The 66,649-nt window shown below is 38.3% G+C and overlaps 4 protein-coding genes and 2 pseudogenes across 5 annotated transcripts; 3 read left to right on the top strand and 3 right to left on the bottom strand.

Annotated features, from left to right (window-relative positions):
• Positions 1-22,229: 22,229 nt before the first annotated feature.
• LOC143591657 (oxysterol-binding protein-related protein 1D-like) lies at positions 22,230-27,713 on the top strand (annotated as a pseudogene). Its single transcript, XR_013145733.1, has 8 exons — positions 22,230-22,660; positions 24,600-24,953; positions 25,201-25,285; positions 25,645-26,105; positions 26,270-26,425; positions 26,489-26,797; positions 26,873-27,214; positions 27,439-27,713. The product of XR_013145733.1 is annotated as an oxysterol-binding protein-related protein 1D-like (transcript).
• A 3,492-nt stretch (positions 27,714-31,205) lies between these two features.
• Positions 31,206-34,611, top strand: LOC143591661 (protein terminal ear1-like). Its single transcript, XM_077071808.1, has 5 exons — positions 31,206-31,998; positions 32,729-33,170; positions 33,262-33,369; positions 33,519-33,660; positions 34,288-34,611. The coding sequence occupies exons 1-5, from the start codon at positions 31,449-31,451 to the stop codon at positions 34,609-34,611; spliced, it is 1,566 nt and encodes a 521-aa protein (XP_076927923.1). The 5' UTR covers positions 31,206-31,448.
• Positions 34,612-40,438: 5,827 nt separating this feature from the next.
• Positions 40,439-44,194, bottom strand: LOC143591665 (uncharacterized). Its single transcript, XM_077071812.1, has 2 exons — positions 44,021-44,194; positions 40,439-40,986 (listed from the first exon to the last, which is right to left on the bottom strand). Exons 1-2 carry the CDS (start codon positions 44,123-44,125, stop codon positions 40,900-40,902), a joined length of 192 nt encoding a protein of 63 aa, XP_076927927.1. The 5' UTR covers positions 44,126-44,194; the 3' UTR covers positions 40,439-40,899.
• A 5,046-nt stretch (positions 44,195-49,240) lies between these two features.
• LOC143591659 (uncharacterized) lies at positions 49,241-49,843 on the bottom strand. Its single transcript, XM_077071807.1, has one exon. The coding sequence runs from the start codon at positions 49,841-49,843 to the stop codon at positions 49,241-49,243; it is 603 nt and encodes a 200-aa protein (XP_076927922.1).
• Positions 49,844-57,283: 7,440 nt separating this feature from the next.
• On the top strand, positions 57,284-59,458 carry LOC143591664 (protein JINGUBANG-like). Its single transcript, XM_077071811.1, has 2 exons — positions 57,284-57,842; positions 58,210-59,458. The coding sequence occupies exons 1-2, from the start codon at positions 57,545-57,547 to the stop codon at positions 59,280-59,282; spliced, it is 1,371 nt and encodes a 456-aa protein (XP_076927926.1). The 5' UTR covers positions 57,284-57,544; the 3' UTR covers positions 59,283-59,458.
• Positions 59,459-61,583: 2,125 nt separating this feature from the next.
• LOC143591656 (protein SIEVE ELEMENT OCCLUSION B-like) overlaps positions 61,584-66,649 on the bottom strand; it is a 17,715-nt pseudogene continuing 12,649 nt past the window's right edge.

The following is a 66,649-nucleotide window of genomic DNA, read 5'->3' as shown; positions in this document are numbered from 1 at the left end:
CAAATAAGATTTGGTTTCAAATTTTCAAACCGACCGTATAAAACCGTACCAAACGAAAGATTTAATCGTATATATTAACTGTTTAATATTTCATAATATATAGTATTTCTTTAAGTTTATTAAAAAAAGGTGCATTGTATAAACCCCAAACCGTGAAACCAAACCGGAACCTAACCGTTAATAATGGTTCGGTTTTAAATCTCAACGGTTCGGTTATTAGTTTTGGATAATTGCAAACCGTTTAGGTTCGGTTTGACCCGAAAACCGTCAAAACCGGGCCTTGAACACCTCGAGTTGAGTCGTCTAACAAGGTCAACACAGTCATGATTATCAAACCTATATAACCTGATTATCAAACCCTTAAATAACCCGCTCAAGTATACCTATATAACTTGACTATCAAACCCTAACCCGATTAAATACTCTAATATATACGAGAGTCAACCCATACAAACTTCAACATAATCATTTAACAAACTTCAACATAATCATTCTTACTAATTGTAATTTTAGTAAACAAAAAAAATAATAATTGAACTAAAACATTAAAACATACCTTATTGGTGAAGACTGGAGTGAAGGAGAGATGGATAATAGGGATGGAAAGGAAGGCTGCGGACGGTGTGGCTGAAAAGAGACGGTCGGCGGTGGACTGCGGCAGTGGTGATGGGTTAGGGTTTGACCTGCAGTTGTGGTGGGGAAGGGAAGTTGTGAGATTTTTTTTTTTTGTTATCGCTGGGTAAAAATAAATAACCTAACTTGCTGGGTAAAAAAAAAAGGAAAAAAGTGGAAATAAAAAAATAAGGCGCTGCATATGAGAGTTAAACCCGGGTTGACATGAGTGTTGGCTGGATTAAAGGGAGGAGTATTACCACCAGACCAGTATTCCCGATTGTATATGGGTTCATTCACAATATATATATATATATGTTCACTGTCACATATACGAAACAAATTTTAAGATGAACTTCCTTTGTATATTAATTATAGAAACAGATTGCTTATGCACGTAGCCTTATGGCCTGCTGGTTAACACTTGAAGCTTTGTGGGTAGAGGTCGCGGGTTCGACCCCTGTACACCACGTTTTTGTTGGAAAGTTTTGTTTTTATTTCCTTTAAGCCACAATTAATCATATTAATAATAATAATGACTAAATATGAATTATTTCACAAAAACCCGACTCAGCATCATAACATCAGCATCATAACATCATCATCATCATATCATTATGATATCATCATCATCATGATATCATCATCATCATAACATCATCATATCATTATGATATCATCATCATCATAATATCATCATCATCATCATCATCATCATCATAATATCATCATCATAACATCATCATCATGTCATTATGATATCATCATCATCATAATATTAGTTTCATATCATCATCATCATCATAACATCATCATCATCATACCATCATCATCATCATATCATTATAATATCATCATCATCATAATATTAGTTTCATATCATCATCATCATAACATCATCATCATCATACCATCAACATCATCATCATATCACTATGATATCATCATCATCATAATATCATCATCATCATCATATCATTATGATATCATCATCATCATAATATTAGTTTCATATCATCATCATCATCATCATAACATCATCATCATAATATTAGTTTCATATCATTATCATCATCATCATCATACCATCATCATCATTGTCACACCCCAACCTACGGCGAAAATGTCGAGGCGCGAACTGATTGTTACAGCTCTCAAGGTACTATCATGCAATATTAAAAGTGTCGATATCTATTAAATAAATTTCCAAATAACAATTATCCATACAAAATTCAAATACACAAATACATATATCAATCAATTACAATATGTCTCATTAAGTTTTTCTCCTAGCATAAATCCTTAAGTGATCTTGTACTTCACATCAAATGAATACCTGCATATGCGTTGAAAATAATATAGTTTTGTCAACACAAGGTTGAGTGAGCAACACACCAGTTCAAAGTATAAATAAAAATATGTATTTGCAACAAGTCATATGAGAATAACAAAATAACCAAATGAGTAAGTATAACTGAGATGTCGAGAAGTACAAAGTTATAACGACTGGCGTATGATCATACTAGACTGAGATAATGTTGGACCTCTCCGAATGCGAAAGCATACAAAGCAAATAAGCACATAAACAAGTAAGGTATAAGTTGTTAACACATAAGACAAAGTTGCAGTTTTAAGTATAAGTATGTATGAGAAAATATATTTACGCATATGTCCCCAAAACGTTGAAAGCGGTAAAATATGGGAATGTGATACTCACCTCGATAGACGAACAAAGGATGATTAAGAAAATGAGAAGATGGAAAAAGTCACACTGGCGAACGATAAATCCTAAAAGAAACGAGAGTAACGGATACGCTTAAGTAAAGATTTAAGATCGATTACAACAACTCGATAATCATTAATAAGTAAATATTATAATACTATAATATTATATATAGATTTATAAAATAAAGTAATTATTCTAATTTATAAAGAAATAACATAATAAATATTACTTTTAACTTTTATAGTTTACTTAATTTTATATAAAAATATTAGATTTTAAGTTAATATATATATATTTATATAAAGTCTTTAAAGTATAATATACTTATTTATATTTACATATACGTGTATAAGCCTTTATGTGTATACGAGAACGAAAACGAGAGTTAAACGGGTGTTACAAAATCGGTTTTTAGTGAAATAATTATTATTTAGTTATTATTATTGTAAATATAAGGATTAAATGGTTTATTTAATATAAAACAAGGAAATTCCCAAAAAAAACGAGGTGCAGGGAGTCGAACCCGCGACCTCTGCCCCCAAAGTAACATGTGTTAACCAGCTGGCCCCAATGGCGACGTGCAAATTAGGTCCAACTCGTTTAGTTATAAACACACAAGAGGTCTTGACCATACTGATTAAGAACCCTAGAAATTCAAATTGGTCAATCCGATTACAATTAACCAAATCAAGTTTAGGGCTATTGATCTACTGTATATCTCGATCTAAACCACACAAACAGTTACCTCTTAATGCGACCAGAAGAGGGTAAACGGAAGCAGACATGCCGGCGGTAAAAGATGAATGAACAAGCAATTAAATGGTGATACTGATGCAACTATTTATAGGGTTAACATTAGTTAGGGTTAAGCGATCGTATATACGCAGTTAATTGGATTATAACATCTATTTTCGTGTCCAACAAGATTACAATAGTCTCGGCTAAGATAAAAAGGAAAAACGAATCAAAGAGATACGATTAACATATATGGATTGTCGGTTAAGGCCGAAATTGGTAATAACACGCAATTTCCTATATCAATTACATCATACAAACGAAAATTAAGGTCCAAGTTATGTATTTGTGAATTCGGGTCCAAGAAAAACAAAATGGATACGAGTTTGGGAAGATGGGTTTGGTGATGGGTTAATGGGTTGGATTAATATAAGTAAATTGCATATAGGAATGGCAACGGGGCGGGTTTGGGGCGGGTTTTGCTTAACCCGAACCCGAACCCGAAACCAAAAACCATCCCCGTACCCGCCCCATTACCCGTCGGGTTTAATTCGGGGATTCCCCGTTTGGTTTTTTGTACCCCCCCGACCCGCCCCGTCCCCGAACCCGAAAACCCGAAACCGATCCGACCCGACCCGAAATTGACTATTCTGGGTAATTCATAAATCATAATTTCATATCAACTGAGTTAAATCAGATACTTATAAACGAATTCCTTCTCAGATCTCAACAACTTAAACCCTAAATCCATTAAAACACTCCAAACTGAATCGGTAAACTTAATTAAGATGAGGAAGCATGAATAAACCCTAACCTTGGAGTAGAAGAGGAGAAGTAATTATGCGATGACGATCCCGCACTGTTGATATCATTATTATTATTATTTATGGGTGATGGAGCGGCGGATGACGAAGGAGATGCAGTGAATCCAACCTTCTCCTTGAAGTCCTTAAGCAATGATACCCATTTCATTGTATTATTATTATTATTAACCTCTCATCCAACCACCGCCGTAAAATCAGATCCGTCAACTGATTTTCAATAGGAAGTCAGCTGCTGATCAGACGGAGTCAACGAGTTAGGGTTTCGATTTGAACAAAGAAGAAGAAGAAGAATGCTGGTGGAGGTTTTTAATATATATATATATATATATATATTATTTATATTTATATTTATATATTATATCGGGGCGGGTCGGGGCGGGGGTACCCGAACCCGAACCCGAACCCGAACCCGAAACAATCCCCGAAACAATCTCCGAAACCCGACCCGAAACCGAAAAAACAAAACCCGACCCGACCCGAAATAAGCCGGTTTTCGGGTTTCCCCGTCGGATTCGGGGATTTTTGCCATCCCTAATTGCATATTTAGTCCTTGTAAATTATAAGTGGATGCAAGGCTGGGTTAAAGCTAGTTAAGGGGTGAAAAGTGTATATAAATCAAAGTTAAAATGGATATTAAAGTATAATTAATAATATAATATTTTAATGATTAGTTTACCAAAAACGCAAATAAGTCGAGTAATGGATATAATATATTAAATGGAAAACCCGAGTTGTTACAATCATACCATCATCATGAGTTTTTAGGTTCTTTTCTTTGTTATTATAAGTCATTGTTTGTGTAGATTGGTAATGTAGTTGATATTGTTTCTTACGTTTGCATTTTTAAATAAATTTGCATTATTTCCTACGTACTCATGTAAGATCAAAATGTACATGAACCTTCCCCTCATCATCATATCATCCACCACAATTATTATTATAATTTGTTAGACTAATTTCATTCACATACAAATTAGTCCAACAAACCCAATTTTTATTATAAAACTAATATCTCTATTTTCAACCAATTTAAGCCAACAAAACTAAACTTCATTAATGTATGTTAAATAAAAATAAGTTTTAAATATTTTTATTAATAATTGTTCACTTTTTTTTAAAAAAAATGTGTTTATAATAGGTTAAAATAAATTCTTTAATTAAAAACAAACAATATATATGTGATATAAAATTCATTTAAAAAGGCATTTATGTTAACATCATCATCATTCTATGCCGCGGTAAACGCTTACAGGGGCGGTTAACACGCTCATCTTGCAGTGGTTGACAGTCTTTTACAGCTTTTTGGGATTTCGAGTAACCTTCATAAAGCACCGTTAAGATCGAACCGCGGCGTTTAGAAGACCACATAAACCACTATATAAACACCCGAAAATCTATAGGCTCCATACAACAAAAATTTGTTAATCCCCCACTCACCCATACATTACCGTAATACTTTGGAAAATAATAACAATGGAGCCCGAAAATAGCATCTACACAGCCATGAAAATTTCGGTCTGAAATAAACAAGAAAGTTGTGGCTGTGTGAATGCTATTTTGGGGTCCATTATTATTAGTATAGAAAAAGGTCTCATCGATCTACGATTTAAGTCCGCTCATCAATATATTACCCTGCAAACTAATAACGATAGAGCCCGAAAATAGCATCTACACAGCCACGATAAATTCAGTCTGAAATTAAGAAGATAATTGTGACTGTGTGAATGCTATTTTGGATTCTATTATTATTAATATAGAATACAGTCTCATTGGTCAATTTAACGTGGTTGGTCGAGCGGATATTGGTGGTTGTGTAGATGCTATTTTGTAGTCTTTATTAAAATCAATATAAAAGGAGGGGGATGAACGTGCCTTAGAGGCCCCCCTTCATGAATCCCAACAGTCCCGAAAATCCCAAAAGGTTTAAGGGAATTTTGAAATCGGTCAGTTAGGAGTAATGACTGGTGTGCGTCATTACTATTAATCGTGAACAAAAGGTTGCAGGCGGATTTTGACAATTGAAGCAATTGTTGTAAATGTTCTTGTTGTGTAGATGCTATTTTAAAAATCTTAGGACTAGTTTGTAATTAGTCGCTCGTTCGTTCTAATGTAATCATAACTTGTGTAAGACTATTATTATATTTCACATTTTAAAGATTACATTATCATTGTATATTACGTAAAAGACGAAACGTTTTGAAACAAGAACATATTCATCGCCATCTAATATCAGTATACTTTGTATATATATATGTTATATCGGAAATGAGACGATATTATTGTAAGACCTCGAGAATTCCAATTAAGATTGTATCCGTAACCCGGCCCATTTTGATTTTCTTATGTAATTTAATCAATGAAAAACCGCGTTTATCGAGTAAATTAACTATTTATTTAATTAATTATATAAAGCATATTTACAAGCTTTTAAATCTTGGCATTTTTGACCAAAACATAAACTACTACCCCAATTTACTTCCATCTCTATATTCAAAGGACCAAATTGCTATATTATGCCTTTTGATCCATAAACCCTTACCCGTTTATCCGTATCCATTTGACAACCCGCGACCCGTTTTGTTAGCTTGGACCTTAATTCTCGCCTCAATTTTGGAATCAAATCATTCATCATAACATACATTCCTAATTCGGCCATACCGACAATCGAATTTTGAAAACCATGATCGATATTATGCTTATTGCGTATATGAATAACCCTAAACTTAATTGAACGAACATAGATTGAACGATTTTAATTCCTTCTGGTCTTAGTTTATGGTAATTGATTCATTCCTTCTGGTCGCTCTAACCTATCCTACAATAATCCTAAAGTTAATTGAACGAACATAGATTGGATTGAAAGATTTTAACGGTTAGGGTTATAAGATCAATTAAGTGATAATCGACTTCTGGGTTTTTAAATTTATGTTGTTATGAATTAATCAACATTTGACCATGGCTCAGCGAGTTGTGAGGTGTGCGTCTATGTACTCAGCCGGCCAGGGACGCAGGTTCGAGCCCTGGCCAGCCCAGTTTTGGGTAATTTTATTTCTTTTTCAATGTTTTAATCTTTTAATAATGAAATAAATATCTCACAACTAAAATTAAATATAAATGATATTTTCATCCAACCGACATCCATAAGTTATGTTTTCTTGTCTATAAATCTCATTTATATGTGTACATAACACCAAATATGATAGAAGTGTTTGGTTTCTTGTGATAGGGGGTTCGGGGTTTTATACACAATTTTCCACGTGACCTATATACACAATTTTAATAATTATATGTTAAAATAAATATAAAACGAGGGGATGAAATAGAATTACAAAATAACACATACACGACAAGTATCTGGCACAATGATATCATCTTATTAAATACAATTATTATGTCATAACATTGCAATCCGTACGTCTCTGCGTGTTTTATAAAAGAAATCACCCAACATATATCCCACTTGTAAGATGGTAGCATTCCATGTGAGATCACTTCATGCTTGTATTTATGAGGTGGCACCGAATTCATTAAAAGCATCGGTCCATCTTTGTGAAGTAGTAGGTAGTTTGAGATGGTCCGTGCATGGTGTTCCCCGCTCCAAGGTAGAATAGAGTTTAATGTGCCTGTAATCGGCACTGATGGGATATAAGAAGGTGGACTAATTAAGAGTTCCACCTTGCCACGGCTACCCCTACGACTACATGTTACCACAAAATAGCGTCTACACAACCACTATATGGTTTTAATCATATTGGCTTGAATAATTTAAACAGGGTCGATGATTTTTGAATAAATTGTAGGTCGAGAGGGAAATATCGTTGGTAAGAAACATTTTTTAGGGGTGTATGGTAGACTAAAGTGTTTGTGTAAATGGTTGATGGTAGTCGTTTTTATAGCCAAAAGTGAGGCGCCGCGTTAAGGGCTTCAGGAGACAGTAAGTGTTAAAGATAGCATTATACGACGCGGTTATGACTTAACGCCGCGGTTATAACCGACATTAATTTTGCATGCTTTGCAGAGTTTTTGACTATTGCTTCAGTCGTCACAGTTGTTACAGGCTTTTCAGCCTTGTCAGGACATATACGCCGCGGTAATGCCTCAACGCAGAAGTAAGACCGACTTTAATTTTGCATGCTTTGCAGAGAGGTTGAATTCACTTCACACACTTTGTAGATTTCCATGTTACCCATATACGCCGAGGTTAGATCTTAACATAGAGGTAAAGGCCGATAGATACCATCTATAAACCAATTAATAAACTACAAGGTAGGTGCAAAACTAGTCAATCCCATACATCACCACACCCATACAACACGATTTAATTCCTTATCCTAGACATAATACCATGCCAAAAATAATACATAATATGGTTTCGTTGCTCAATATAGCTCGGTTAGTCCAGCGGATATTGGTGGCTGTGTAGATGTTATTTTGGAGCCTTTCTTCAAACACGGACATGATGAACATCTTTATGGGTCATTGTATTTGTAATTTAAAGATTAAATTATGATTATAATACATTACATGATGATCAGTTTCGATTAAGTAAATGTAATTGATAGTCTTTAGAGTGAGATTAAAGGCATGTTGATACATTACTGTACCACTGGATCGATTAATTTAAATATTAAATTATGATTAAATTTACTTGTTTACTGTAACACCTTTTCATTTAGTTGTTTACTATAACATCTTTATTATATTTTGTAATTTAATGATTAAATTTAATTATAACACATTACATGATGATCGGTTTCGAATACATAACTGTAAGTTTAAATTATAAATATATTACGTTTAAAAAATTTCTAAAATTGTTGTTGACATCTACGAAAGGTTCTTCTATCCTTTCGGGTGGTTCTTTAGAATGTCGTGTGGAAACTGTCTATTGGAACACTAGTAGATGATGACGCCTGGCACGACCGAGGAGGAGAAGTATGACAGACAGGTCTGTCGGAACGCAAGTAGCTGACGGCAAACAAGACCGAGGAGGACAAGTACGACAGACAGGTTTTCCTCCGTTTACTTGTCTCTCGGAACACCAGTAGATGCCTGCTGGAACCACCAAGGAGGAGAAGTGCGTCAGACAGGTCCCCTCCGTTGACCTGCATGTCGGAACAGTGGTAGATGTTGCTCTGGCACGACCTCGGAGGAGAAGTATGATAGACAAGTCTCCTCCGTTGGTAGCATTACTAGTTGAGATCTACAACGACCTCAATTTAGGTGCTACATTAGGCCACAACAACCCTCACCACCACATGTAACTACAAAATAGCGTCTACACGACCAACATCTGCCTTTAGTAGTAACCGACTTCATGAGTTAAACATGGAGGTGTAATGAACAATTTTTGTGTGCTGACATAAACGTATAGAGGAAACATGGAGGAGGGTTTTATGATAAACATGGAGTACGGTGTGTTTTATGTTTAAGTTTTGTGTTAGAAAAATTAGTGAATCGGAGGGTGTGTTTGTAGACAAAAATGTTTAGTGTTTGAAAAAATGGTGAACCTAGTGGGGTTTTTGTAGACAAAAATTTTGGTTCACAAAACGCCGCGTTAACACCATAATGAGGCGTATATATGCGCCGTAAGTTTGCACAATCTCAGATTATTTGTCATTCCAGTACTTTTTATTAAATAAATATAATTTTATAATTGTTTTTTATTAATAATAGTTGTTTTAATTATTTAAAATGTTTAGAAATCTAAAAAAAACTTCTTTATTTAAAAATAAACAATATATATTTAATATAAAAATATTTATATTCACCAAAAACACTTAAATAAAGTTGACTATTCTATTACAATTGTTGTCTGTCGGTTGTGACTTACCGACATTATCATTCAACGCCCCGGTTGTGACATAACGCAACGGTTCTCACCGACATTATTTGCGCAGGCTTTTCAGGCTTTACAGGTTTTTCAGGCTTTTTCAGGTGTTAAACGCCGCGGTAATCCCTCAACGTAGCGGTAAGCCCGACTTTATTCCGACACTTTGTAGATTTCGAGTTACCCTCATACGTCACGTCAAGGCCGTAACGTGGCGGATAAGGGACTCAGAGACCATCTATATAACAACCGATAATCTATGGCTCAATACCACAATAAATCGTTAGGCCTCAACACCACTCCACCCATTCAACAATATATTACCCTGCAAAATAATAACAATGTAGCCCGAAAATAGCTTCTACGCAGCCACAGAAATTTCTGCGTGAAATAAACGATCAAATTGTGGATGTGTGGATGCTATTTTGGAGTACATTATTATTAATATATAATACGGTCTCGTCGGTCAACTTTACGGCGGGTGTCCAGCAGATATCAGTAGCTGTGTAGATTCTATTTTGGAGTCTTTATTAATATTAATATAAAACTAGGGAATGAAGATGCCTAGATGGCCCCCTTTATAATTCACAAAAGTGCCCCAAAAACCTAAAAAGGAAATCAAATGAGGGTATCTAACATCCAAGACCAGCTATGAGTAAATACTGGTGTCTGATATTACTATTACCTGTTGACTAGAAAGTTGCAGGTGGATTTTGAAATTTAAGCAATTGTTGTTTGTCTCCGTCATGTGTAGATGCTATTTTGTTACTGCAATGTATATCTCAATGTTTAATTTGTTTGAAAACTAGTTTGCACCACCTATAGATTACAGTATCGTTATATATTACGTAAAAGTGGCATCTTCAAACTAGGTCATGTTTATCGGCATTTATTGTTGGAATACAATGTATATATATATCGCATTAACAATGAACGATATCGATAAAAATAGGGTTAAAAATACCCAACAAATATCATATTCGAAATAATATGTTGTCATTCATATATTTAAAGACAGAACTCGACAACCTATATCGTCTCCACTGTCATCAAATCTGAACTACAAATTAGGAAAAATATCTTTCTTTGCAACTTTTTATAGGGGTCAAAAATTTTATTAATATTTCACCTCGCATTTATGTCTAAACGTGACGGTTAAGACATACCCACTTTTTTCCACATGCAAACACAGGGTTTCTCTTCAAAGTGAATAGGCGAGTTACAGGCTTTTCAGAGTTTGTAGATTTGCCCCTTACCTAAATACGCGACGTTAAGTTCTTAATGCAGCGGTTACAGATATTTTGGCAATCAATATACGCAAAGATAAGAGCTTTACGTAGAGGTAAAGGCCGACAATATTGCATGCAAAGGCTTTTACAGGCTTATCACAGTTTCTAGAGATCCACGTTACCATTATACGGTTCTTGAAGATATTACCGTGGCGGTTAACACTTAAAAACCCAAGTTAGGATTGCCAATGGGTCGGGTTTTGGTATTCCCAAACCCATACCCGGTTATGAAAGTCTATCCCAAACAAACCAAACTAATCGGGTATATGTTACCAGGTACTCAAATTTTCATACTCATTCACAAATCAACCCAACTAATTATTTTTTATTATACCTATATGTAATATGATTAGTTTTTATCTCATATAAGAAATATAAAACAAAACTGTATATTCAAATTTTTTAGAAATGTTAAATATTATAAACTATAGACAAAATATCAATTTATAGGTGAAATATAAAAAAATCTTGCCAAACAATAATTTTTGATTTTTATTTAAGTATAGGTGCCAACCAAACTACTAAAAGGTTCACGAACGAGAATGGTCTTATAAATGACCTCCGTAGCAACAACATCCATCCTTATTTTCGTCAACGCAATATATTCAACATAGAGATGATTACACAATAACATTCGTCAAGTGGATTAAAAGACAAAAAATCATTATTAATTAAAAATTATAAATTCAGTTTTCCTCACGGCCACTTCGTTTCACTATACCCTGTTTGCAAACGGTTGATGATTATTTTAATATAAATACGATACCTAGAAATTCATATAAACATTACAACACATTTAAACGTGCAGAATTTAAGTAACACATTACAGTACATAAAGCATTACAAACCACGTACAATACTACTTCCAATTACAATCATCGTTTGACCAGTCAGAATCCCACACCAGATCATTTTCATATGGATCATGATAGTAAGCTTCCTCCGGCTCACTGGTGTAGTTGAAAGCTGCTTTCAAAACCTTAGGGTCATAATCATCACCCGGATCTATTTCATGCTCCTCACTTGGTCTAAATAATTCATTCTCTTGCACCAAATAAGCAATCAACTCATCTTCTATTAATTGACATTCTTTGTCTTCCATTTGACTTGCTTCATTGTCAAACTGAACTACATTCACAACATTCTCAATTTGATCCTTCTGATTTTCATCATGGCTGCAACATGACTGATAATGTGGAAAGTAAATAGATGAAACATGAAACTCTAAACATTAAACAACAACAACAAAGATTATAGTATCCCATACTACAAATACGATGTTATCAGCTAGTCAATAAACACAAACATAAACAAAGAACAAAAACCAACTAATAGCTAGTAACATCTTCAACCTTGTTACTTCTTTGGTTTTCATTCTTGCAAACTCATCTTTCTTGTTCATCATATTCACCATTGCTTGAATTACCTTTTCACAACTAGGGCATGTGGGATCATCAGCCCATTTTAGCCATCCACAACTCCCCTTCTGTAATGGACTTAATATATCAACAAACAAAAACCCCTAATTCGATTAACAGACTAAGAACACTAACACCTAAATTTGACCTAACCCAAATTAAAGGAATCAGCTTAGATTAACAGACATAAACACTAATTCGTTAGTAATTAAAGACTTACACAGCACAGAAATCGACGACCGGGGTTTGCATCGGTCCTGGATATCCGGTAACATGTGGCGGCTCCACATGGGCATCTCACACAAAGGTCATCTTCATGGGAAGGCTTCGACGATGACCCAGAGGAGTGTTGACTAGACTTGGATTGAGACATCCCTCAAACTGTCGCCGGAAGATGGAATAATACGGGGAAGAGGGGAATTGGTCGGCTGAACAAGAAATATAGACTGAAAGAGGGGGAAACAATATTTGACAGGCTAAAAATAGTGGAACACTAACGCCACGTCAAGGACTATACGTGGGGTTATTAGTAACGCACCGACATGACACGTCGGAAAATAATGGGATAAAACCGTCACGTATACCTCTTAACGTGGCGGTTAGAGATTTTTTTCCCAGTTTACAAAGCCAATACATTTAAAGCATCTGAACAACCTGTCATGTAAGGCCCCGAACCCGGTAGCCCTACTTTAGCTTCGGATTTACTCATAAACACAGTTCTGCAAATCAGAGTTTATTAAAACTTTTCGCGGAATGTGAAACATCAATCATTTGTTACAAAACATTAAATCTTTTCTTTGATACCATAACACAAAACTTCATATTTAAAACATCTTTTCTTCTTTCTTCAGATGCCAGCCGTTCAATCCATGCCATGTGCCATCCTCATGCTAACTCTATAATCAGCTCACCTGCGTGCATACTAAAAGTCAGCTACGCTGAGTGAGTTCTAGTTAATCGAACGCCATACAATACATACACATACATACATATCCGAAGATACGTATCCATACTTCACTAGTTACCCTTCTGTTCTACATACATACTTGCTACCATACATACATACATATCTACAATCACTAACCTCAGTCTACCGAGAGTACGTTCATAGTCCGCCGTCTATACCTGTACTCAAGGTCGTGAACACGTAAAAGGTCCGCAGTCCTTACCTATGTTCACCATTTATGGTACGTACAAGGTCCGCGGTCCTTCCCTATACCATCATACATCCACAACACGTACAAGGTCCACAGTCCTTCCTAGTGTTGCAACCTAATTCATAGCACGTACGAGGTCCACAGTCCTCACCTATGCTACCACATCACAGCACGTATAAGGTCCATAGTCCTTTCCTATGCTGACGCCTATCTACATTACGTATAAGGTCCGCAGTCCTTATCTACGTTACGTATAAGGTCCGCAGTCCTTATCTACGTTGGCGTCTATCTCCTATAACACGTATAAGGCCCACCGTCCCTATCTACGTTTACATCTATCATCTACATCACGTATAAGGCTCGCAGTCCTTAACTACGCCATCACCTGCCGAGTCTATGTCCGACAGAAGCTAGAGGGATTTGCCATCCTAACTTACCATGTCGAACGTAGAACTCACATACCATTCGTGTACCTGTATACACATACTTCACATATACAATAATTACATTATAGCATAAGAACACTCTAGGCGTTCTTTACATCATTCATTTAACAACCATACCCCTTGTCGATACGTGCAATATCCGAAGATCGTTCACGCCCCGACAAGTATTCATTTGTAATGATCATACATCTTCGATATATAATATTCGTACCTTTATTTTTAACCTGACAGTACGCGCAATATCCGAAGATCGTTCGCGTACCGACAAGCAATCATTCATATCCATCACATATATCACATATGGCATACACTTATCGCTTAGGATAAATGTATTAACAACACATCGAGTATGCACACAGCCCCGAAAACATAACAAGGAATGGGGCTAGAAACTCACCTGAACTCTGCTTCTTCCTCCGATAGTTGTGAATCCCTTCTTTAACTGAGCTCGGCTGACTGTATAAGTTACACGTATCAATACTCGCCTGATCTAATCTAGTGGCCTAGTATTAGCTTACTTTTACTTATCGTTTTTAACTTATTTTCTAATCGAACTTGACTTTAGGCGAAGTTAAACCTTAGGCGAACTTAGCTTTAGGCGAAGTTACCAGCTAGACGAACTTAGCTTTAGGCGAAGTTAAACCTTAGGCGAACTTAGCTTTAGGCGAAGTTAAACCTTAGGCGAACTTAGCTTTAGGCGAAGTTACCAGCTAGGCGAACTTAGCTTTACAGCGAAGTTGCCATCAGGCGAACTTGGCTTTAGGCGAAGTTGTCATCAGGCGAACTTAGCTTGCAGGCGAAGTTCATCAGGCGAACTTAGCTTGCAGGCGAAGTTGTCGTCTGCAGCTACTGTTCGTTCTTAAATCCCTTAATCACCTTCGTTTCTTAACAAAATAACTCGATATAGGTACCCACAGAATCGTCTGACCAGCGCCTACAAACCCCAACCATCAAATCGACCTAACATCGATGTTTAATGCGATTTAGGCATATAGGTTACGGGTTATTTTTATCAATCGATTAACCCATCAAATCATAACCATTTTCAGTAAGATTAGCTTTGTTGGATTCGTTTTTACCATACAAACTCAGATCTATCATTTCTCAAATCAAACCGAACCTATACGAACGATTTCTAACTATAAACGTACCTTGAACGAGTCGAACTACGAACATGGTTAAGCCTTGATGTTGTTTTGGTCCGTCACGACGTTCCAGCACCAACAAGCTCGGGTTTTCGCCTTCGGATCTTGGTTCGGGTCGTGTGTGTTTTGGGTGTGTGTATGGAATATGTGAGAAATGGTGGTTAAGGGTATTTATATTAGAGATCATGGGCTTAAGCCCATGGACTCTCCTTCTTTCTTTCATAACCCAAGTCCATAACCCATATCCATTACCCAACACTAGCCCGACCCATACCAACTCCTACTCTATTTATTTATTTCCCGATAACCCGAGTAAACCTTCCCTCTATTATTAATATCATTTGGAAATTTCGGGATGTTACATGTCACCCAAGACATTTTCTTGAGTTGGGAATTAGGACACTTTGTATGTAATGTAGCAAATAATTTATGTTTTGTAGGCTAGCTAATGTATACTTTGTATGTAATGTAGCTAATGTATACTACCACAATTCTGGGAAGCTGCCTAAATAATTGGTGGTTGTAAACGCCACGTTAAGGTCTAAACGCGGCGTGTTGTAGGACAGCGACAGGCTTCACTAATCAAATCATCTGTCGACGTCGTCAAATCAATCATGTCGAATAAACCACACCGGTAAGGGCTGAACGCTGTGTCTGGTGGGGTGTGAGGTGTGGTTAGGAGGACCCTAAACCAAAGCATTTAAACCATTTCCTTTTGGTTGAAACATCTGTAGAAACGTGAAATGAATCTGACCTGACCCATGACGATGTTTCCACGGACTTCGAGATGAACTAACCACGACTTGCTTGCTTCTGCTCCGACCGCTGCTGTGATCTGCTGTGACTTTTGGGGGTGTGGAGGTGACTGCTAAGAAATCCAGAGGATCTCTTGTTCACAGACACAAAAATATGGTGGTGGCTCTTATTGAGCTATTTGCCAACCCTTGATAAGGAGGTGGAGACCTCCTTATATAGGGAGCCTCATGGCCACCATCATGGTACCCTAATGGGCCTAGCCCAGTTAGGGTTACCTCCACAAAACCCCCTCAGCCCAAAAACAAATGTATTAGCCCATATAATAAAATAAGCCCAAAACACAATAAATTAGGGTTCTTAGTACCATACCCCGACAAGCCCCCCAAGTCCAGTGTTGCTCCTAGGCGTGCAAGCGTTTAGGTGGAGCACTGGACTTTATAAGGTGTGCTAGATCGTGAGGCGGTTTCTTCCCTTTTCTTCGGCCTTGTCTTTGAGTTTTGGGAGGTTTTCTCCATGATGGTGACATGTTGTGATCCTTATGATGATGATGGTGCACTAGTATGAATAAGATATAGCACGCATCATAATAATAGTGGCGCGGGGCCTGATAATAAAGCTTGCGCGCGAGGCGACTTATGAGCTATAATAATAACAAAAGCCTGCGCGCGAAGCGACTTACGTGCTGAGAATAATAAAAGCCTGCGCGCGAGGCGACTTACGAGCTGAGAGTAATAAAGCTTGGCGCGCGCGGCGACTTACGAGCTGTAGAATAATAAAGCTGGCGCGTGAGGCGACTTACGAGCTTGTAGAATAATGAGAGCCTGCGCGCATTGCGACTTACGAGCTGTAATAATAAAGAAGCTGGCGCGCGAGGCGACTTACGAGCTTGTAGAATAATGAAGCTGGCGCGCAAGGCGACTTACGAGCTTGTAGAATAATGAAGCTGGCGCGCAAGGCGGCTTACGAGCTGTAAAATAATAAAGCTGGCGCGTGAGGCGACTTACGAGCTTGTAGAATAATGAAGCTGGCGCGCAAGGCGACTTACGAGCTTGTAGAATAATGAAGCTGGCGCGCAAGGCGGCTTACGAGCTTGTAGAATAATGAAGCTGGCGCGCAAGGCGGCTTACGAGCTGTAAAATAATAAAGCTGGCGCGTGAGGCGACTTACGAGCTTGTAGAATAATGAGATCCTGCGCGCATTGCGACTCACGAGCTGTAATAATAAAGAAGCTGGCGCGCGAGGCGACTTATGAGCTTGTAGAATAATGAAGCTGTCGCGCAAGGCGACTTACGAGCTTGTAGAATAATGAAGCTGGCGCGCAAGGCGGCTTACGAGCTGTAAAATAATAAAGCTGGCGCGTGAGGCGACTTACGAGCTTGTAGAATAATGAAGCTGGCGCGCAAGGCGACTTACGAGCTGTAATATGATGATAATGACTGGCCGACAAGGGCCTCTTCTGCGCAGGATGACCATCCTGGCTTGTCTTCAAAATAATAATGGAGGCACAAACGGCCAGATAATAATAATGATGTCACAGGTGCTTGCGCAGCTCGTGGCCGAACCTTTTAGTATGGCGCGTAGCCATATGGGTTTATGAGTATTCCACCCTTGGCGCGAGGCCTGTGGGTCTATGAGTATTCCACCCTTGGCGCGAGGCCTGTGGGTTTATGAGTATTCCACCCTTGGCGCGAGGCCTGTGGGTTTGTGAGTATTCCCAACTTTTAAGTTTGAGCTAAGGCTCATATTTTTGGGCTAAGGCCCTGACGTTTTAGAGTTAAGACTCGTCAACGCGTTTGAGCTTGAAGCTCGCGCATGTATGTTTTACTTCGTTTTATTTTTAGTTTGATGTCAATATAATGTTGTCATATTGCTCAAATTAATAAAAGGAAGTGTGAAACATGTATGCAAAAACATGTATGCGGTGGAGCGAATGCAAACCGCTGTGGCGAAGAGTGATCGCCGGGAGCGCGCATGCGGAATCCGAAGTTGATCCGCGGTGGCGCGCATGATTTAGAGATTTTGAATGCGTGAGCATCTGTGATGTGTGAGCATGCGTGATGCGTGAGCATGCTTGATGTTTGAGCATGCTTGATGCTCGAGCATGCTTGATGCTCGAGCATGCTTGATGTTTGAGCATGCTTGATGCGTGAGCATGCTTGATGCTTGAGCATCGATGCGTGAGCATACTTAGATGTTTGAGCATGCTTGATGTTTGAGCATGCTTGATGCTTGAGCATCGATGCGTGAGGATGCTTGATGCTTGAGCATGCTTGATGCGTGAGCATCGATGCGTGAGCATGCAAATGTTTGAGCATGCTTGATGCTTGAGCATGCTTTAGCATGTGCTATGCGCCATGAGCATAGGTTTTGGCTGTCTTCATGACATCTTGATTTTAAGCCTCGGTCTGTATCTTGTGGGTTGACCTTTCGCGCGCTCGGTGCCTGCGCGCATGTTTGAGCATGCTTGATGTTTGAGCATGCTTGATGCGTGAGCATACTTGATGCTTGAGCACGCTTGATGCTTGAGCATGCTTGAGCATGTGCTATGCGCCATGAGCATAGGTTTTGGCTGTCTTCATGACATCTTGATTTTAAGCCTCGGTCTGTATCTTGTGGGTTGACCTTTCGCGCGCTCGGTGCCTGCTTGATGTTTGAGCATGCTTGATGCGTGAGCATACTTGATGCTTGAGCACGCTTGATGCTTGAGCATGCTTGAGCATGTGCTATGCGCCATGAGCATAGGTTTTGGCTGTCTTCATGACATCTTGATTTTAAGCCTCGGTCTGTATCTTGTGGGTTGACCTTTCGCGCGCTCGGTGCCTGCGCGCATGTTTGAGCATGCTTGATGCGTGAGCATACTTGATGCTTGAGCACGCTTGATGCTTGAGCATGCTTGATGCTTGAGCATGCTTGATGCTTGAGCATCGATGCGTGAGCATACTTGATGTTTGAGCATGCTTGATGCGTGAGCATCGATGCGTGAGCATACTTGAGGCTTGAGCATGCTTGATGCTTGAGCATCGATGCGTGAGCATGCTTGATGCTTGAGCATCGATGCGTGAGCATACTTGATGTTTGAGCATGCTTGATGTTTGAGCATGCTTGATGCTTGAGCATGCTTGATGCTTGAGCATCGATGCGTGAGCATACTTGATGTTTGAGCATGCTTGATGCGTGAGCATCGATGCGTGAGCATACTTGAGGCTTGAGCATGCTTGATGCTTGAGCATCGATGCGTGAGCATGCTTGATGCTTGAGCATCGATGCGTGAGCATACTTGATGTTTGAGCATGCTTGATGTTTGAGCATGCTTGATGCGTGAGCGAACCCATATCTGATTCATCACAGATATGAGGGTTTTCCCCAAAATATCGGGTATTTCTTCCTGTGTATTTCCAGATCATTGTTCAGATCCGATAGTATTTCTTCCTGTGTATTTCTTCCAACAGATCTGATAGTATTTCCAGATCTGGAAATATTTTTTAGATCTACGGAAGAACATATCTGAGAGAAGAAATCGTAGATCTGAGATATCGATGAACAGATCTGGAATATTGATGAACAGATCTGAGATATTGATGAACAGATCTGGAATATTGATGAACAGATCTGGAATATTGATCCGTATATCTGAGATCTTGATGAACAGATCTGTAGATCTTGATGAACAGATCCGTAGATCTGATGAACAGATCCGTAGATCTGAGATGCTGATGGACAGATCGGAGGGCCGAAACGAGAAGCGAAGTGTGGTTCATTGCCGTCTCACGGATTGCGCCAAATGTAGAAACGTGAAATGAATCTGACCTGACCAATGACGATGTTTCCACGGACTTCGAGATGAACGAACCACGACTTGCTTGCTTCTGCTCCGACCGCTGCTGTGATCTGCTGTGACTTTTGGGGGTGTGGAGGTGACCGCTAAGAAATCCAGAGGATCTCTTGTTCACAGACACAAAAATATGGTGGTGGCTCTTATTGAGCTATTTGCCAACCCTTGATAAGGAGGTGGAGACCTCCTTATATAGGGAGCCTCATGGCCACCATCATGGTACCCTAATGGGCCTAGCCCAGTTAGGGTTACCTCCACAAAACCCCCTCAGCCCAAAAACAAATTTATTAGCCCATATAATAAAATAAGCCCAAAACACAATAAATTAGGGTTCTTAGTACCATACCCCGACAGCATCCAATGTACAGAGAAAGAGGTACACACCAATGCGTAGATTAGCTGAATACACAATGATTACACCTCAACTACACTACACACCATGCATTTAGGCTGAGGGGTGTGGGGGGCGCGAGAGGGGGCGCGAGTGGGGGCGCCAGCCAATAATATTGTGACGTGTGGCAGAGAGAGAAACTTGATAAGATGGGTGTTGGTAGTGGTGCTCGCGCCCCGGGGCATGGTGTGGAGGGGCGCGAGAGGGGGCGCGAGCGGTTTTTTTTTTTATTGTTTTATAAATGTATTTAAAAAACGTATTATTAAAAAAACTCATAAATTATTTAAAAAAACACACATTAATTAAAAAAACACATTAATATCTAAAAAAAAAATTAAAGTACTAAAAAAAAACATTATTCTTATTCTTCGGCTTGGTCTTCTTCGATCAACCTCTTCCGGATACGTTCCTTTTGTTTTTCCATCAGCATTTGGTCGACCGGATTTAGGTTACTGAAGTCTCTTGTAAGGAATTCCAAATCTCTCATTCTTTTTTTTTCCTTTTTGTCATTAGAGACCACCTCCATGGTTTTGTTGAATTTATTGAGGGATTCAACAAGATCGTTGATGTTTACGGCTTCCCCCTCAGCCGGTTTTTTGCCCCTGGCGTCCCTTCCCAATGGCCGCCTCCTCGGCGGTGAAGACGTTTCCTCCCCCGCAACGTTTAGGTCGAATCCAACCCGGCAATCCGACCCGGCGGAAGTGCTGTACGCTCCAGACGAACTAGTTTTAGTCCGTTTCGGCCCTACTTCCGCATCAACGTCCGGCGCCACCAGCTCAACCCACTTAGAACACCTTCTCAACCTCTCCCACACCTTTACATCGTCCCACGTCTTCACCGTCCCATACCTCCGCAGGCACTCCTGCCTCCACTCTTCGACAGTGAAATTATAAACCGCCAAATCGTCACTGCCACTTGCTCTCATACGACCGGCGTTCCTGTTGAACAGATTAGTAAACAAGCCGACAAATTTTCTGATTTCGGTCCACCGACCCGAAATCATATCGGCGTTCCGCTCTGTACTCCCAACGAGCGAATAGAACGTCTCCCTAACCTTTGTCCAAAAGACCTTGCTCTTTTGGTAGTCCGCTGCAAAATGCATAATAAATTTGTATGTCATTTAACTTTTTTATTTAACTTTTTTATTAAAAATCATTTTTAAAAACGTTAAAACAATTACCGCAACGCCGATCCTCAGAAGTGACTATCCAAGCCCGACACAGGGCTTCCTTCTCATCCGATGACCACGGAGTGATTTTCCGTTTCGTCCTTCCGGTCGAAGCCGAACCCGACCCGTCCGTTGCAATTTGTTTTTTCCGGTGGACGCGTCTTCTTTGTCCCGCAGCTTCACCTTCTGGTTCTTGTGTCTCCGGAACTACAAAGTTAGGAGACGGTTGTATGTTGGATGGTTGAAAGCCGGATGGTTGTTGCGACCCCGAATAAAACATCGGTTGGTCCGGTGCCGACCATAAATCGTCGTAACTGTAATCTGATTCTAGGTTTGGGTACCAATTTCCAGCCATGTTTTTAAAAAAAGGTTTGGAAGATGGGGTGATTTTGGGTTTTGGGTGTGGTATGTGATATTGGTGTTGGTTTGGGTTTGATATAGGTTAATAGAGAGAAAAGATTGTATGTTATATTGTTGTGGGTTTGTGTTGGATATAGGTGAATATATAGATAAATTTGTATGGAAATTTTTTTTTTTTTTTAATAAAAAACGAGCCCAAACGGCTATATTCACGCAAACCAAGAAACCTTCACGCCATTCTCAGCCGCTAGCCCACCCGCGCCTGCCTCTTTTTCCGCGCTCGCGCCCCTCTCGCGCCTCGGTGGTGTGGTGCTCGCGCCCCGGGGCGCGACCGCCTCGCCACTTGCGCCCTTTCTCGCGCTCCGCACCCCTCAGCCTTACTCGGACCTACACTTGAATGCGCCTCTCGCTTAAACCTACGCCTCTTCTGATCTGACAAACACACTCCATCAACACTAGCACCAGTACACATTCATTAATAATGAAATGAATCTATACATATACATTTATTATTATTCTTCAATTCAACCAAATCAAATCATGAATCCGTTATGCTGCATAGCTCCAGTCTCACTAGACATCCACCATCCGCCGTCGTAAATCCAAAGGCTCAATCCGATTTGCACCTAGGGTTAGGGTTTGAGACGAGTTTCACGGCGTCTGAACCGGACAACGTGATTAACGAACCGGAGGATGGTGTGGTGGCTGGGATATTATATAAGTGGGTGAATTATGGTAAAGGATGGAGATCTAGGTGGTTTATATTGGAAGATGGAGTGTTGTCTTATTATAAAACTCATGGACCGGATAAGATTGTGTTTGGTTTAGGTAAGGAGAAAGGTTTTAAGGTTATTGGAGACGAGTCGGTTCGGTATATGCGGAAATGCGGTAGTGGTGGTGGTGGTGGTGGTGGCGGTCAGAGTCGGTTCGGTTTGAAGCGGTGGAAGCCATATGGGGAGATACATTTGAAGGTATACTGTTATTATTACGATTGGTAATTTGTATTATTATGTATATTTAAATATTTTTTGTTTTGATAGTTTATAGATTTGGAAGAGTAAGTTAAAGTGTTTGATCGATAATGTAGCGAGAATGCAGGGTTGAATTTGCATTCTAGAACAGTTAGAATTGTTAGGTTAAGTTTTTGTGGTAACGAGTGTTGTGAAAATCGCTAGTCAGGCGGTGGGATGGGGACTAGTGATTAGTCAGGATTAATCGGATCGGATTTTAATGTATAGTTTTCAGTTTTATACATACACGCACACATTTTTATATGTGACTTTTAGGTTTATATACATACAAACACATTTTGGCTAGAAATTGGATGGAATCTCGCTGGGAACTGCTGATTTTGGCTGGAAACCGCTGATTTTGGTCATAACCTTGTCGGAAAAAGCCGACTAAGTTTGATTAATCCTGATTTTGGTCGGATTTGACCATTGAACGATTAGCCCAAAATCAATTGGTGGTGGTTTTTTTTTGGGGGGGGGGGGGGGCTAGAAATTGATTAGGGATTAATCGGCGCCTAGTTGGGATTTTAACAACAATGGTGATAACTATCTGGCATATTTGTTATTATAAATCTTTACCATGTAAGAGCATACGGAGTGGAGTGCTTGGAGGGCCGGGGAAAAGGTGGGAAAAAACGTGGCCGGCCGGGAATACCATTCCCTGGTTTGTCCTGGTTATTTTTCCACGGAAACCGGGATGTACTAGCCGGTTTCTCCTGGTTCCATTTTTGAGTGGTTTTGGGTTTTCGGAAGAAATGGGAAAAACGGGAAAAAAGTTGGATGACATCGCGATTCTGTTTGGGAAAAAACCGGGAAAATAAGAAAAAAGCTGATCTGGCTTGTGGGATAAAATGGGGAAAATGGAAAGAAATAGGATTCCATGTGCTCTAATTGCTTCCATAAAAACAGAGACAGCAGGGCATGTGGTTAGGTGTGATTTTATGGTTTTTGTTGTTTGTACTTTATGGGAAACTTAAAGATTCTATAATAGGTACTACATTTAGTGAAGGGTTCTTACCTCTGAAACATGGGTTGGCTCTTAACTGTGAAACAAAAGTTGTGTACTTTGTGCACAATTAACAGACTTAAATTGTTATATGATTTTCTTAAATGTGTCAACTTCTACTTGTTAACCCGATCTAATGACGCTTATTTGGTCATTTGGTTGCAATAGTTGGAAGTTGAATTTTAGTATTACTTAACCTACATTATAGAAAATACGAGGATGGAAGATGAATATGATTAGCTTTATCTTATATGAGTACTGGTAGAAAATTAATGAAAAATCTAATATATCCTTCTCCACTCAATTTGTTTTTTGGTATCCACAATTTCTGAATGCATAAGAAACAAAAACAAACTCTGCAGTTTTATTTTCTTTTTCTGACTTTAGCAATCAACATGAAATTGTGCACAAAGCCACAAAATAGAAACCAACTTACATGTTATTACCAAATTTAGCAATCAGATTCATTTTGACTTATTTGCTTATAAATTGCTGATGTGACATTGGTTGTTGTTACACTGACTGTCACATCAAGATGCCACATATGAAAACAATACTTATGTGTAAAGTGTAAACTACATGGTAGCATAATTTACAAGTTTAGGAAAATGATAATTTTTTTTAAAGGAATCTATATATAGCAATAATGGTTAAATGTAGAATCAGATGCGACATGGCTTGTAAATATACACTAAACTGATATCTAAGATTTAACCTTGGCAATTTCACAATAAGGACCTGCTACATGCTGACTTGGTAACTAGCCGCTAGAATCTGTTATAACGCATAATATTGATTGCTAAAATTGGTATAAACTGTAAGACTGTAAGGTGGTTTCCAATTTGTTTCTGTTTTCTAATTTTATTCTGGTTGCTAAAAAAATATGATCTACAGGTGTCTTCTGTTAGAGCAAGCAAGTCTGATGACAAAAGATTATCCATATTTTCTGGGACAAAAACTCTTCATCTAAGGTGCATATCTAGAGAAGACAGAGCTGCATGGATTGAGTCTCTTCTAGCTGCTAAAGATAAATTCCCTAGATTATCTGTAGGGGATCTTGCTCCTTCAGAGGAAATGGTTATTTCAACCGAGAGATTACGATCACGATTGTCACAAGAAGGAATAACAGAGGAAATAATAAAAGATTGTGAATCGATTATGTTGAGTGAACTCACCACCCTGCAAAACCAAATGAAGGCTCTACAACTTAAACATATAGTTCTTCTGGACACATTAAGACAATTGGAGGTACTACTACATATGAGGCTTTGATATCTTATTTTGATATAAACATTTTTTAAGATATGTGGAGGTCATTCATGTTTTGGTTGTGTATATGTAAAAGGATAATCCATGTATGCAATTGATCATTCAATTCCATCACCTAACTAAACCCTAGATATCACAAATTGGTTCACTTATTTTAGATCACATTTTGCTTCATTAAGATTTACTTCAAAATCTTGGATTGATTGGTTACACTTTTGATTTGCAGACCGAGAAAGTTGAACTGGAAACAACTGTGGTTGATGAAACAAAAGAGAGGGATTCTTCTTGTGGGCAAGATAGAAGATTCAGTGGTAAGTTGATTAAGAGATTTGAGATATTTGCTTTTAAAAGACAGTTTTAAATTTTAATTAGCCTAATGCGAATTTTATAATTAATGCGTTTAAGATAGTAAGATACCGCTTGATTTGAGAAACTTGCATTATTCATTTGTTGATACTTGACACACTTGGTAATTGCTACCTGGTTGCTAAAATTGGTGATAAAATTTAGCCTAATTTCTATTTTGTGCCTGCTGCCTAATTTAAAGATGGCCTCTAAAATCAGGAAATAAGTGTAAAGTTTGTTTCTACCTCATACAGTTTGCCTTAAAACGAAACTAAAGAGACCGATGCGTATATGTTTTGATATTGTTCACTTATTTTGCAAGCAGATTTCTATTCCATCATGTCCGAAGGAAGTGGAACAGATTCTGATGCTGACAATGAAAGCCGGTATGGAGTCGACATTGAATCAGACGAAGAGACCGGAACCTTTTTCGATACAAATGAATTCATGTCGGCTGATGTTTTAAGATGTGCTTCTTATCGAAGTAGAGAATATGGGTCAAGTTCTTTATGAAACGGAAAAGATTCTTCCTCATCGGGCCGGGTTGGAACTGAAATTAATTTAATTCAATATCCTCATATTAAAAGAAGGGACAATTTACCTGAACCAAAGGAAAAAGAAAAGCCGGTTGGTTTATGGTCCATAATCAAAGATAACATTGGAAAGGATTTATCTGGTGTTTGTCTCCCCGTTTATTTTAACGAACCGCTTTCTTCATTACAAAAATGCTTTGAGGATTTGGAGTATTCTTGTTTGGTTGACCGAGCATTGGAATGGGGAAAGCAGGTCAGGTACTTAACTTATGCTTATATATGGTTTTGTACCATTAATGCATTCCATGATACTTTACAATATTCTTATAAATGTTTAGCTGATAAGTACCCTGACATCTTTACTTGCTATAAAACATGTCTTATATTTGGTCTTTTGAAGTTTGATTTTCCTTGCAGGGGAATGATTTGATGAGAATATTAAGCATTGCAGCTTTTGCTGTTTCTGGTTATGCATCAACCGAAGGGCGACAATGCAAACCTTTTAATCCTCTTCTTGGGGAAACCTATGAAGCAGATTATCCCGATAAGGGTCTACGTTTCTTTTCTGAAAAGGTAAATTATTTGGTGTAAACACAATATTAAGCATTAAATGATATGATTTTTGCATATTTATAGGCGATTCACCATCCGATGATTGTTGCGTGTCACTGTGAGGGCAGAGGCTGGAAATTTTGGGCAGATTCCAATCTAAAGGGCAAATTCTGGGGACGTTCTATTCAGCTCGATCCTGTGGGTGTCCTTACACTGCAATTTGAAGATGGTGAAACATTTCAATGGAGCAAAGTCACCACCTCTATATACAATATTATTCTTGGTAAAATTTATTGTGATCACTATGGTACCATGCGGATTAAGGGCAGTGGTCGGTACTCCTGCAAGCTCAAGTTCCAAGAGCAGTCAATTATCGACAGAAATCCACATCAGGTAACAAATATTTTATATATCGGGGTTTATTAAACAAAATATTTTAAACAAAATCTGCGGATATTAATAATACAGGTACACGGGTTTTTGCACGACAACAGAACAGGAGAAAAGGTAGCAATGTTAATAGGGAAATGGGACGAAGCCATGTACTATGTATTAGGAGACCCAACAACAAAACCGAAAGATGATCCCATGACAGAAGCCGTGTTACTATGGGAAAGAGACAAGTCTGCTACCAAAACAAGATACAATCTCACACCATTTGCGATATCTTTGAATGAAATTACGCCCGGCCTAAAAGATAAACTGCCACCAACTGATTCTAGGCTTAGACCAGACCAACGCCACTTGGAAAACGGTGAATATGAGCTGGCAAATAAAGAGAAGCTAAGACTTGAACAGTTACAGAGACAGGTATACTTTTAGAAATACCTAAAGTCCGTTACATGTACATTTATTATGATTAATATTATTATTATTATTATTATATATACTTTTGTTGGTCGTTAAAAAAAATTTATTATTATACTAGTTTATTAATATATATATATATATACACTTTTGTTGGCCGTTCAAAATTATTATTATTATTATTATTATTATTATTATTATTATTATTATCTTGTTTATGTGAATAGGCGAGAAAACTGCAAGAAAGAGGATGGCAACCGAGGTGGTTTAAAAAAGACGAAGATGGTTGTTTCCGATACACGGGTGGTTATTGGGAAACGAGAGAAAAGAAAGACTGGAAGGGAATTCCCGATATATTTGGGTAGAATGTGGAAGAAGAAAAGGAAGAGCGATGACGTTTTAGGCATTGAAAATGTTGTAACATAAATAAAAGGTAATCGTGCAAACATTATGTTCAAAGCACGTTTGTTATTATTATCGATGATTTTGATTACCCATCGGTTGCATGATCAATCAACACATGCTCTCTTGTCATGCTTATGTTTTGTACCTACCAACCCATTGTTATTCATGCTTTTGTAGTTTACTTGTCATGCATATTCAAGGCTTTAATATGCTACCTTGAATAAGTTATAATATACAAACTTATTACAATACATAACCCAATTTAAATAGAGGATTGCGATAAACACATTAGGCTTATCACATATCTTTCTAACTCTTTATTCATCATGAACTACGCGGTTTTTATAGTTTTTTTATATGTATAAGCTTGATTTGAATGATAGATGAGATTACAATGTACAGTTTCATTGTTGTGTCAATAAGGTCTGCATACGCATGCTCTTCTCTCAATGTTTGGTATGTTATATTGTTCTTGATCGATAGACCCTTTTCGTAGAGATCGAGTTAATATTAACCATTTTTTTGCCTATTATTTGATGTGGGCTCAGGTGTAGAGGACCAGTTCATTATGTTTCTGGAGGTTCAAGATCGTGTTTCCAGAGATGTTGCACGAAAATGGGCATAACTTGGGTGTCGTGCCTCCGTTTCAAGTGTGCTACCGGTCAAAATAACCGTTGGTACGTGGGCCATGTTGTGGTAACATGCCGTAGGTGGGTTATCCCGTTTATTTTTCCGAAATAAGTTTTTTAAGTACACTTTTGGGTCACTTTTATTTTTTTTTTTGTCTAGTTTTTTGGTTTTTTTTTGGGTTGTTGTTGGGCCTGTGGTTGTTTTTGTTGGCCCAAACCCATTTTAGACGCTTTATTAATGTGTTAACTTACTTGTGACTAATCATTGATCAAATTTAAATAAAAACACTTTGGCTTTTCAAATTTCTGTCTTTTGGGGTCGAATTTGGGGGTTTGGGGAAGGATAATCACGGGTAATCAAATAATCAACGTAATTAGCCTTCGTTTTCCTAAATATAGTCTAGATTTGTGTTATGATGATGTGAAAAGAAGTATATCTTAAATGGGATGTAGGTAGAGTCAAAACACTATTTTGTTACATCTTGTTTATTATAATAAACATACATAAACATGATTTCGTGTCTTCGGAACACCAATATCTAGACTAATTGAAGCTCAAGTACAACAGTGTCTAATAAACAAATGAAGACCATTCTTGAATGTAGTGTTGGTCAAATTTTGAATTTGCTAGGAAACATGAACATAGATTCCAACCAGCCCATGAAACAAAAGCCTTTTGGCACTACCAAGACACCCACACGTACGTCAAAAACGTTGTTACCGAGGTACACCTTGAGACACAAATGGTGCACCACTTAACTTAAACTTAGTATTATGTTATGCATGCCACCATCAACCCTTGTTACAAGCACTAACATACAAGAATGGTCTTATGGAATCAATGTCCTCTAGTTATGGTCTTTTTGTTTTATATAGTTTGTGTTTGTAGCACTTATGTTCTCCATATCTAAGTGTCGGGTTTAACTTTTTTTTAGTACAATATATAACAAATATCTAGTCAATTAAAAAGACATTATTTAGACAACAGTAAAAGATTTAAACTTTATATACATGTGTATATAGGTGAGATTCCTTACAAAACTCATAAAAGAAAAGAATGAGTGTAAAAACTTTTATAAGTTGTTGATCATGCTTGACTAAAAGCTTAAATCAATTAATGATACTCTTAAAGTTAATAAAAACTAGCACGTGGTATGTGTTTTGCGGCGGGTTCATAAGCGTTAACTCTAACTTGACTTTTAACCGGTTTACCTTAAACACTGATTAATGTTTGGGTATTATTATTTAAATTAGTATTATTATCAAATGTGTAATATTAAATGCACTTAATGTAGTGAATTAAATGTGCATTAATAAATAATGGGCACTAATTATTACTTGTTACAAAAGACAATTTTACCTATTGAAAATTTTTTATTGCCTAAATTGAACGTGTCAAGTATTGTATCATATGCATGAAAATTTATAAGACTCTTAAAATCCAAAAGTTCTTTAACGTCTCTCTTTAAAATGCTTTATATATAACACAGATACGAGCTTTAATATAAGGAAAAAGTTATGACTGAAACATATTGATAAAAGTACCTCTCATATCTTTACATTTACAAAAACCCTAAAACTTTCTTGTGATACTACCATATATTGTCGAGGGTTTCTCAACCATCAACAATGTTACATATATATTTATATATAAAGTGTGTATGTACACGCACACAATAGTAACTTTATGTTGATACGAAAAATCAATGATATTACAAATATTTATGATGCTAAATATGTAACATATTACATATACATAATATACAACATTGCATATTGTATTATGTCATGTTACATAATTTTACTATTACTAAAAAATTTGAGATGATTATTTTTTAATATAACAAATACCAGACTCAAATTAAAGAAAAAATACATAATTTTTTTAAGATGAATATTTAAATAAAAAAAGAGGGTTGTATGAAAGTCAACTTGCTCTTGGCTCTTTCAAATCATTCAGCAGGAGATTTTGTGTGATTTGTATATTTTCTTCATTTCATAAGCAATAATTGAATAATTGAATAATAAATTAACTATTCTCTCCATTTTTAAAATTTTATAAGTATATTTATTTATTTCTTATGAAACTTAAAAAAAAGACTAGGCAAAAAGACATCCCTTTCACTTTTATATTCTCTTCATTCTTGAAATTTTGTATGTAGTATATATTTATTTCTTATGAAACTTAAAATAAAACAACCTTGGCAAAAAGACACCCCTTTCACTTATATACCCCTTTTATGTAGGGCATCAAAAGTACTCCAAAGTGACTTTAATCTTATGCAAATATTCTTGCACAACATATGGGGTGGGTCATGTAGAGATGGAGTGGGACACAATATGTGTCATTTGATGGGGAACAGTCGAACTCAAGATTGGTGCTTCCTACCTTGACTATGTGTTACACATACTCAATGTTTTCTCTTCTCAAATATGACTACTTTCTACATAGAATGAGAGGATATTACTATTATGAATGTGTTAGGTTTAATGATTCAATGTAAAGTAAAGAAAAGATGATATTAATATTCCACCTTGTCTTTTGTTACAACGCTCGTTTATTAAATATCAGGTATTAGAATGACCTTAAAGCACACCAAGATTACTTGCCCGTAATAACACTAGTGAGTAACCTAACACGACAATATCAATCAATGCCTAATGACTTCGATAAGCATCAAGTCATAATTATGGATCATCGTACTCTCACTCTACACTTCTCGATTCAAATTTGACATATTTATTGAAGAATTTATCAGTCATCTGTGTAAAAAATAATCTTCACAACCGTCAAAGTTACCATGACCAAACAATGGCTGTAGAATGTATAGCAAATAGATTTATAAATATATTCAATCTTCTAGAAAACCTACACAACTCCAAAGGTTAATGACACAATTAGTAGGCCCAAAGACATTGTTTGAATAAAATGAAATGGTAGATGAAAAACAATGAAACCATACCTTATACATTATATCAATCTTTTGATATATGGTAAAAAACATAGTGCTAAAGATATCAACCTTTAATATCCACATCATCAACCATTAAACAACTACTCAAACTCAACCCCCTTTTGTTCCTTTCAAGAGACATATCACGCATATATAAATACACACATACATTCATACATACATCAACTCAATAAACCCTCACTCTTCACTTTCCTCTGCCCAAAAACCAGCTTCCGACCACCAACCACCATGGCCGAAGCCAGAGTTCACCGGCTTCCGCCACCCTTAAACCCCACCGCCCAAGAATTCATACCAACTTATAATAATAATATTAATAATAATGTGTACTACACATGTCCAATAATAATCCCACCAACACCCACACGTGCACTTGTTTTAACATCAGTCCCAACGCACGTGAGTGAATCCACTGTACGGCGGGACCTAGAACTGTTTGGTGATGTCCGTGCCGTACAAATGGACAGACTCAGAGACGGAATATTAACTGTTCATTTTTATGATATCAGACACGCGTGTGACGCGTTGAATAATATTCAACAACACGTGCAACAACAATGCCGTGTTAGGCAGTATTTTGACGGACACATGGTCTGGTCTTTTGCCAGCCCACCGCCTGTACTTCAGGCCCGTGGACTGGTTTCGGGTCAAGTGGTTTGGGCACAGTTTGCGTACCCGGTTGCGGCCGGGCTTCCCGACCGGTATAATCAAGGCGGTGTTGTTATTACTGTGGATTCCGACGTATCTACGGCTGCTGTTAGTGATATATTTAAATCTTTTGGTAAGTGTACTTTTTTACTTTTTTTTTAGCTTTTAATAAATGTTAAAAATGGTAATGACAAAATAACTTATTTGGACATGTCGCTTTCGAATGTATCTGAACATACATATCTGACGATGTTGATACTTTTGTTGTTTTGTATCTGGTTATAAATTTCGGATTTTATAGGCTAAATTATATTATTATTATTATTATTAAATTATTATTGTTATTGTTTTTATTTTTATTACCGTTTTCAATCTTTTATAATTTTTTAGATAGTAAAACCTGTCCTTATTATTATCTTTAGGGGACCTGAAGGAAATTAGTGAAATTCCATGAATTGATTTTTTTATTTATTTTCAGGGAGAAAATTAGGAAATTTTATTGAAAATTATTATTATTATTATTATTTGGGAGTGTGAAGGAAATCAGAAAAATTCCATTTGAAGAAAATTTTATTATGTTTACTATAAATATTATTATTATTATTTTCAGGGAGAAAATTAGTGAAATTTCATTGAAAATAATAATAATAATTATTATTATTATTATTAACAGGTAGAAAATTAGTGAAATTTCATTTAAAAAAATTATTATTATTATTATTGTCAGGGAGCAAATTAGTGAAATTTCATTAAAAAAATTATTGTTGTTGTTGTTATTATTATTATTATCTGGGAATGTGAATAAATTTACTTAAATTCCATTGAAGAAAAATTTATTATTATTATTATTATTATTATTTCAGGGGATGTGAAGGAAATTAGTGAAATTCCATTGAAAAAAAAACAAAAGTTTGTCGAGTTTTACGACACCAGAGACGCAACCAAGGCCGTGGCCGCGCTCAACGGCCGAGAAATCAAAGGTAAGCCGGTGGTGGTAGAGTTCATTCGCCCTGGTACTGGGAATGTACTCAATATTAACAATCAAAACAAACACATTCCCAATATTATATCCCATGAAGTTCAAAACAAACCATTGTGTAATAATGTCACTTTAAAGAAAAATGTTTACAAGCACCCGAAGTCACCCGAGAATGCTGCCCGAAGCAAGCCGTGGAAGGGTCCCCGATATAATCGAAACGCGGATCCTAGGTATTTGATTAAAGGTGGTACTGATGCTGCTGTTGTTTCTAGTTTTGAAGATTTGAGAACAACTGTGATGATCAAAAACATTCCAAATAAGTACAGGTTATTTTTGTAAAATTATTTATTAATATTATCAAAATAACATGTCACTTGAACTTAAACATGTGTTTTTGTTTTTGTTTTTGTTTTGCAGTCTAAAACTGTTACTAAACATGTTGGACAACCATTGCATTCAATGCAACAAGGGCGAAAATAAACCGGTGTCTTCATATGACTTTGTTTATCTACCGATCGATTTTGTGTACGTTGGAATGATATCGTTAAATTATATTTTTTCCACTTAAATGAGTTGTGTTATATTGAAAAAGTCTGAAACAGAATGTGTTGCTAGCCCTTTTTGAGTAGCGAGGGTAGGTTGTTTAGAGAGTTTAAAGATTCGGTTTTTGACAGGAATAAATGTAATGTCGGATATGGGTTCGTGAACATGACGTCTCCGGAGGCGACATGGAGGTTATACAAAGCTTTTGATCGTCAGAACTGGGAGGTCTTTAATTCCAAGAAAATATGTCAAATCTCTTATGCTAGAGTACAGGTAAACATCGATATTTGTGTGTAGATATTATTCATATTATTACATTGTATTAATGTTATTTTGAAATAATAGTTTTAGTTATTATTTATATTTTACAAATAGTATGTAAATATTATTACATACATCAAGTAAATGTTATTTTGAAATATACAACTGGAGTACAGGTATTATTATATTTTAAAAATAGTATATATGTAAATTAATAGTTACAAATAGTGTACATGTTTTAAAAAACTATTTTTAACTTGTACCAGATTGTGATAAAAAAAACGGTACAACCGGTTAAATCGCGTTGTGCCGGAAAGTTCAACTGGGTTGCATAATTGCCTTGTAATTTATCTTGTAATATCATTCATATAAATGCAACATTAAATTAAAAAGTAACCTAAAAACAAAAGTTTACTAGTTTTAATTAATGTTAATCACTAAGTTAAAGGTAGTTTTTAAAAAATATGATTCGCAAAATATCAAAATCTCGTGGGCCTAAAACCGGCTTGCTGGTTTAAACCAGTGTGTTAGAAAAAACCGCCGCTGATTTTCTAGCAAACCGTCCAAGAATACCGGACTTAAGATACCAGCTTAATATGCAAAACCTGTCGGTTTTTAAAACATTGGTTATTTGTATAGGGTCTAGAGGCATTAAAGGAACATTTCAAGAACTCAAAGTTTCCCGACTCGCCGGAGGAGTACATGCCGGTAGTATTCACACCCCCGCGTGATGGCAGGACACTGACAGAGCCTGTACCGGTTGTAAGCGTCACCAGCATTGCCACCATCACATCACCTTCGGAAGCAAAAGTAGGGTGTAATGATTTAACATGCACCATATCTTCTGACCACAATATTAACAATAATAGTAATGATGATAGTTTGCTTGTAGAAGATATCAATCAGAAGGCAGAATCACCACCACCACCGGCGGCGGAGATGACGTCGGAGAGAGGTGGTTGATTTGAAGTGTATTTATGGGGATGTGTTGTTTTGTACTGTGCATGGATGGCCTTGATCACTAGTAGGACTCTATATTATTATTATTATTTAATAAATATACCTTTATTTCTATATTTCTTGAAGTTTTATACATGGGTTTTAATTATTTTAATAGTTTTAGTATTAAACTTAATAGTAGATGTTGCATTTAATGATTTAGTACTAGAGTACTTTGAAAAGCCGAAGATAACTAAGTTGGTAATTGTTTGATGTTATAATATTTTGCAAATAAATTAATGAATTATTAAAGTTTAATTTGACATTGTATAGAATTTGAACCATTGACATCTTTTTTCATACTTTAACCAACTTAGAACATCACAAGAGTGAGAATAACAATTTGTTGGTTTTTTAGTTTTTAAAAATGTGAGTTATTTTATATATTTTATACCTAAATAAAGAAACTTGCTTTGACATATTTCAACGAATAATTTATCATTTCTGTAGGGGTATGGTATTAAACCCGGTTTACAATCCTAAATTTATTATATTTGGTTTGTTTTATTATATGGGCTAATACATTTGTTATTGGGCTGAGGAGGTTTGTGGAGGTAGCCCTAATTAGGCTAGGCCCATTAGGGTATCATGATGGTGGCCATGAGACTCTATATAAGGAGGTCTTCACCTCCTTATCATGGGGTCATGCTCAGTAGGTGCCACCACCTGTTTTTGTGTCTGTGAACAAGAGATCTTCAAGATCATCTTAGCGGTCACCTCCACACCCCCAAAACGCCACTGCAGATCGCGAGCAGCCGGAGGAGAGGATCAGCAGACCAGGATGCGGTTCATTCATCTCGAAATCCGTGGAAGCTCCGTCATGGGTCAGGTCAGATTCCATTTCGTGCTTCGACATTGGCGCCATCCGTGGGACGGCAATGAACCACACTGGCCTCTCTTCTCGGCCCTCCGATCCGTTCATCAAAATCTCAGGAAGAACCACCAAGCTTTTGGGGGAAAGAAAACAACGAGCTTTTGGGGAAAACCCTCAGATCTGGGTTTTCAGATCTGGGTTCGTCCGAGCAGCAGCCACACCTCATATTCATAGGTTTATAAACCCTATCAGATCTGTTGGTTTTACATAAAACCTACCTGATGTGGATATTCAAAACCTTTGGGTCGCGCGCGCGCCCAGGCGATTACTCTGCGCCTCAGCGGGTCGCGCGCGCGCCCAGGCGATTACTCTGCGCCTCAGCGGGTCGCGCGCGCGCGCCCAGACATGAAGGCAGAGCATGCTCAAGCAATAAGCATGCTCAAGCAGCAAGCATGCTCAAGCAGCAAGCATGCTCAAGCATCAAGCATGCTCAAGCAGCAAGCATGCTCAAGCAGCAAGCATGCCCAAGCAATAAGCATGCTCAAGCATCAAGCATAGCATGCTCAAGCATCAAGCATGCTCAAGCAATAAGCATGCTCAAGCATCAAGCATGCTCAAGCAATAAACATGCCCAAGCAATAAGCATGCTCAAGCAGCAAGCATGCTCAAGCAATAAGCATGCCCAAGCATCAAGCATGCTCAAGCAGCAAGCATGCTCAAGCATCAAGCATGCTCAAGCAATAAGCATGCTCAAGCATCAAGCATGCTCAAGCATCAAGTACGCTCACGCATATCACATGCTCACGCGTAACGCATGCTCACACATCACAGATGCTCACGCATTCAAAATCTTTAGATTACGCGTCCCACCGCGTATCAACTTCGGGTTCCGCATGCGCGCTCCCGGCGATCACTTCGCCACAGCAGTTTTGCATTCGCGCCACCGCATACAAGTTTTCGCATACATGTTTCGCACTTCCTTTTACTAATTTGAGCAATATGACAACATTATATTGACATCAAATTAAAAAGAAAGCGAAGTAAAACATACATGCGTGAGCTCCAAGCTCAAACGCGTTGACGAGTCTTAACTCTAAAACGTCAGGGCCTTAGCCTTTTAGCTCAAACTTAAAGGTTGGGAATCCTCATAATATCCCGTATGGCTACGCGCCAAACTTAAGGGTTGGGGACCCTCATAATATCCCATACGGCTCCGCGCCATAGGCTGGGAATCCTCACAATTTCCCATACGGCTCCGCGCCATAGGCTGGGAATCCTCACAATTTCCCATACGGCTCCGCGCCATACTTAAAGGTTGGGAATCCTCAATTTCCCATACGGCTCCCCGCCATACTTGAAGGTTGGGAATCCTCATAAACCCGTCGGCCACGCGCCAGCTTTTGTTATCATTACTTTCATTGCCCGTAAGACGCCCCGCGCGCAGGTTTCCATTATTATTACAGCCCGTAAGACGCCCCGCGCGCAGGTTTACATTATTATTACAGCCTGTAAGAAGCTTCGCGCGCAGGCTACTATTATTATTAACGGCCCGTAAGACGCCCCGCACGCAGGTTTCCATTATTATTACAGCCCGTAAGACGCCCCGCGAGCAGGTTTACATTATTATTACAGCCGTAAGACGCTTCGCGCGCAGGCTACTGTTATTATTACAGCTTGTAAGTCGCCTCATGCGCCAGCTCAGTTATTATTACAGCTCGTAAGTCGCCTCACGCGCCAGCTCAGTTATTACTCTTAGCTCGTAAGACGCCTCTCGCGCGCAGGCTTTATTATTTTCAGCTCGTAAGACGCCTCTCGCGCGCAGGCTTTATTATTTTCAGCTCGTAAGACGCCTCTCGCGCGCAGGCTTTATTATTTTCAGCTCGTAAGACGCCTCTCGCGCGCAGGCTTTATTATTCTCATCTCGTAAGACGCCACTCGCGCGCAGGCTTCATTGCTCAGCTTGTAAGACGCCTCTCGCGCGCATGCTTTATTACCCAGCTTGTAAGACGCCTCTCGCGCGCAGGCTTTATTTCTCAGCTCGTAAGACGCCTCTCGCGCGCAAGCTTTATTATCCTTATAACTCGACACCACCATTATCTTAAGGATCACAACGCGTCACCATCATGGAGAAAATCTCCCAGACTCAAGACAATAAAGATAAGGCCGAATAAAAGGGAAAAAACCGCCCTAACACCTTATAAAGTCCAACGCTCCACCTAAGCGCTTGCGCGCCCAGGAGCAACGCTGGACTTGGGGGGGCTTGTAGGGGTATGGTATTAAACCCGGTTTACAATCCTAAATTTATTATATTTGGTTTGTTTTATTATATGGGCTAATACATTTGTTATTGGGCTGAGGAGGTTTGTGGAGGTAGCCCTAATTGGGCTAGGCCCATTAGGGTATCATGATGGTGGCCATGAGACTCTATATAAGGAGGTCTTCACCTCCTTATCATGGGGTCATGCTCAGTAGGTGCCACCACCTGTTTTTGTGTCTGTGAACAAGAGATCTTCAAGATCATCTTAGCGGTCACCTCCACACCCCCAAAACGCCACTGCAGATCGCGAGCAGCCGGAGGAGAGGATCAGCAGACCAGGATGCGGTTCATTCATCTCGAAATCCGTGGAAGCTCCGTCATGGGTCAGGTCAGATTCCATTTTGTGCTTCGACAATTTCTAATCATACAAATAAACCAATGTAGTCAGAATAATTTGCTACCCCTATTTTCATAAACTTTACGTCCATAAGCTTTATCCTTAAACTTTAGCCGATCATTTACTTCATTACCCGTTGTTACCATTATTCTACATGAGTCACCAGCTTCAAGCCAAAATTGCGGTATAACATGAAATAAACAAATACTTTCTTTGGAATCTATATTTTGCTATATCCGACTGAGTTTTCACACTGAAAGCTTCTTTGTCGACCAATCGCTTAGTAGATTGTACCTGTAAAGCAACCTAAAGCGCCGTACAATCAACTTCGTTATATGAATCTAAGAATCTATATGGATTTTAGTTTCTAAAATACGAAAGGGAGCACAAACTACCTCAAGAAGGGATACTAGATGTCCGGGTTGTTGATTGATTAAGTAAAGTTATTTTCATTGTCACCTAATTATATATCTTTTTAAGTATAAGTCATTTATTATATGAGAAAAAAACATAGAACTTCAATAATAGAATGTTAATAAGCTAATAATCGTGTGTTAAAAGTGTGTATTGGGAAAAAAAGAAAAAAAAAAAAGAAAAAGAAAAAGAAAAACGCCCACCACTCCACCTTAATGGCTTAATTGACCACTTGTTGGGCCACCAAGCTCTCATGTTGATAAGAACCTTGCATGGGCCATAACTTTACGGAAAGCCCATTATAAGTTTTATAATATGTGTTGAATATCAGCATATGATTATTTGACTGATTGTGCTAGGCATGTTCAAAACGGTTTGGGACTAGGAACCGGAACCGGTTCCTAACAGGTTTCTATATTCAAAACCCCCTTTTAAACCGGTTCCAGGCTCGAACCGGTTAGGGAACTGAAGAAACACTAAGTGACCCGGGGCAGATTACGGATAATCTGGGGGTTAAGTAACGTTTCCCACGAGTATGAGGTCCAGCAGAGAAGGTTGTTCTTCAGGTGACCTGCAAAACAGACACCGTAAGCTCGTCACTGAGAAGGGGGGGGGGTTCCTCCTTGTGACCACCCTCCGGCGTGAGAATCAGACTAGATTGCTCTGAATATAAGTGTATATTAAGAGATTGCTAGATAAGATAATGAGATATCAGATGATGTCCTTACCATTCCAAGGTGTTGGAGTATTTATAGCCGAAGGTAGGTTTCTTAGAAGGTACAGCCGGCTGAATAGTATTCCTGTTCTACCAACAGTGGACTATGCACAGGCCATGCTGGTTGGTGGATAGGTTACGGCCGACAGTAACAAGGTCGGTTGTATACTGTTCCTTTACTGCCGGCTATGCACTGTTCCACCAACTGTAGGCTGCGCACGTCCCATAGTAAGGGTTGGTGAGTAGGCAGCGGCTAATAGTGACAAACAGTACTAGAGGGTGCTCCTCCTCGTACTGTTGTCGGTGAGCTGTTACCCTGTGATTGGTTCATGGGCTGTTCTGGTCAGATCGTCTGTTCTGCCCATACCTTAGTAGGTATAGTACAAAAGATCTTCCAGAAGCATACGGACTGGCTCCTTTAGGCGGGAGTATTCCCGCCTTGCTCATTCCTTCATGTGACTACTGAAGTAGCTAGTGCCTTGTGCGTGTAGCCTTGCTGTCAATGCGGGTAGCCTTCCCTGATGGCTTGTATCCGCAACTGCGGGAACAAGCGGGGTACTTCACCATTGGGAGGCTTTCCCTGCGGGTACAGCTGGCGTACTGCGCGTAAGGCTCTCTGAGCATGGTGGGTCCTGCGGGAGCAGTTGGTCGTTGCGCAGACGTCCCTGTTCCAGGTGAGTCTTGCGGGTCCAACTGGGCTCTGCTGGGACCTACCTCTTCAGGAACCGAACCGGTTCTCCCACCCTCGGACCCCTAACCTATCTAACCGGTTCTTACCGGTTCCTAACCCGGTTCCTGTACCGTAACCTGTTCCAACCGGTTACAGTGTAAATTTTTTTTTTTTTTCGTTTGCGATTTGGATTCTAAACTACGATTCGTATTTGTATAACATGAAAAATAAAACGAATCTAATTATGGCTAGAACCGGTTAGGAACCGGTTCCGGATGGTTCGGTTCCAGAACCGGTTCCGGTTCGGTTCCGGTTCCTACCCGCCCCCACTCATAAATGCAAGAACCGGTCACGGATCATCGGGTTGAATCAGATAGGGTCCGGTTCATACAAAAAACGTGTAGGAACCGGTTTCGTTGAACATCTCTAGATTGTGCTATGGTAGACATAGATTGGTAGTACGTGTAATGTACATTTAGTTCTCATAATAACAGAAGACAATATCTGCCTTATGTACATATCTCTAAAGTTGTTTTTCGTCTCATAAAAGAACAATTAGCAAACAACATTTTGCATGATTCGGTATACGTCTATATAGGACAATGTATGATTGTATGTTATAATATGTCAGTATATGAAATTGTATGTCGTTAAGGTTTACGTCTGTATAGAGCATTACCTGTTACAATACTATCCCTAATAGTAGAGTTGTAAACAAGCTGAATCACTCGTGAGCCACTTGCAATCGGCTCGTTAAAAGTTCGGATTGAACCGAGGTCAAAACTAAACACATTCACACCCCTAAAAATTAATAGGTGTAGAAATCCATCCTTGTGCAGCAAAGTAACAAACTTATTCAACAAGCAAACATGAGTATCTTCTTAATACAAAAGTTATGTCCTGAGGAGCCTCAGGTGAATCAAACAACATTTTAAGGGGAAATCATAAACGATAAAGACCGGTTAAAATTGAAATATTGTGTAAATCAAGCAAGCAGGCCTCTCTCTTTGTTTTCTTGTAGCAACTGCTCTCTCACTCTCCTGATCTCTGCTTCCTTTTCCATTCTTTCTTTCTGCAGATGTATGTATACAAACAATCTATTATATGCTGTTTGTTCAGGTCTCACTTGTATAAGATAATCACTTGAATTTCAACTGGTACCCGTTGAAACAGGCTCGCCTGTGACCCGTTTTCTGTTAAGTTGATATTTTTTTAATTATTGTACTAGTTTTGAATTAATATAGATTAAAAAAAAGACCAAAACTGAGCCATTTATATAAATGGCTCAAAATTGCCATGTGAATACATTTGAGCTTTTAAGTTAAACAAACGTCTCACGATACTTCAGTCCATTAGGATCTTACCATATGGCATATGTGAATAAAACAAAACAGACAACACACTTGCACATTGCATTTGTTCGAGGAAATTATAAGTACTTTTAAAGGGAAACAAGTAGTGATGCTTTTAGACTACTATGAGACACTTTCCTTAATCGTCAATGACCCGATCCTGTGTACATGTCTGATGCGGTATTGATCCAACTCCAATTAAGAATCACAAGCAAAAATCGATCTAATCTTTTGTACAGATGCGATCAACAGTCAAAAAGCTCATCACATGCTTACCAACATCAATTGTTACTGAAAGATGCGTAAATAAAGTATAACTTTGTCAAACTAGATAAAGTTATACAGTTTATCTATGCGTCTTAAAGAAGCAACAACTATTGGAAAGCATGCAACGGAGATTCTGACCGTTGCTTGCATTTATATATGAAAGGATAACAAGAGTCGATAGTTTTTGTGTGTAAAACTTGATTGGACTCAAATCATTACCGTATCAGACATGTACGCATGATCGGGGTAGTTCACGATTAAGAAGATCGTCCCATCATACTTCTAGAAACATCACTAATTTTTTCTTTTGAAAGCCTTAGTAATTTCGTCAAACAAATGTGATGCATAGGTATGTTATCGATCCTATTTCATTCAAAAATAGTCATTTAAGTTAATGTAGATGTTTAAGTGAACAAATGTCATTAAATAGCAACCAATTTACATTGGAACATATATTGAAACTTGACTGGTTAAATCTCTTAACAAAATGTTTAAGTGACCTACATGGAACAACGATGATACTTGATTACCATTCAGTAACATTTTCCCTATTAATTAAGCTCAAAGAACTCACAATCTTGAGGTTGAAAAACATGTACCTTTGAGCTTGTAACTAAAAATTGTTTTCGTATAGGAAAACCTCCAATTTTTCCAACTTAATTATAGACGGACTTCAGAAAAGCAGTATTTGTGGTACTAGCAATAGTTATAACAAAAAACTAAAAGTGTTCATCATATTTACATAAAGATACTGATAACCATTGTATCATGTCTACGCACAGAAATGCTAAAAAGAATTGGTTGAAACTCGGAAATGATAAAGTGGCCTAATCATTAATGTAACCAATATTGTAACATTGATTAGAGATACATAATCTGCATTTCACATACTCAACAGATATTTGGGATTACTAAGAAAACAGCGTATGCTATCAGCTTATTGCCTTTTAACATAAGCAGTTTGAAAACTGCAACAAACTAGTTCAAACCACTTGAACTCAAGACAACCTATTTCACTTACAAATAATCAGAGAAACAGTTTCAACAAGAAATACCCAAATGCCCTAAAACCGTAGGCTACCAATCAAGATGTGATTTAATAAATAAGACGGAAGAAATTAGATTCATCATAATAACCTTGCAATGCTTAAGTTCAAATATCTTAGTAACAAAGAACAAAATCTGCAATCTGTTTGGTTAGAAAACAATAACTAACATCACCTTATCTGAAACTATACAGTATAACTAAATTCATTAACATACTGTTTGCACCCAATTTAAGGTCTCAGAGTTAAAACAGGATACAAGCTAGCATACGACTTGAACTGTTTTTTCTCCAATCCATAGACTTAGCACCAATTTCAATCCTCAATCCAAAATTTTCATTAACAATAGGAAAAACTATTTGTCTCATCGGAAATACTAGGGGAGTAAATGAGCCAAGCCCGAACTCAACTAGGCTCAAGCTCGACTCGTTTTAACAATTGACGTATGAAAGCTTAAGCAAAGCTTGTTTCAAGCTCTTTTTCAAACGCTCGAGTTCAGCTCGTGAGTCGTTTTTTCAAGCTCGGCTCTACTTGTTTAATATTCAAAAATTAACTTAAATATTCTTCAAATTATTTTTATACATTCTGAAAACAAAAACCTTAAACGAGCCTACGCCCGGCCGATATCGTGTAGTACTTAAACTAGCCAAAGCTCGGCTCAAGCCCAGCTACATAGAAGTCCAAAATAGGGGTGTAAACAAGCTGAGCCGAGCCCGAGCTCGGTTTGTTTTGACTTAATAAAGCTCAAGATCGGCTCGGGAGTTGTTTTCTCAAGCTCGGGCTCAGCTCGTTCGTTATTTATTAACTAACTTATATACGTTTTATATATTTTAAGAAAAACCTTATACGAGCCAAAGCTTGAGCTCGAGTATGTGGTATAAAATGAATACATAGAAGTCTGAACTATATAAAACTTATACACAAGGCTCGTTAAGGCTCGATGAGTATAAGGAACCCTAGGTTAACAAACTATGCAAATTGAAATTGAACAACAGAATCAGATAGTTATATATGTGTACTAGTTTTACATTACCTAGTCGAGCTCAGCTCATGAGTAACCTTTTCAAGCTCGGGCTAGACTAGTTCATTATTTATCAATTAATTTATATAGGTTTTTTAATTTTATTTATTTTGAGAAAAACTTTAAACGAGCCAAAATTAGGCTGAAGCTCGTGTAGTACCTTAAACTAGCCAAATCTCGGCTCGAGCTCGACCACACAGTACAAAATTAATACATATATATAACTAAATTATACACTAGGCTCGAGCTCGGCTCATTTCGACCTTCTTATCGATCCGATCTCGACTAACTCTAGGTTACAATATTATGCAAATCGAAATTGAACAACACAATCGCATAGATAGATAGTTATATATGTGTGCGTGTGTTTATAAATTGAACGGTATTATTAATATGAATAATAAGGAGTGATTAATCAACCTTTTCGTCCTGGTGAAGGGCAATCCAGACGTGAACTTTATCCATTGACTGCCAGAATACGAATGCGCCAAGCGACATACCGAAAAACGTCGTCATGTTCACCATTTTTCTTCTTCGTCTTCGATCAGATCGTAAATCTGAGCCCTAATTTTTAATCGATGCGTGACGGGAGGAAGCTCGGCTGCTTTTTTATTCAACCTCAGCCTTAACTCGCTTATTATTAACCGATATGGTGTAAAAAAATATGAATATGAATTATCCGACATTGAATATTTTTGGATAGTCGGGATATCCAAATTACCCGAAATAAAATTTTTTATTATTAAATAATAAATAATATTATTTATAAATTTTGGATACCGATACTTCGGGATAACTTTTTAGATATTTCGGATATCCGAAATATTTTTAAAACTAGTTTTTTTTACTTTCTAATGTTTATTATTTTCCAGATTTGCGGATATCTGATTCACTATCTGATCGGATATCCGACTTTGAACACCCCTATTAGCTAGTAGGTACTTGTTTGATGCGGCAATGACGGTAAATTATATCCTTGTCGTTATTTTTAATAGTTTATCGGTCATCTCGTGATATATTGTATAATACATTGGTCACTAATTCGATTTAGAAGTATGTTAACATGTAAGCATCACACATGTGTATGTGTAATGAAAACTATAAATTGGTATGAAAGTAGATGAAACTACAACCAAAAACAATATTAGTTATACAAGTATGATGACTCTATTGATAATGGTGATAAAGTCATAAAACCATACCAAGTTAATTTGTTGGGTAATTCGGTTAGTTAATTAGTAACTTATCTTAAAACCTTTCCATCTTTGATTTGTTTGTTTTAGAAAAACAAAAAGGAAAAAAAGATTTTGATTTGTATTTTGTTTTTTCTACCTTTTGTTTTAACATTGAAAAAAAAATGAAATTACAATGTTGCTCTTTAACTCTGGCAAGAAGCCAAGATTGGATTACAAAATGTGATAATCCTGACTTTGCGATTCAACATTATTATTATATAATATAATTATAAAGTTTGGTGCCGCAAAGTCCCGATGGGGCAACTTTGCGGCACCTTATTGGTCATTTTTAGTTTGTTTTAGTTTTGATCCGTAACAAAAACCGACCGAACACTTATTGGTCATTTTTGGTTTGTTTTAGTTTCGGTTCGTAACAAACGTAACAAAAACCGTCTGAACACTTATTGTTCCTTTTTGGTTTGTTTTAGTTTCGGTCCTTAACAAACGTAACGAAAACCAACCGAATATCAATTTTTTTTTGTTTTAGTTCCAATACCGTAACACATGTAGTTAAAACCTGTTAATTGTAAGAATTCGATGATTCATTCAAGTGACGTACATCCCTATAAATACTAAGGGAAATAACAAACTTAAGGCTAATTTAGGAGGTGATACATATACAGCTATACACATGCTAATTGACAGCTATACATAAATATTATACATAAATACACGTTGACTAATACGCCCCCGCAGTCAGAGCATGTGGTTGAATGCGAAGACTGGACTTGAATTTGTGAAACAATGCATGAGGTAGTCCCTTGGTGAAGATGTCCGCATATTGATAGTCAGCCGGAATGTGAAGTACCCGAATGAAGCCGAGACAAACCTTGTCACGCACGAAGTGGATGTCAAGCTCAACGTGTTTGGTGCGTTGATGTTGGACAGGGTTTCCCGAGAGATAAACTGCGGATACGTTGTCACAAAAAATAATGGTTGCGTCACGTATGGGAACTGAGAGTTCAAGTAGTAGGTTACGTTGCCACGTGACCTCAGCAGTGGCGTTGGCAACACCACGGTATTCGCCTTAGGCGCTTGAACGCGAGACGGTATGTTGTCGTTTGGATGACCATGAAATGAGATTGTCTCCAAGAAAGACACAATAACCCGATGTAGAGCGTCTAGTATCCGGGCAGCCCCCCAGTCGGCATCAGAGTAGGCGGTGATTTTGGTGGACTTAGAGGGAGTGATTAACAACCCGTGTGAAACCGTTCCTTTGAGATAACGTAAAATGCGGCGTAGAAACTGGAAATGCGGTTCACGTGGGGCGTGCATAAACAAGCAAACCTGTTGGACCGAATAAGCAATATCGGGACGAGTGAATGTTAAGTATTGTAGGGCCCCGGCGAGGCTTCGGTATAATGTTCCATCAGGCATTAGTTCTCCAGCCGAACTACTAAGTTTGGAGTGTGTATCACAAGGGGTTGCACTTGGTTTGCATGTTTGCACGTGTTATTATCTCATGTGCATAGGCCTCCTGTGATAGAAAAAGGCCACCATCTTTTGGTGTGACCTGAATACCCAAAAAGTGGTGCAATTTCCCCAAGTCCGTCATTGCAAATTCTTTAGAGAGTGACGTAATGATTTGACGGAGAAGTGTGGTGTCGGATGCGGTAAGAATAATATCATCAACATATAGTAGCAAATAAGCGACACGTGTGCCTTGTCGATATATGAAAAGCGAAGTATCGCATGTGGCACTACGGAAACCGCATGACATGATGTAGTTTGGCAAATCTTTGGTACCAAGCGCGCGGTGCCTGTTTGAGGCCGTAAAGCGATTTGCGAAGCTTGCAAACAAACGACGGGTTGGATTTGTCGGTGAAGCCGGGGGGTTGATGCATATATACTGTTTCTTTTAGGTCCCCGTGTAGAAAGGCGTTTTTAACATCAAGTTGATGAATGGGCCATGACCGGGAGACGGCTAAACTAAGCACGGTGCGTATGGTAACAGGTTTCACGACAGGGCTAAACGTTTCATCACAATCCAAACCAACCTGTTGTGTTTTTCCGTTTACAACTAACTGGGCTTTATACCTTTGTAGCGACCCATTAGCATGAAACTTATGTTTGTATAACCACATGCAATTAATTATACTGGAGTTCTCGGGTCGTGGTACGAGTTCCCAAGTGTTATTATCTATTAAAGCTTTATACTCATTGGTCATGGCGTTTCGCCAATTCGGATCAGTGAGTGCAAGTTTAAGATTTTTTGGAACAGGGGAGATGGCAGGTGGTGTGGAAGTAGTGGTGTGTAGAGAGAAAGGTAGTTTCGGTTTATTAATACCAGCACGTGATCTTGTTTGCATGGGGTGAAGGTTTGGTGGAGATGTGGGTGGAACACTGTGGGTGTTGTTAATGGTGGAAGGTTGGGAATTTTGTATGTTGGGTGGGGTAGGGTCGTTGGTAGAGGGTTGTGTAGGTGAAGAAATAGGGTAGGTTGTAGGACATGGAGAGGGTGGTGGGGTGTTAGATGAGGCTGATGGTGTAGAAGTGTGTTGAGGGGTGGACTGGATTGGTTCAGTTTGCATGGGATGGGTTGGTGGGTTAGATGGGGAATGTGTAAAAGAGTTATAAACGAGTGGTGATGGGTCATCGGATAGGAAGGAGTGATCAGAGGTAGATGTGGTGGTAGTTGTTTGGAATGGAAATGTATTTTCATCAAATGTGACATGTCTGGATAGAATTACTTTTCCCGTGGCGAGATCGAGACAACGATAACCTCGATAATCTGGAGGGTATCCAAGAAACACGCATCGAGAGGATCGAAGGTGTAATTTATGAGGTCGGGTGGATGACTGATTAGGGTAACACAAGCATCCAAATACATGGAGGTGCTCGTATGTGGGGTGTTTGAGATATAGAACAGACAAAGGGGTGCGATTGTGAAGAAGCTTTGTGGGAAGGATGTTATGGAGATATATGGATGTGTGTAGAGCTTCTACCCAATAGCCGGGCGGGACACTTGCATGAGTTAGGAGACAAAGCATGATTTCGTTTATTCGCCTAATCATACGCTCGGCTTTCCCATTTTGTTGGGATGTTTGAGGGCAAGAGAACCGAAATTCAAGCCCATTGTTGGAAGCAAAGGTTTTAAATTGATTGTTATCAAACTCTCCTCCCATGTCGCATTGGAACGACTTAATGGTGCAATGAAATTGGGTCTTGACAAAATTATGAAACTGAGTGAATTTGGAGTAAGTTTCAGACTTGAATTTAAGTGGGTAGGCCCAAGTGTAATTGGTGAAGTCATCTATTATTACCATGTAATATTTATAGCCATTATTGCTAGATATAGGTGATGTCCATAAATCACAATGAAGTATATCAAATGGCATAAGAGTATTAGATGACGAGTTATTAAAAGGTAACCGTTTATGTTTTGATAATTGGCAAGAATTGCAAACAACCAAAGGAGAAGCCTTATTACATGAAATAAAATCAGAAATACGAAGACAATTTAAAATATTAATCCCTGGGTGGCCAAAGCGATCATGCCATGGAGCACTCGGAGTAGTAGTAGTAGTAAGTAACGAAGACACGAAAGTGTTGGTGGTGTTGGTGACCGGATAGAGATGACTCTCGCTATCATGGCGACTCAGGAGCGTCCCACTCTTGTAATCCTTCACAGAAAAGTCAAATGGGTCAAATCAACGGAAACCCAATTATCTATAGCAAAACGACGAACAGTAACAAGGTTTTTGATTATATTGGGTGATATTAGGACATCATTTAAGTAAAGGTCACGGGATGGTCCGGGTAGTGTAGTGTTTCCTGATCTGAGTATTGGTATAGATTGACCATTTCCAACGAGTATAGATTTAATAGGTGTAACACGAGAGGAAGACGAAACCATACCTGAGTCGGCGCTGAGATGATTGGTTGTACCGGTATCCATGAACCACAAGTCATCAGGTGGTTGCATTGTCATAGCATCAAAAGCATATCCAAGATCAGTGGGTTCAAGCGGGTTGAGGTCAGTCAAGTGAGCTTGTGGTTGTGACCCAGATCTGGTAGAAGGCCTTGAAGCTTGAGGGTACCATGGGCTGCTGTTGGGCTGCCACGGTGAGGCCCAACCGGATTGGGTTGGGTATGGACATGGTGGTGGAGGGGCCCAATAAGGAGGCCAATAGCCGGAAGATTGAGCAGGCCAGGGTGGGTGGTTTCCACGAGATGGCCCGACTGAGGTATTAGCAGCATTGGAGGACGACCCAGTAGTTGTACGAGTGGGCCTGCGGGTATTTGGGCCTTGACGTCGCTGGTTAGGTGGTCCACGAGACTAAACACGCGGCTGGTTATCACGCCGCTGTTCAGGAGGAGCAACGTGGTTACCAGGTTGCTCAATGGCAGCAGCAACAACGGGTGGTGGGTTGGGTTCCCGAGCGTGTTGACGGTGTTGTTCGAGCTAAACCATGCTACAAGCAGACTCCCATGTGGGGAGTTGTTGATTGATGAATGACCCAACACTGTCATATTCCCGCGGTAACTCGCGCACCAGTTGCAACACAAGACGGTTTTCGGTAACCGGGCTTTCAACGTCTTTCAACTTTTCAGCCAGTTCTTTCAGTTTCAGAAAGTAAGCCTCTAGAGATGAAAAAGAGGCCAATTTGAGATTGACAAACTCCTGTTCGAGGGCTGCCGCACGTGCACCCTTGTTGTTCAAGAACAGATTCTTGATACGGGTCCAAGCCTCGTACGCAGTCAACTTGTTTTCCGGAACTCGGGTGAGCAAATTGTCAGACAGTGTCCCGTAGATCCACTGCAAGACGATAGCATCAATCTTGTTCCAAGACTCGTACTCCGGATCCTGCTTAGCCGGTGGTGATGTGCCATCAATGTGGTTTGTGACATCATAACCACGGGCGTGGAGGAGGAAGAGTTTAACCCACGACGAGTACGACACCTTGGTGCCATCCAACGTGCGGATCTTGTTTTGGATGTTCGTCACGGTATAGACCGGATGAAGAGGAGCGGTGGCAGGAGTAGCAATTTCTTTTCCGTTGGTCATGATGAACAACGAACAGGTAGAGGATCGAAAGAAAAAAAATGCTCTGGTGAAGGCTAATACGGCGGCGGCGATGAGAAAGCCCGTAGGCTTGAAAAAAAGTGGCGGCAGCGGTATTAGGGTTCAGAGCAAGTGTGCTATGATACCATGTTAATTGTAAGAATTCGATGATTCATTCAAGTGATGTACATCCCTATAAATACTAAGGGAAAATAACAAACTTAAGGCTAATTTAGGAGGTGATACATATACAGCTATACACATGCTAATTGACAGCTATACATATATATTATACATAAATACACGTTGACTAATAAAACTGACCGAATGCCAATTTTGTTTTTTGTTTTTGTTTTAATTCCGATACTATAACGAGCGTGATAGAAACCAACCGAATTTGCGTAGACTTACCGTCTCAACGCCCGAGATTGACAACGGTAGGGTTTAATCAACGGCCCGAGTTTTACCGGCCGACACCACTTGGTCTACCTCAATGGCTCAAATTATATTATTTTGTGAAGATATAGTGAAGAATTATGTTAGAAAAGATAAAATCAATAATTAAATTTGTGTTTATTGTTTGTTTAATGAGTTGTATTTGTATTTGATTTATTTGAAAATTGAATAAAATTAATAGATATTGTTATTTAAATATTGCATGATAGTAACTTGAGAGCTGTGACAATCAGTTCGCACCCCGACATTTCCTCCGTAGGTTGGGGTGTGACACAAGGTTCGATGGATGAGCTTAAATGGGTTTCTCATACAAGTTACGAGCTCAGGCTCGATAACTAGAGCTTTACTTGAGGCTCGGGCTTGAGCATGAAAAAGTTTCAAACTTTTAATTGATTCGAGCTTAAGTAGCTCACGAGCAGCTCGATTCGTTTTGCACCCCTAACCGTCTTTAGAAGAGGTGTTTCGTTCTTAAGGTTTAGGGTAGGCATGTTCAAAACGGTTTGGGACTAGGAACCGGAACCGGTTCCTAACCGGTTCCTATATTCAAAACCCCCTTTTAAACCGATTCCAGGCTCGAACCGGTTAGGGAACCGAACCGGTTCTCCCACCCTCGGACCCCTAACCTATCTAACCGGTTCTTACCGGTTCCTAACCCGATTCCGGTACCGTAACCGGTTCCAACCGGTTACAGTGTAAATTTTTTTTTTCGTTTTTCGTTTGCGATTTGGATTCTAAACTACGATTCGTATTTGTATAACATGAAAAATAAAAAAAACAATTAACATAAAAATAAACAATTAACTGATGAAGAAAAGACAACTACTGAAGATGTTTGCCACTGAAGACAACTACTGAAGGTTGCCACTGATGACAAGTTGACAACTACTGAAGGTTGCCACTGATGATAACTACTGAAGGTTGCCACTGATGACAACTACTGAAGGTTGCCACTGATCACAACTACTGAAGACTGCCACTGATGAGGAATACTCATCAGTGGGATAGCTGCCACTGATGAGTATTCCTCATCAGTGGGAACAGTCATCATTTGAATCAGTGGGAAAGCTGCCACTGATGACAACTACTGAAGGTTGCCACTGATGAGGAATACTCATCAGTGGGAACATTAAACTTATAAATATAAAGTTGTGACATATTATTTCTAGAAAAGCCTTCTTGTTCGTCGTAATTATTGAGCGGCGACTTCTTCCTCGGAATTACTTGTAGAAATGCCTTCTTGTTCGTCGTGCACTCGAACATCAAGTGGTGTTTCATCTTCGAGAGTGGTTACGTGTTGAATACGATCGATTGAGTCCAAGTGATCCTTTAAGCAAATGCACATCTCCACCGACTCCGAATTTAGTCTTGTTCTTCTCACCGATATTACCCTGCCACTAAGAGAAAAAGCGGATTCCGAAGCTACCGTAGAAGCTTGGACGGTTAGTAAATCACGGGCCATGGTGACAAGAATCGGAAACTCGGTTTTCTTTACCTTCCACCAAGCCAAAACATCAAAAGTGCCATATTCCTCTCGGATAAACCGGTAGAGTAATCATTTGCACTATACCTTCCTAGTTCGCTTGAAGGGGTGTTACCCCTTTGTTTTTTAGCCGTTACGTTGCGAACGGTGTTCATAAGGCTAATCATGGGATCTCGTACTCTAGTAGCACTTGAACTTGATGAAGACCCCCCCGGCATAGGCATGTGTATGTTTGACCCATATTTATTTAAATAAAAGTCATACATAAATTTAAAATTCAAGTTAAAATCATTTTTTGCCTCTGTTGAAAAGTTTGGGTCAACTTCATGCATATCTAAGGTTGAAAAAATTTCGTCTATCACACATTCAACCCCCGTAACATTTAACATTGGGTTTAAAGCGGCGGCGCAAGTAAAAACCGGTGGCAATTCAAGAAAATATTTTTTTAATTTAAACTTCATTGGTAATATGATGTTTGAAAACATTGGACTTTTATTTTCAAATTCTTTAAGATTGTTAACGATTAAAAATAACTCCGAAAGAACCAAGGGACTTGTCGGATAATACGCCCGATAGTTTCGTAGTTGATGTTTTAAAAACTTCAAGAAAAGTCGATAAGTCATTGATAATTTCCCATTTCTCATTTGAAAAGGGGATTGCCAAATCATTCTCGGCAAGACTAGAGTGAAACATTTGTAAAGTTTCTCTTTGTTTCAAAGCACTTTGAAACATTATGCAAGTGGAATTCCATCGATGAGGTACATCCCAATTAGCTCACAAAGCTTTTATTCCCGTATCTTTACAAAATTTTCTATATTCCATTTGTCTTTTTTTACTTTTCTTAAAAACTTCATGTATCATTAGTCTAAAATCGTTTATAACCGATGTAACCTCATCCGAAGCAAGTCCGTCTTGCATGATTAAATTAATGATATGTGCAACACACCTTGAGTGAAAAAACACACCATTGCAAATCGGCGTATATTTTAATTTTAATTTATCAACCGCCGATGTATTATTCGACGCGTTATCAAATGCCATTGAAAATATTTTATTTTCTAGTTTATAAGTTTTTATAACATAATCTAAAATTTCAAACAAATTATCTCCCGTATGTGGATACTCAAAGAGTTCGAAAGCAATGGTGCGTTTTATCATTTCCCACGATGACGGGTCTACCCAATGAGCGGTGACACAAAGATAAGATTCGGGTAGACCATGTGGAGCCGACCAAACATCACTAGTTAAGTTTATTCCCATATTTATATTTTCAAAATATACAATTAGTACTTCTTTGGCCTTCTTCCACAATTTTAAACAATAACGTTTAAGAGTATGACGACTTACGTGAGTGTATTGTGGTTGAAGCGTATCTCGAATCATGGCGGTTAAGCGAGGGTTGTCGAAGTGGCTAAACGGCAAAGCTTCTTGAATCACAAACTTCGCCATACGATCTTGAACTCGATCAATTTGGTATGTAAATATTCCGCCTTCACTATCCATTTGCGTTTGTTGCGAATCGACGTTCTTTTTCAACGCCTTGCAATACGGTTTTTCGATGTGTTTCTTCAAATTTGAATTCAAAAGTGGGTTTAAATAAATCCCACAAAACTTGCACCGAGCCTTCAATGAATGGTCACTCAATTCAACCAAATCCCAATTGCACCAAATCTCTTGATCACAATTATGAGGTACAATACGAACGAAACTTGATTCGGCGTTGGAACCTTGACCAACCGATGATTGTGAGGCAGCCATAACAACAAATATGAATATAGAAGAAGAGAAAACAAGAGATTAGAGAACTCAAAACATTGTAATAGCGTTTTTTTGTATTTTTTTGCGTTCGGGTTTGCGTTTTGAGTGTTGTGATGAACCCATGACACCAAATACCTATTAATACTAGTAGTGGGGGTGCTTGGGGGAGCCAAAAAACGGCTATTTTTGACCCCAACGGTCAAAAAACGGCCAAAAAACGATTTCCAACGGCTATGGTTAGGAACCGACTCCGGATGGTTCGGTTCCAGAACCGGTTCCGGTTCGGTTCCGGTTCCTACCCGCCCCCACTCAGAAATGCAAGAACCGGTCACGGATCATCGGGTTGAATCAGATAGGGTCCGGTTCCTACAAAAAACTGGTAGGAACCGGTTCGGGTCCGGTTCGGGTCCACCGGTTCGGTTCCAGGAACCGGTTTCGTTGAACATCTCTAGTTTAGGGTACTCATGGAAATTTCCGGGTACTGCTTTAGGCTTCATTGGGTATGTCAGGTACGCCGACACAAATGTCTCGGGTAAGTGAATCAGTTGAAGAATTCAGAGAGTACTACCCAAATGGGATTTCAAAGATGACTCGGTGTTGTGTGTGTGAAAAACATTTGGGTAGTTTAGAACCCCACCACACCCAATTCGGGTTCATCTGGTTAAATATGTGTAGAAGATATAACTTCACTTGATTCAACAATTCTAATACTCCAAACAAACACAAAAACTTTAAATCGATTCAACTTGATGAAGCAACAAGAATAGACACACAAGATATAACAATCAAACGAAATTCAAATTGTAACAAACTCGTATAAACTCACTACTATCAACAGATCCAACACGGACATATATGGAAACCCTAATCGAGCTAAATCAAGAAGAGACGAAACAATTACAAATAGACTAAATAATGTACGAGTCTTCTCTCATCTTCTTTTATAATCTACATATCATACACGTTTTTTCTTAGATTATACCATGTGCCTTGTATAGTCAAAATAGCTTGTATTGTGCATTATGCTTCAAGCTCCGGTTAAGCGCAACTACTAGATCAACTCCAAGGTTGTATATTAATTATCCAACCTTAGTTAAGTTAGAACTAAAACATATAATATTTATTTTGATTATACCAATTAAGCTTAGATATATTTAAACAACATGTGAGTGACTGTTAACTCTTTGCTATAATACCATACTTTTTTCTTATTGGTCACTTATTTAAAACTCAAACTTTTAACTATATTATCTTGTAGGAAGTGTGTGAATAATCGGATACCAAACAAAACAGTTAACTTTGCTTAAATAATGATATAGTACACTATTTACATAAATAAATATATAATACCATCGACTAACCAATAAAAACAAACCACGCCCATGGCTTTATCGAAGTGTTCCTATTGGTTTATTGCTAACTAAATATATAATACTTAATTATCAGGAAAATAAATCCAGATTTCACTTTCTATGAAAGATTTAACATGCAAAAGTATCGTCATGTCATACGACATCCATGTTTTTGATATTTATAAAACCTAGTGTTGTCGTTTTTGTTAGCAGTTTCCTAAAATTATATATATATCATGGAGTCATCATCAATACGTATATGATACACATTTTTAATGGACGTCAAATTTATAATCTAGAAAAGTTTAATAAGTGTAGACAGCAAGTATACAATAACTATATAAGTTACTTATCATGATTAGTTAGTCTCCAACCAAAGCTTATAATGAATCAATTTTTAATACAAGTCATAACTAATACGTAGTTAGAATACCAATAAACAACCAATTTTAAGTATATAACCTAAAAAAACATATAATGCATATATGTAGTGTTTGTTAATATAACGATATTGTGCAAAAACACACTTATCTCATATATGCGGTGCATGTATATGTAGATGACGAATGAGATGCATTTACTTTCACGAGCCACAATTAATTTTTGTTTTGGGTTTGGCAAAGGTTATAACATATAAAAAGAATGAAAATATAAAAATGAAAAAATTATGTTCAGAAAGTGTTTTTGTAAAATTTTTAAGTATTTTAGTGGTTTTATTTGATCTATATTCCATATTTCTATATCGTATGCGTATACATATAGTCATTTAGTACAAAACCATTCTTGGTAAAAGACACATAAGTACCCGTATTTATTGCTTTAATCGGTATACCTATAGGGTTTACCTCACACTATGTATGTTACACATTATGTATAAATGTTTCTTTTTGAATGAAGACATTATCTATGTATTTTAAACTCATATGCCAAGTTTTATACTTTTATGCTCTTGTGTGTTTTCTTTGATATAAATCATTATCATTGTTCTAAATCATCCAGAAAAGAAATTTAATATGGCAAGTTGAAAGACTAGTTGCACTTTTGGATTAAAATAAACATTTGGGATTAAATATGAAAGAGTGTCCATTTAGTAGCACTACTAATTAATCCAAGACGGCTTTGACATGGCCAAATTATAGGACTACTTTATATATACCAAAAATTGCCTTTACCCTTGAAAACGAACTACACCATTTTTAAATTTCAAAGACCTAGAGCCAAAACAACTCATAACAACACAAATTATCTTTGTTCTTAGGACAAGACATCGACAAATGGATAATCAACCAAAACAAGCACGACGAAAACATGTCTAGATTTCTTGTTTAAATTAGAAAGTCGATGCACCTTTCACTGGTCGGTTATGAGTTATGATTTACCGTTTCATGTAGCTTCATGTCAAAGACCAAATTATATTAATCCAGTTAAATAAAACATGCTTATTGTATGTTTTACCTAACTGAGCTTTATATCAATTTGTTGAAGCATTTTATCATACAAAATTCAGTTATTTTCATGCCATTTTCACATGTCTATATCAATTATTAAATATATAAAGCATTCTAGGGTCTCCGTCCGTCCGGACTAGTGGCCGGCTCGGGCTACCTTTAGCCAATGGGGGCCGCGTACGGAATACCCGGCGTTACTTAGTTGGCCGTTCAAAAAAAAAATATCTAAAGCATTACAATGGATTAAATTATGTCCTTATGGTATGCTTACCATGCACCTTTTTCAAAATCGTGTAATTGAAGTTTTTGTTATGAAAAATTATGCCCGCATTAAGAAAAATTTATAGAAATAAAAATCACCACCACTCCTACCAAGAAAAATAAACATTCGATGTAGTTTTTTTGATTTTGCTTCCTGAGACTGATCAAGTTAAACATGTTTGAATGTTTAAGAGAATCCATGTGTTGGGCCGTCGCTGAAAATCATTAAATTATTTTGGGCAGAAGACGAAAATAATTTTGGGTCTTAAACAAAAGGGTTTTACATTGAGTCAATTAAATGTTTAAATGAGCTTACTTGTTTATCATTTGGATTACGCAAACAAATTTTTTTATGAAAATGAGTTGAGTAATTTGTTTAAACATTAAAAAAATATTTTTCTTTGCATAAAATATATATAATCTTTTTTTTCTAAAAAAAAAATCAGGCCTATTGAATGATCGGAACGATCATCGTCAACCACCTGCCTTCCTTCAAAGTCGGGCTTGCAAGACAAATTTGATCTATTTCTAATCTTAGTATATGTAAGTAAACTCTCCTCCGTCTCTTTGTGTAATAACTTACAATAAAATATTGTCCATGCACATGTAATTAACTATGCAAGATTAAGAGTTAATATTTTAAAGTTCTTATACAGGTAAAAAATAAAATAATTTAAAGTAAAAAAAAAAAAGAATATATCCACGTTTGTGGGAATTTCAATGCTCTATATATAAATCATCGTTACCTTCGTTTGCCTCAACATTAATCCACATTTGCAAACATTAAACAACACCCTCTTTTTTCTATTAGTCTCCGGTAGCTGGAAAAATGAAACTCCGCTCATTTTTCTCCACCTGCTCCGCCACCGACGCCACAACCACCATAAAATAACCACATAAATCTAAACAACCAACACCTAACCGGTTATTCTCCGACACAAGCAGCATCATGTCGGATATAACCACTAGTCCATCAATTGACACTAGTTACAATAGCCTACACAGCAACCTCTCTATTCAAACACTACCTTCCGTTCCTTCCCTACAAAAACTCTCCCCCGAAACTCTAAACCTCGCCGTCTCCCACGGCTACATCGATTCCCTCAAACTGTTCCCAGCCGGACACGTTAACTTCCTAGCCGTTAATAATAACCTCCTCTATGCCGCTACCGGAAACCTCATCCATGTATACGACACAACGTCGTTAATGCTGATGGACACATTCAACGTCAACGACTCTACATCAGGTAATTATCATCCGACCTCCTGCACCACAAATATTTTCCGCTTCATATTTTAACATAATGATATATTATGTTACATTATATCATTAGGTTAAAAAATAATAAAAGATATAAAAAGGTTTTCTTTATGTATATTTAGTTATTTACATCTAATCTCAATATAATAAGATTTGCGTAGTAAAATAAATGTAACATTATGTCTCTTGTACCATCAATAATACAATATTATCAACTTATGCTACATTATATCATTTTGTTAAAATTTAATAAAACATATAGAGAATCTTCATATCAAATGATGGTTTATAAAAATCATATTTCCTTTCTTTTTCTTGACATTTTTTTTTTGTGATCAAATACATGTTATCAGGTACAGTTAAGTCCGTAACGTTTCATAACGAAAGTATATTTACATCTCATCAAGACACTAAAATCCGAGTTTGGAAATTAAAGGAAAATAAACATAAATTGTCCGCAATGGATGGCCCATCCAGGAACTCACGGCATAAACAGGTCGGAACGCTACCGACTTTAGAAGACCGGTTGCTCCGATCTGTTTTTAAAAAGAACTATGTCAATGTACGCCGTCATAGACGACGGCTATGGATCGAGCACCACGACGCTGTTTCCGGACTAGCGAAGATCGACGACGCGCTAATGTGTTCGATTTCATGGGATAAGTATTTAAAAATATGGAAAACTTCGAGTCTCCGATGTGTGGAGAGTATAAAAGCACACGATGACGCGATTAACGCGGTTGTCGTGGCAGGGGACGGGACAATCTATACAGGATCCGCCGATAGGCGGATTAAAGTTTGGGGGAAACCGAAACCGATTGGAGAAACTGAAACCGAAACCAAAACTAAATACATACTCATTGCCACATTGGAGAAACACAAATCAGCAGTGAATGCACTAGCACTAAACGAAGTCGGATCCGTCTTATTTTCGGGCGCATGTGATCGTTCGATATTAGTATGGGAGAAGGAAGACAGTGCGAATCATATGGCGGTCACGGGTGCTTTACGTGGTCACTCGAAGGCGATATTGTGTTTGATCAACGTCTCGGATTTGTTGTTTAGTGGCTCGGCTGATCGGACGGTTAGGATCTGGCAACGTGGAGTTGCGGGGAAGTTTTGTTGTTTGGCCGTTTTAGACGGTCATAAACAACCAGTCCGATCACTGGTGGCAGATATTCAAAATATACGATTAATAACTGGGGGAGCTGGGTGTGTCTCTAATAATATGGCATTATTAGACGGCCATAAACAACCAGTTAGATCACTAGATGTAGATTCGGATTCGAAGATTACAGAATCCGAATCTGCAAATGCGATTAAGGTTTTTAGTGGGAGCTTTGAAGGGGAAATTAAGATATGGAAAGTTGAGGTTTTGAAATTCAACAGTCCCATGTCAACTCCTCTTATTAAAATGAAACTATGAATACAATAAAAGTTTCAATATTAATTGTTATGTGTTTTAGTTAGAAGATTGAAATTTGTAACAAAATTCTCATAATTAGCTAGTATTATTATCTTACCAATTACATTATTTAATTTGTGTTTAGGTTTTGGTTTAATTTCATAGTTAGGGTTGTAAACTTGTAATTCAATTAAAGAAACTCGCTTGAAATTAGGTCGAGTTAAATTGGCTCTAATAAGCTTTAAGTCGAAGCGAGCTTGTATTTACAAAGACTTTGAGTTGAGGTGCGCTCGCTCGTATATTTTCAAGCTTAAGTGTGGCACGGCCTGCGTACATTCGTGTTCATGATACATTTATTTTGTATCAATTAATATAAGGTTATTAACTGTTAAACTATCTTAACTTATAACTTAATTGGTTAATTAACTAATTAATTAGGATAATATAAAATTATAGAGAATTGAATGAAATGATTGGTGGGGCGGAAGTAACTATGTTTGTGGGATAAAATAAACATATTCTTGAAAACAACATCATTGTTTTTGTTTCTTTTGTACATTACAATAACCATTGTTTTATTCTTGTTCTAGCACAACTAATTAAAAGCTTCACAATGTTCTTGTTACAGTAAATATATATATATATATTTTTTGTATATAAACAGAATCAACCATGCATGATTATGCATGATTTATATAATTATAATAATTATATAAAATTGGTTGTTGCTTAATGGTAGAGCACTTACTTTACTAGTGAGAGGTAGGGGGTTCAAACTTCACTACCACCAATTTATATGGGAGATATGAGGGATGACCATGGTTTGCCATGGTTCGAGTCCTGATCTCACCCGGTTTTACCGGCTCCTCGCTGTCGTGCCATTTGGCGGGCGTGGGGGTCGGGTTTTATCCGGTGAATCCCTTAATAGGTGGACCGCTAGGGGCTTCGTCCGTCCGGACTAGTGGCTAGCTCGGGCTACCTTTAGCCAATGGGGGCCGCGTACGAAGTACCCGGCGTTACTTAGTTGATCGTTCAAAAAAAATGATTTATATAATTATATTTACACCATTCTAATGTAAAAAACAATGTATTAAACGCTTAAACTCCAGATAATTTATATAATAGATTTGAAAGAAATTAATAAAGCGTCATTCTTATAATTTGTATAGTTTTAATAGTCAAAATACAACCCTTACTATTCAAATTCAAACCATACAATAAATCCAACGTTTGGCATGATGTAGCTGGTTTTATAAGCCAATTTTGTCATTCTATATAATATGAATTTAGAAATACTACTTTAGCAATTTTAGCAAAATCCCATAAAGAATGTGACAAAAGAAGCATTATACAAAGATGTAAAATATTAAAAAGTCACGTAAACCCACAAAAAATGGAATTAAGAAATATGCACACAAACTTCATTACTAGTATCGAGCTAGTGGTCATGTGCCAACACCTTCTAAACAAACCTTAAACATTTGCAATTTGCACTTATATATTTTCTAAACAATGCTTGTTATTAAAGTAAGGCATGTTACACCAATCATGTGTGATATAAGTCGTACTATTTTTACATAATTTTATTTTTTGTTAATTAGTTTATTTGTTTACAAAATGATAATAGAAATACGAAGAAATAGTATAGCTTATATCATACATGATTGGTGCAACATACCCTATGTATTTTATTGAAGATAGTAATACGATCCATAACACCGTTAGTATTGTTATAGAATATTACTCGTTAGTAATCCGATACAAAAATAATTGCATATGGAATCATGCATGCTTATACTTCAAACTCTTGCAGATCCATTGCATTAAAAAAAAAAAAAAAACTCAATCTGCATCATTATATATTGGCCAACAATTGAATGCCATACCCCCCAAATAAACTTTCTTCTTTATTATTATTTTTTTCAAGTTGAGTTTCTTGAGCACCACAAACACCGTAAATTCCGGTCATCTTTTGAGATAAAACAAAAGTTGGTTTCAATATTTAATCAACACGAGTTTTAAACAGTCTTCATCAAGTAAAAAATTGATTTTTGTATTATAACATATATATATATATTTTTTTGAACGGCTAATTTTATTACATGAATGAACAAGACTAGCAAGAAGCTAGACAAGATACAATCTACACACCCACTACGTTTATACCAATACATTACGTACATTTCTTAAAAAGAAAACGAACACCATTTCTCCCAATTTAACTCTGCCATTTTCTTCCTATTTTTGTATTATAACATGTATATATATATATATAAATATATATTGCATTTATTAATAATAAAATGTAAAAAATGCTCCCATGCAGGATCGAACCACAGAGCTATAGGGGCTGTTTAAACACAAATAAACGTCACTTATATTATATATTCAATTCAACTTCATTATACTCACAATGTAAAAATAAACAAAAAACCACTTAATCGTAACATATTATACACACGAGTCACCAACATCTCCTCAATCTATAATTCAAGAAGCATAATATAATCGTACTTAGTCAGTGCAGCATCGGTACAATAATAACCTCTCCATAAACCGTCCGCATGCAACGCAAACAACTCTCCCCGACACATAATTCTCAGTGGTACCCCGTAAGATTAAACGGTTACAATGATGTAGGGGCCGATTTGCCTCAAGATGGTCGTTTAAAGCCGGTAGAAAACCCCTCTTTTGTGCATCATCCCGCCACTCGCTATACTTGGTCAAACTTGTTAAAATCGTGATACCATCTGACCTTCTCATCCAATCATTCGACCCACGACATATCACGGCCCAACCCTCATCGCTTCCATCATATGTAAGCATCACGTTAATTTCATGTAGAATCGGGTCTTCATCAAATGTTCCCGTGTTGGAGTTTTGAGTGCAACATGCTCTCGAGTCGAGCCCAAAAGAACCATATTAGAGTTAGGTTCGGGAGTACATGGCTGAAGAAACACGGATCCACTCCTCGGGTATGGGTCCTGGATCCAACGAGTCCACAGGGTACAATACAATAACTACTACCATGATAAGGGTAAGGCTTCCTAAAGTCCAATGACCGGAACCTGCAAAACAGACACCGTGAGTCTTGTTACAGGAAGGACAGGAGGGGGGGGGGGGTCTTCCTGTAACCACCATTCGGCGTGAGAATCAGTAACGTTCGTAAATGGAGAAAGTACTGAAATGTAAAGACTAAGTGTAGTCAGAATGTGGGTGAGTGAATGAATACCTCATACCGTTTGACAAGGTATTTATAGCCGAAGGATGATGGAAGATGATTGGGAGAGCTGTCCTCTTCTAGAAGATCTTTGATAACCGCCTGGACACATGTCTTCTTATGATAGGTTGGGCTATATGTCCCATGTGCATGGGTATAACAACCTAGACACGTGTCACCAACTAATAGGATGGATCGCACCCTGACCATGTGCACGGTTATAACAACCTGGCCAGGTGTCATTTGTTCATTGGTTAGTGTGTCACGTATTCCCTAAGTAAGAATCATGAGTCTTCTTCTAGAGAGTACTTGAATGGTGACAGCTGGCCCGCAGGCACTGTCCTCCAGTTGCTATGTGGACAGATGTCTTGTCCTGCGGACGACTTCTGAGGACGCCCGGATGCTTCCGCGCGTGCTACGAGGACGTTCATCCTCTATCGTGATATGCGGGTGACCCATGTGTCCCGCGGGTGGCTTATAAGAGGATTTTCTGTGATCCGCGGGTGGTACTTAAGGGTATTTGGGTCTTTTTGGTACCTTACCTCTATAAGTCCCCCCTAGTCTAGTGTTTCTTCCATGTGAAGTCTTTATGCGGGTGAAATTCTGGACTTAATGTGTGCTAGGGATTTTTGTTGTTCGGAAGTTAGGTAGAAAACATCTTCTGTTGGTATAGATAATCATGAAAAAGGACAAGTTGACCACTCGCAGGCACGTGAACAGGTGATGGAATGTTTTTGACTGCTGTCACTGTACCCGAATGTACAACTTTTTCTCTTTTTCGAATTTCCCGCGTGACGTGGCAATCAATGATTGGGTGATGAACTTCTCTCCCCACTGTTCGTATCCCATCGCATTGATTGCGATGGGTATAAATAAGGAGAAACTCCTTCTTTTTGAGGTATTATCGCTCTTTTCTTCTGATTATCTTCTTAATTTTCTCTCTGATAAAGTAGTGAACTTTCTTATATTCTCTCATCAGATCTTTCTATAATGTCGAATGTTCAAACTGAGGTTGACGAGACAGAAGTCACCTGGGACTATGCAGAGTATGAAAAATTGTTGAAAACTTATGGTATTCCACCCGAGTGGGAACCAGAGTTCCCTTCTATTGGTTCTATAGCCAGTTTTCCACCGCCTGGAAAAATGGCTTTGTATGCCGATTACTTTGTTTATGGAAATTTTCGTCTACCTATAACAAAATTTTTGCAGAGATTGATAACTGCGTATGGGATCCACTTATCCCAATTGCATCCTCGTGCTATGATGCGGATTCGTCACTATGAATTTGTATGCATAGCACGCGACATGGTGCCACACATTGACCGATTTCCAGTGTTTTATCGTCTTGCTAACCGTAATGGTTGGTACACGTGTCAAGGGTTTTCCGATTGGAGTATCGGATATGAAGTTGAAAAAGGGTCCAAGGACTGGCGGAACAAGTTTTTTTGGATTTCTGAGGACGTGGGTACCGTTAGATATGGTTCACCGCCCAGTAAATTCCGCCCTTCCTGACGTTGTTACCGCTGCTCATGAGGGCTAAGAATGGTATCATGTACTCACAATGGAACCGACACCCATGCGAGCCTTGCCGGAAGAAGCTCTAGTGTGGGCTGGCATGAGCCGTTTGTGGCCAACAGAATTTATGGAGCCCATTTTCGTCGACTTGAATGAAGGTAAGTTTCCTTTTACTGTCTCTTTGCTTGCTTGAATATTTTTATGATTAAGCTCCTATCTTTTTCAGGTCGGAGTTCTATGATTAATGCTCTTTTTGAGGACAGAGGGTGTGTCTGAAAAAGTATCCGCGAGGCGGGGGACCAACCCATACTTGACAAAACTAAGTCCCATTTTCTGTTCCCGAAGAAGGTTCGGGCTGAACCTGTAATTTCAAATGGCACCTTCGAAACAGGTGCGTATGTTCTAGACCCTCCTCCCCTTACTGTCGTTACTTCCGATGGAGCGATTGCCATCTTATCATCAAGCGATGATGATGGAGATGTTTCTCAGCTTTCCACTTCGGAAGAAGAAGAAGACTCTGATGAGGGTACTTCTGAATTTTCCTCTGTCTCGTCTTTGTTAGCAGAATTGGAGAGAAAAAGAGCTTTTGTAGCTTCTCAGACGGGTCATACAAACGTAGAAGCTGCAGATACTGAGGCGGGACCATCAAAGAAAAAACAAAAAATTTACCGTCCCAAGAAGCCACAGTATAGCCTTCCAGACCGTCTTGACACTGTTGAAGGTGTGTGTCATCTTTTATTATGTTCTTTTTTATAAGTGTTTGGCTAAGTGTAACTTTGTTATGTAGATCCGTTAATCTTCAGTGAGGAAATACCAGAGAAGCTATCCACACCAACTCCACATATTGACAAGCCATCATCCCCTTATTCAAGGGGAGAGGCGGAGGATAGACCTTCTACTCCGCCTGATGTTACTGGTATGGAGGACCGACCAACCTCCCCTTTGGTTGATGTTACTGTAGATGAGAGGATGCCAACTCCTCCAACTGGTGTTTCAACAGAAGGTCCAGACAACCAGTCTGGTCGTGATACCCGTTTTGATTACTTGTTTCAAGGTGGGGGTGGCACTGGTGATCAGCAGGACAATCCTGCTGTAAACGAAGAAAATGTTAGAAATGTGGAGTCTTCTCCTCCGCAACAACCTTTTTCTACCCCAGCTCGCCTTAAACCTTCGGCTTCCCGTTATTACGGTGATACAGGCTTGGGAGACAAACATGAGTTGTTTGTTCCTCCATGGGGCATTACTAACGGATCCCGGTTCTCCCAAGCTAGAACTTGTATGGATTTCGTTGAGCATTGTACACCACCTGCTGAGATGGCATATCAACGAGACCTTTCCCGCCATGATCTTCACAAGAATGTGGCTGATCATTTAGCTAACGCTTTGGCTGGTAGCCAGGAAGTGTTAAGCGAATGGCGTACTTTGAGCGGGAAGGTGGGAGAGGCTCGTCGGGCGACTGAGGTTGCCAAGAAGGAGGCTGAGGAGTATCGTATTGCTGCCCAAACCGCCAAATGGAAACAATCTGATGCGGAGATCGCCCTTAAAAACGAGCAGGATCGCAATGCAGAGGCTGCTCGTCTATGGAAGGAAGCCTGTGAAAAGCAAAATTCCGTTCTTGAAGCTGCTCGAGCTAAGGCTCAGAGGGAAAGAGACGAGTTAACTTGTGCTCAAGAGGCTAACTCTTCATTAGAGAATCAAGTAGCTCTTCAAGGTGCACGGATTCACGATTTTGAAGCTTAGCTAAAGCTGCAGAAGGAGCGGGCCGAACTTAAGGATCAAAGTGCTATTGAAATTCAGGCTGCCTATGACTCTCTCCTTCAAGCTCATGAGGAAACTACTGTGGAAGCCAAGGAGTTCCGAGCGCGGGCAAAGCGTGCGGAGCAGGATCGCCAGTGGTTCCTTGCTCGGAGAGTTGATGCTGTAAGTTAAACTTTATCATTTGTTGTTTTATTCTTACCTTTGGTATTGGGGACTTATGTTTTTGTCTTAAAAGGTTGTCCGCCATATCAAAGGAAGTAAAGAGCTGAATGACAGCCTCGCCAATGTGATGGCTGCTTCTTCATCCCTCGGGCGTGTTACAGGTTTCCATGAGGAGTGAACTACGCGCGAGGTAACCGCACATTTAAAGATCATCCGCTCTATGGCGTAAACGTCAAACAAGATCGTGTCAACCGAGTTAAGGAACATGACGCTTTAGTCTTCCCTCTACAAGATGTGCTTCCAGAATTTGCTTCCGCATATGACGGCGTACAACTTTTGAAGACTTATCTTGAGGAAGACTCTGAGGATGACTCTTCGGAAGACACGTCGTTGAAGGGTCCGGAAGGCCCATCCACCTCAAACCCTTAGGATAGGTTTACCACTTCTATCACTTGTAAATTTTTTCTTTTCCTTCTTGTAATTTTTTGGACCATTAATGAGGAATATTTCTTTTTGCCCTTCTGTGACCCTTATACTGTTTTTAATATCTGTTGAGAAGATTTTTATTGAGATCTTCAACTTTTTTGAAATGTTTGAAAGTTTGGATAACTATGGTGACGTGGTGGAGAGAGAAATTTCTTGAGGGTAACTGACAAGACGTATATGACGCCGCCGACAGTCTGTTTTCACTATCTTGAATTTCCCACCTGACGTGTCAGTCATCTGACGGTCC

This window comes from Bidens hawaiensis, unplaced genomic scaffold, assembly GCF_021521415.1.
Source record: "Bidens hawaiensis isolate Kalapana, Puna unplaced genomic scaffold, B.hawaiensis_p1.1 tig00039976_1, whole genome shotgun sequence".
NCBI classification, from domain to species: Eukaryota; Viridiplantae; Streptophyta; class Magnoliopsida; order Asterales; family Asteraceae; genus Bidens; species Bidens hawaiensis.
Note: the sequence above shows the minus strand (reverse complement) of the source record. Positions and strands in the feature narration are given on the sequence as shown.

Bases quoted from the DNA above. Each gene is read 5' to 3' on its own strand.
- LOC143591661 (XM_077071808.1), top strand. From the start codon at position 31,449: ATGGCCGAAGCCAGAGTTCACCGGCTTCCGCCACCCTTAAACCCCACC. The intron at 31,999-32,728 runs GTAAGTGTACTT...TTATTATTTCAG, and splicing joins TGATATATTTAAATCTTTTG to GGGATGTGAAGGAAATTAGT. The intron at 33,370-33,518 runs GTACGTTGGAAT...GGTTTTTGACAG, and splicing joins TATCTACCGATCGATTTTGT to GAATAAATGTAATGTCGGAT.
- LOC143591665 (XM_077071812.1), bottom strand. From the start codon at position 44,125: ATGGTGAACATGACGACGTTTTTCGGTATGTCGCTTGGCGCATTCGTA. The intron at 40,987-44,020 runs GTTGATTAATCA...ATACATCTGCAG, and splicing joins CCCTTCACCAGGACGAAAAG to AAAGAAAGAATGGAAAAGGA.
- LOC143591659 (XM_077071807.1), bottom strand. From the start codon at position 49,843: ATGACCAACGGAAAAGAAATTGCTACTCCTGCCACCGCTCCTCTTCAT.
- LOC143591664 (XM_077071811.1), top strand. From the start codon at position 57,545: ATGTCGGATATAACCACTAGTCCATCAATTGACACTAGTTACAATAGC. The intron at 57,843-58,209 runs GTAATTATCATC...ACATGTTATCAG, and splicing joins CGTCAACGACTCTACATCAG to GTACAGTTAAGTCCGTAACG.